The sequence below is a fragment of the Chelonoidis abingdonii genome, chromosome 26 (genome assembly GCF_003597395.2).
Source record: "Chelonoidis abingdonii isolate Lonesome George chromosome 26, CheloAbing_2.0, whole genome shotgun sequence".
Classification (NCBI taxonomy): domain Eukaryota; kingdom Metazoa; phylum Chordata; order Testudines; family Testudinidae; genus Chelonoidis; species Chelonoidis abingdonii.
This window is the reverse complement of record NC_133794.1, coordinates 6,031,906-6,099,211: the sequence shown is the minus strand read 5'-3', so window position 1 is coordinate 6,099,211 and position 67,306 is coordinate 6,031,906. Positions and strand designations below refer to the sequence as shown.

Genomic DNA, 67,306 nt, shown 5'->3' with positions numbered 1-67,306 from the left:
CTCTTCTCCCCCTGGGGCCGGGGCTGGGATGGTCCCATGTTGGATTCCTGCCCTCAGGCTGCCCATGGCTCCATGTCTGTCATTCCAGGGCCGCCAGAGCAGGTGGTGCTGGAGCCGCTCCCCGAGATGGAGCTGGGTCGGGCCTATAACCTGACGTGCCGGGTTCTGAACGTGGCTCCCGTCACACACCTCACCGTGACCATCCGCCAGGGGGGACGGACCCTGCACACGGAGACCTTCCAGAACCACACTGTGATCAAACTTGACAACCGCACGGTGACCCATGAGGTCACCCCTCGGCGCTGGGACCTCGGGCTGGAAATCACCTGCCACGCAGCCCTGGACCTGACGCCGCATGGGCCCCACTTCAAAAACAGCTCCTCTGCGGTGGAGCTCCAGGAGGCAGGTGAGTTCAGGCTCACTCCGCGCCAGGGGGACCAACCCGGTGCTGGCAGCTCAAGTCACACATTTAATGGGACGTGGGTCAAGTGCTCCTGTCCCCACAACCCCAGAACACTGAATGGATGGAGGGAGCCAGGCAGGGAATCCTGCTCTAAAGCCAGAGCCAGGGCCAGGCATTTATGGGTCTGCTGCAGCTGGTTGCACAAAGCCAGGTGCTTTTCACGGGAAATGTGTGGAAAAATTCAGGGTCAGTTTGGTTTTATTTTCATCAAAATGTACGTTTAAGAGCAACACAAATGGAAAAACATTCCATCTCCGAGAGTGGGTATTGCCTGACCGTGCCCGAGGCCCAGCCGCCTCTCTGGACTGGATCACACCTTGCTTGTGGAAACACCGAACAGCCCTGGCCGAGATCGGGGACCCATTGTGCCAGGTGAAACCCCCAGCATGAAAGGAGGAAGGGTCAGGTTTTCAAAGGGATTTGGGCACCTAAAGATCCAGACAGGTGCCTAGTGGGATTTTGAAAATTACTATAACAGGGAGGCTCCTAACTCCCATTGGTTCTCTGGGTGCCCAGGAATGTTGGGCACTTTGCACCTACTAGATGCCTATCTCCATCTGTAGGCACCAAAATATCTCTTCAATCCAGCCCTAAATCCACTGGGGTGAGGCAGGCTGGGCGCTTGGAGTTGGACTGGCCACCAGATGGGATAAACTCCACGTTCCCTTCGCATGGCCCAGGATCTGCCCCTGCAGCCCAGGGGAAGTGAGACTCCTCCTGAATTCCTGGGGTTTGATCCCAGATGGTCTCGGTCCTGGCCAGGGGCCACAGTGAAAACACCAGGGCCGTATTTTCATTTTGTTTCTTTACCAACATCATTTAGCGACACCACTGGAGAAATTCAGGGGGGAGTTATGGGGAGGGAATTTAACCCTTTTCTGTCTCCTTTTCCAGAGAGCCTGACGGCTAAAATAATCGCAATTTCTGCCATTGCCACCATATCGGCCACTCTGCTGGGCATTCTGGCCTGGGGGCTGGCTCAGTGGCACAGGCCCTGGAGAGAGGCCAGGCCAGAGCCCGGGGAAGCAACACCGAGCCAGGCCAATTTCGAGATGGCCCAGGCCAGCATAGAAGACGCCCCAGAAGAGGGAGGCAGCTTGAATCCTGCTGAAGACGTTTCCCCATAGAGCAGATGGCAGAGCTCAGGCAGGCAGCAGGCAGCTGTGTGGTGCCAAGCGGCAGCCGCTCAGACGGGAGATGCACAGAGACTATGGGACGGGGGCCATGTGCTGCAGGGCAGGTCGCGGTGCTTCTAGTGAATGTTGCCAAGCACTCCCCCGTTTCCCACGCATCTACCTCTGCCAGACTTTGACTTTTCAGGCTGAAATTCCTGGGCCGGGTCTGCTCCCGGCTGGGCTTTGAGGTGAAAGTCTCTGCAGAACTGTTTGAGAGGGAGACTAGGCAGAAATACATTGCTTGCGCTGTGCTAAAACCCTTCTTGCAGCTGTTCAATGGAGAAGCCCGTGTGCTGCGGCTGTGAAAAACCACCCAGCTCTGGCCTGGTTCAGAGCCGCTGCGCACACGCTCAGCAGGGCGCTGGGAGCTCACTCGGCTCCTAGTACAGCCTCAAAGGGCAGGTCCTGGGCGCTGGGAACCTAATGCCCGGCGAGGCGCTGCTGGCCAAGCACAGGCGGCTGCTCTGCCTAGCGGCTGCTTCCCCATCACTCCCCCCCGTCACCAGTGCACATGGTGAGGAATGTCCCAGGGCATCGAGTCAGCATGTCACCCACTCACCCTTTGTGGGGGAGAAGGGCTGGCAGACGCCTGGAAGGGGCACTGGGGACAGCAGCCATCACAAGATCCTGCCAGCAGCCCCAGGAGAACCTGCCCTTCTGGGGGCAGAGGGTGGCACCCACCAGGGGACACTGGAGGGAATTCAGCTTGTTCCATGCCGTGCCAGAGCCGGGCTCACATGGGAGGCAGCGTGGCCTAGTGGGTGCATCTGTGATGAACTAGGAATGTTCTTAATGTTCTCTCTGAATACTGTGTTGGTGCCTCAGTGTCCCCATGGCAGCTCTGAAGTATCTGGCAGAGCAAAGGGCCAGTGCACCTAAATGCCTGACCCTCTGTCTCCTAGCAACTGATGACCTGGGCCCCTCCTCTGCAAAGGTGCCAGCTGAAGGTGTTGGAGACAAAGAGATCAGGTGACCTCCTGGCCCGGGAAAGGAGCTGAGCAGAGAGGAGGGGCTGGAGGGGGTTGTTAGTCTGGAGCTGGCTGAGGGCAGACGTGGGGGTCTGGCTCACTGCCCCCCAGAATGGACCCGGCCGAGGGGTCCGGTTCGCTGTATCTACAAGCTCTGTTTTAGACCCTGTTCCTGTCATTGAATAAACCTCTGTTTTACTGGCTGGCTGAGAGTCACATCTGACTAGAAAGTGGGGGTGCAGGACCCTGTGGCTTCCCCAGGACCCCGCCTGGGTGGGCTCGCTGTGGGAAGCACACGGAGGGGCAGAGGATGCTGAATGCTCCAAGGAGAGACGCAGGAGGTGAAGACGTGTGAGCTTCTTGCCCTGAACAAGTCTGCTCCAAGGGAGAGGAGGCTCCCCAAAGTCCTGCCTGGCTTTGTGGGGAGCAGTTCCAGAGCATTGCCCGGGGACTCCGTGACAGCATCCTAGTCCTGGGGGACCTCAGACAAGGTACATCCCCGCCCACCCATGGGCTGTTTAGCCTGGGAGCTCTTTGGGGCAGGGGCTGTCTCGTCTCATTGTGTCCGTAGAAGGCCCTGGCACTGAGCAGGGCTGGCAGCATATACCCCTTGGCTGCCTTCCCAGCTGATCCGGTCAGTGAACTTCCTCCCTTGCCCCTTCTGGAAAGGCACAGCCCAGCCCTTCCTCTTGCAGCATAGAGGCCCATGGTTCAGGCCAGCTGTGCAGGGAAGGGTGTGTGTCCTTGCTGAGCCTCTGGGGGGACGAGCGATGCAGCCACGTTGTCTGCAAACATCAGGAAGCCGGTGTGAGGGGCTGAATCACAGAAACCCCTGGGAGCTGCCACCCGATGTGCTCCTGTCCCTGCTTTCCTGCCCCGTCAGCTTAGGACTTCAGTGCCCTGCCTGGTTCGAGGCAGACCCGCTGGCCTGCTGCAAACCCCGACCCAGGTCTGAACCACACCCCTGACAGCTGTAGGCTTAACTGAAAGAAGCTCACAGAAGTGTTCCCGTCTTTAACACTCAGACACCCAACTCCCAATGGCGTCTAAACCCACCTCAATCCGTTTTACCCTGTAAAACGCTTATGCAGGGTAAACTCATCAATGGTTCGCCCTCTATAACACTGACAGAGAGAGATGCACCCCCCACTATTAACACACACTCTGGGTTAATTAATAAGTAAAAGTGCTGTTATTAAATACTGAAAGGAGGATTTAAGTGCTTCTGAGTAGTAACAGGCAGAACAAAGTGAATTACCAAGTAAAATAAAACAAAAGATGCAAATCTGTGTCTAAGAAACCGAATACAAATAAAACCTCACCAGTTCCAGTCAGCTTCCTTTTACAGACCAGTCTCCTGCTAGTCTGGGCCCAGCAATCGCTCCCACCCCGTCATTACTGTCCTTTCTTCCAGTCTCTTTCAGGTATCTTTGGGGGTGGAGCGACTCTCTTGAGCCAGCTGAAGACAAAATGGAGGGGTCTCCCACAGGCTTAAATAGACTTTCTCTTGTGGGTGGTGACCTCCCTCCTCTCCTATGCAAAGTCCAGCTCCAAGATGGAGTCTGGAGTCACCTGGGCAAGTCACATGTCCATGCAGGACTCACAGACTTTACAGGTAGAAGCCATTGTTTACATGGTATCTTGTATGTCTCCAGGAAGACTTCTTACGTGGATTGGAGCCTTCCCAGATGCAGTGTTCCCCAAGTGCTTCCTGATCGGGTACTTCACTTTGAGAATTCCTTTCTCCAGGAACTGACCAAATGCTCTACCAAGGTTATTTAGCAATCAAGCCAGTACACAGCCACTATTCATAACGCTGAATACAGGAATGATATATGCATACAAACAGGAGGGACACTTCCCGGCTTAGGTCACTCAGGGCCCAGCGCTGGGCCTGGCCAGAAACAAGAATTCCGGTTCACGAAAACTGTCACAGTTTCCAAATTGTGCTTCCGTCTGCACTGGCACGGCACCAAGCTGCACGAACAAACACAAACGAGACAAACCAACAGCCCGTGGGCAGGGACGCCCCGGGGCCAGGGGAGAGCAGGGTCCAGCCCCTGCACATCTGAATCAGATAGAGAAGTGTGCAGGGGGGTGGATGGACGCACAGAGGGCGGTATAGGGGGATAGGCAGACAGCCAGGTGTGTAGGGGGAAGGATGGACAGAGGGAGCGTAAGGGGATGGACGGACAGAGGGGGGAGTAGAGGGATGGACAAACAGAGGGGGGTGTAGGAGGATGGAGGGACAGAGGGGAGTGTCGGGGGACGGACAGCCAGAGGGGGATGTGAAAGGACAGAAGGGGGGCATCAGGGGATGGCCGGAAGAGGGCGGTGTGGGGCTCTGGGGAGCGCCCGGCGCGACGGGGCCCTGATCTCGGCTGGGGTCTGGGCAGCGCCCGGCCCGATGGGGCCCTGATCTCGGCTGGGGTCTGGGCAGCGCCCTGCACGATGTGGCCCCCGTCTCGGTCAGGGTCTGTGCAGCGCCTGGCCCGACGGGGCCCGGATCTCGGTCAGGGTCTGGGCAGGGCCAGGCACGATGTGGCCCCCGTCTCGGTCAGGGTCTGGGCAGCGCCCGGCCCGACGGGGCCCGGATCTCGGCCGGGGTCGGGCCGGGGTCTGGGCAGCCTGGCCCGGCGGGGCTCTGTGTCACTCGGAGCCCTGACCTCGGGGGTGGCAGCTCTTGGCAGGGGCGTTCCGTGGGCTGAGCTGCTGCAGGAAGCGGAGGAAACCCGGGCTCCGGCGCCGGCCAGTCCCCGGGAACTCAGGGGCGGGCGCCCGGGCTCCTGCGCTGCGCTGCGCTGCGCCGCGCTCCCTCCTCCGCCTAGATACCGAGTCCCGGCGCCGCCAATCCCGAGCCCTGCGCTCCGCGCTCCCCCGCAGCCATGCGGCTCCGGCAGCTCGGCTCCCTGCTGCTGCTCCTGGCGCTCCCAGGTACGTACCCCGCGGATCGGGGCCGGCGTGAGGCCAGCGGGGAAGGGCCGCGAGCGCCGGGCAGCCGGGCAGGGTCGGGACCGGCCCACGTGCGGGACTCCCCGCCTCCCGCCCCCGCCCTCCCCCCCAGCCGTGCCCGGCTTGCGGCGGGCGAGGGAGGTTGCCCGAGAGGGAGCCAGTCCGCGCCGCCGGGGGGGGGCTGGTTGGCGTGTGGCTTCTTAAGAAAAGGCTCCTCCCGATAGGCTGCGTGGGAGTGGTGGCACCAGTGGTTGGGGGGGGCGTGGTCTGGGAGCCAGGACGCCTGGGTTCTCTACCCGCGCTGGAGGGGTGTAGGGGGGGCTGGCACAGCCAGGACGCCTGGTTCTCTCCCCAGCGCTGGGAGGGATGTGGGAGGGCTGGCAGCCAGGGCTCCTGGTTTCTCCCAATACTGGGGGAGAGTGGGGGCTATGAGAGCCAAGGACTGCCTGGGTTCTCTCCCGAGCCACTGGAAGGGGGCTGGCAGCCAGGACTCCTGGGTTTCTCTCCCGAGCGCTGGAAGGGGGCGCTGGGAGCCAGGACTCCTGGGTTCTCTCCCCAGCGCTGGAAGGGAGCTGGGAGCCAGGACTCCTGGGTTCTCTCCCCAGCGCTGGGAGGGGAGTGGGGGGCTGGGAGCCAGGACTCCTGGGCATGCCATGCATCTGATGAAGTGGGGATTCACCTGTGAAAGCTCATGCTCCAATATGTCTGTTAGTCTACAAGGTGCCACAGGACTTTGTTGCTTTTTACAAATCCAGACCAACACGGCTACCCCTCTGATACAGGACTCCTGAGTTCTCTCCCCAGCCCTGGAAGGGGAGTGGGGTCTATTGGTTGGGGGTAGGGGCTCCTGGGTTCTCTCCCCAGCTCTGGGAGGCAGGTGGGGGCTAGTGATGGGGTCACTGGGAGTCAGGACTCTGAGCTGCCCTAGAACTTCAGGCAAGTCCCTTCGCTGCTCCCTGCCTCAGTTTCCCTTCTGGTGAAGTGGGAACGAAAATGTTTGCAAAGTGCTTTGGGATCATCGAGTGGAGGGCATTGGACCCCCACAGCGTCGTTACTGTAATGAGGCTGGACCGCCGCCCTGGGCATGGATTCGAAACGCCGGGGGAGGCTGCCCTGACCCCAGTGTCCTCCGGCACCTGGGAGCTCCCCTGAGGCTCAGCACAACAGGCGCATTTGCCATTTCAGGGGCTGCAGAACAATCCTTTAACGTGAGCGTTTGGCCGGAAAACTCCGTGGTGGAGCACAGAGGCTCCATCTGGTTAAACTGCAGCCACACGTGCCGGGATCCTAGTGCCAGTGGTGGCCTTGAGACCTCACTCACCAAAGCCCAAAATAAAAGTGGGCCCGGATGGATGGCCCAAGAGCTGGTCGATATCCAGGAGTGGGTGTCGGCCCCTCGGTGCTATTTCAACTGCTACGGAAACGTAACATGTGCAGATGCCCACATCACCACTTACCGTAAGTGACTCACGGAAGGAGGCTGCTGGGGGATGGGCTGGGGGATGGTTACGGGGGTTCCAGGGGGTTGACCGAGTCCTGTGTGGGGAATCCAGATTCTTTCCTGGGGAGGCAGGAGATGAGCCATCAGAGTAGAGACCCTCCTGGAGCAGATGAGGATCCTCGTGTGGTTCTGGGGAAAGAAGCTGGATCGGCTTCTCCAGAGACTCTGGACTCAGTTTAGCCTCGTAGCTGCATAATCTTTCCCCGGGTCCACAAACCCCATCGGATGGGACCCACCCCCAGCGTGAAAGGGGGGTTAGTCACAGAGGTGCATGCCGCCCTCAGCCTCACTGTAGAGGTTGTTGATGGGACATCTGCATTGTGCCCAGCATCATGGGGATCCGTTCCGTTGGGAACCCACGTGGTCCCACCTTTCCCCTGCTGCTGAGTGACCTAGGGGCCAGCCAGCCAGCATGAGGGTGTGATCAGGGCAGGGAGCTGGAGCCAGCTGCAGGTGCTGTCTCTTGAACAGTGCAGACGATGCGGTGGGACAGGCTGTAGGATTTGGCCATGCCCTGGTGGATCCCACCACAGCCACCATATTGGATTCCTGAAAGGCTACCTATGTCTTTATGTCACTCCAGAGCCGCCGGAGCGGGTGGTGCTGGAGCCGCTCCCCGACATGGAGCTGGGACGGGCCTATAACCTGACGTGCCAGGTTCTGAACGTGGCTCCCGTCACACACCTCACTGTGACCCTCCGCCAGGGGGGACGGACCCTGCACACAGAGACCTTCCAGAACCACACTGTGATCAAACTCGACAACCGCACGGTGACCCACGAGATCATCCCTCAGCGACGGGACCACGGGCAGGAGGTCACCTGCCACACAGCCCTGGACCTGAGGCTGCAAGGGCAGTTTTTCCAAAACTCCTCCCCTGCGGTGGAGCTCAGGATTTTTGGTGAGTGCCAATTCATTAGCCCTAACCTCTCGGACAGGCCCTTTTGCGAGAGCCCGGTGCCGACACTCTGATCAAGAATCTGGCCCAAACCGCAGGGAAACAAGAATCAGACCCTTGGCTCGCCTGCTTCCCCTCTGAGCCACCCGCTCATGCTCTGACAGCTGCCGGGTCTGCGAGAATTATAATCCTGTTAGCGGGAGTCTATTAATAACTCTGTGACGAATCCCCCAGCCAGCTCCTTGCCTTTGTCTCTGAGCTCTGGGCTCTGATGGAGCTGCGGTGGCTGCTTGACTCACCGCGTTTCTCCCGCTGCCAGGGCGAGCGATCTCGGAGCTCACCTGGGCGTTTTCAATCTGCTGCAAACCCTCCTCTCAGTGGGAGAGAGGAAGCGCCAGCACTTGCCCGTGGGCAGGACAGGGCGGTCTCAGGAGGTGTCATTAACCACCGTCTGCCCTGCTCAGCGGTGCAGTGAGCCACGCTGGGTCCCAGCAATGGTCCGTCCAGCCCGGGGTCCCAACCAGAACAGCCGCACTGGGTCAGCGCAATGGTCCATCCAGCTGGGGATCCCGACCAGAACGGCCGCGCTGGGTCCCAGCAATGGTCCGTCCAGCCCAGAGTCCCAACCAGAAAAGCCGCGCTGGGTCCCAGCAATGGTCCATCCTGCCGGGGGTCCTGTCTCTGACAATGGCTGGTGCCAGGGGGCTTCAGAGGAAATGAACTGACCAGAGCAGTTCTCGAGTCTCCCTACCCTGTCATCATGTCCCAGCTTCTGGCAGCTGGAGGTTTAGGGATCCCCAGAGCATGGGGTTGTGTCCCTGCCCATCCTGGCTAACAGCCACTGCTGGACCCATCCCCCAGGAACTTACCTGATTTTGTTTTGATCCCAGTTATTCTTTTGGCCTTTCCGACATCCCCTGGCGGGGAGTTCCATGGGTTGTCTGTGTGTTGGGTGAAGTGGAACATCCCTGTGTCTGTTTTTAAACCTTCCGCATAGGAATGTCCTTGGGTGGCCCCCTGCTCGTGTTAGCTCTTGAGGCAGCCAGCTCTAGAGGAGGGGTCAGGTTTTCTCAGTGGGACGATGTTGAAATTGGAAGTTCTCAGGCCCAGATCCCGATCCCACTGCAGCTCTAAGGGCAGATCCTCAGCCGTTCTATGTCAGGCCCCTGGGTGGTCTCCCAAGTTGGGCACCCACAATCACTAGTGGTGTTTGAAAAGCTTGGCCTTAATGTGTGAAAGGGAGACGGGGGCAGGGGGAGGAGGGTGGGAGCCAGGACTCCTGGGTTCTCCCTGGCTCTGGGAGAGGAGTGGGGGCCGGTGGGTTAGAGCAGGGGGGGCTGGAGCCAGGACTCCTGGGTTCTCTCCTGGCTCTGGGAGGGGAGTGGGGCCTGGGAGCCAGGACTCCTGGGTTCTATCTCAGCTTTGGGAGGGGAGTGGGGGCTGGGAGGCGGGGCTCCTGGGTCCTATCCCAGCTTTGGGAGGGGAGTGGGGGCTGGTGGGTTAGAGCAGGGGGGCTGGGACACAGGACTCCTGGGTTCCCTCCCCAGCTCAGGGAGGGGAGTGGGGGCTGGTGGGTTAGAGTGGGCGCGTGGGCTGGGAGCCAGGACTCCTGGGTTCTATCCCGGCTTTGGGAGAGGAGTGAGGGCTGGTGGGTTACAGCAGGGGGGGCTGGGAGCCAGGACTCCTGGGTTCTTTCCCCAGCTCTGGGAGGGGAGTGGGGCCTGGTGGTTAGAGCGGGGGGCTAGGAGCCAGGACTCCTGGGTTCTCTCCCTGGGTCTGGGAGGGGAGTGGGGTCGAGTGGTTAGAGAAGGGGGGCTGGGAGCCAGGACTCCTGGGTTCTCTCTAGGAGGGGAGTGGAGGCTACTGGTTAAAGCAGGGCAGGAGCTGGGTGTCAGGACTCCTAGGTTCAGTTCTCTGCTCTGCAACTCGCTGACTGTGTGAGCTGGGGTAGGCCATTTCCCCTCTCTGCACCTCCTGGGCCAGGGGTGAGGTGAGAATGGTGGAAGGTTTGTAGAACACAGTGAGGCCCCGTGTCATTGTGTCCGGATTCAGAACTGGAGCCTGGGAGGGTGTGAGACGCTCTCACAACAGCCACTGGCTGAATTACAACTGGGCGTATCACAGTAGTGCCTGGAGACCCCAACCGAGATGGGGGGCCCACAGGGCAGGCGCTGCCTAGCCCTGGAGAGTCCTCACCCCAAGGATTTCACAGTCCAACTAGACAGAGGGTGGGAGGGGAAACGGAGTCAGAGAAAAGGGAAAGATTTGCCCAAGGCTGGCGGCCAAGCTGGGAATAGAACCCAGGAGTTCTGTGTACTTGGCCGGATGCCTCTGAATGCTTCCCTCATGCCCCACAATGGTTTTTCTCGCCCGCTGCAGATCTCCCAGAGGAGCCCCAGCTCCTAACCTCCCACTATATCGAGGTGGGCACCAGGGCGACCGCCCGCTGTGGGGTGGCCGGGGTCTTCCCCACTGTGGGAGAGGCCCGGTTCACCCTGTCCTTTGGGGGAGAGAGCCTGAACTTCACCGTCACGACGTCGGGCGACACGGCCACCGCCGAGGGTGAGGTTTGGTCCCCGTTCCCGGGACAGCGTGAGCTGAACTGCACCGTGACCATGGGGCCCATGTCCAGATCCGCAAGGCAGAGCGTTCTCATTTACAGTGAGTGTCTGCAGCAGTGACGTCAGTCACGTGTTAAAAATCACCCTGATTATTTCACAGCAGCTCTGCCTCTGTCCCCTGCAGGTTTCCCTCAGCCCGTCCTGGAGATCGACCAGCCACAGGCCCTCGTGAACAGGAACGTGAGTGTCACGTGCAGTGCCCTTGCCTCTCAGCCCCCCGGCACTACCCTACAGCTCAGAGACTCCGAGCGAACCCTGGCGTCCGGGCCCCAGCCCCGCCTGCAGCTCACGCTGACCACCCACAAGGGAGACAATGGGAGACAATTCACGTGTGAAGGGAACCTCACTCTGGGCAGCCGTTCCCTCATAAAGAACATGTCCGCTCAGCTCATCGTCCTCTGTGAGTCGGGAGCGGGGCACAGACCCCATCTCTTCCTGCCCTTGAACGTCCCATGGTTACTGACCCCAGAGTGTCTTATGCCCTCCTGCCGGGGTCCCTGGGATGGCAGCACTGGAACATTTCAAAACCTTCAGTGCCTTTATCCTCATGCATCCCTCTGAGTCAGGGCTGTGCCATTATCACCATGGGGTAGGTGGGGAAACTGAGGCACGGGAAGCCTGGCAGAGGAGAGAGTTGGGTCCCTAACCATTGTGCCATCCAGCCGCCTGGTTTTCCGCCCATCTCTGCTCTGCCTGACTCGCAGCCTCCGCAGGGGAACCCAGCAAATCGCTGTGAAACGCAGCCAAGTCCGTTGCTATTGCACCCCCCCGGGCTTCGTTACAAACCCTCGTTAACAGAAATTAATAGGAACAGAGAGAGAGATGCTGCCAGACAAACCCATTTGCATTTTCCCATCAGCCAGTGAGGAGGGAGAGGACGCACGAGCTCTATCCCAGCTCTAGGAGAGGACTGGGCTCTGGTGGGTTAGAGGAAGGGGGCTGGGAGCCAGGATTCCTAGCCTGTTCCCAGCTCTGCTACAGACACTGGGTGGCCTCGGGCACATCTCTTCCCCTTTCTGTGCCTCGGTTTCCCTGTGTCGACTGCAATCATTGAGGTGGCGTGTGCTTGGCCCCAGACCAGGCCTCCTGCAGAAAGCCCCAGCTGGAAGATGGGAGCTGTGGCACGAGGACTCGCACCTGGGGTTGTTGTTGGCCACAGCCCAGCATACGAGGCCTCTGTCTCTGCGAAGCACTTAAGGACGTGCCAAAGCTTTCGCGTGTGAGCAGGTCCCATGGCCCAGGGCAGGTGCCGAGGCAGGCAGGCGCTGAGGTCCATCCCCGTGTGGCACAGTGCTAGAGCCCGTGCGTCACTTCTCAGCACGTGCTCCAAGGCTGTGCTCTGTGGGGGCTGCAGTCCCAGACCTGGAGCTCTCGCCCTTCCACCCACCCCTGCCCTGCCACTGGGGCCCTCCAGGCACAGCCAGGCCAGTGACACTGGGCTTTGATCCTCCTGCCACCCCAGGAGAGAGCAGAGCGTCATGGGCAGCAACTTGAGTTCTGGCCCTGCACTTTCGCAGGAGCCTGAAACGGATGCGGCTCGAGGGGAGGCTGTGAACCTGGTCTGCAGGGCCGGCAGGAGCCCAGCACCAGCTGTGGTGTGCGACTGAGACGCGGGGCCTTTCCCCTCCAGGGGATGCGGCCCCGCGGCGAGCAGGGACTGGACAGATCAGGGCGTTCAGAAGGAGCAAAGGCGTCCCGGGCATCTCGCTCAGCCCTTCCGATGGGTGTTTTAACCCTTCCCACACCAGCCTGATTCTTCTCTCTGTTCCAGACCAGCCTACGCTGGATGAGTCTGGCTGCCCAAGTCACCAGACGTGGCTCGAGGGGACCCTGCAGCAGCTGGCCTGTGAAGCTGACGGAAACCCGATGCCGGAGGTCTCCTGCAGCAAGGACAGCCAGGTGTACGGCACCAGCGGCGTGCAGAACATCACGAGAGGCCACGCGGGCATCTATCTCTGCAGCGCCGCCAATGCGCACGGGATGGCCGGCAGGAACGTGACAATCCACGTCGAATGTGAGGGCAGGGATCGCAGCCGATGGGGAGCTGAGGGCCCCAAGAGCTGGGCTGCCCAATGTCGGGTGCTGGTGGCTTTCAGTGCTTAACTAGAAGTGATGCAGCCCCTGCAAACGCAAGATGGGTCAGACGAAGGGGGAGTGTGTGATTGCCAAGATTCCCCTTTGCTTGGGGGACTGGCTGGCTTGGGGTGTGGGAAATGGGACACGGGGCCTTTCCCCTCCAGGGGTGCCAGCCCTGACCAACCCCAGGACTGGGAATGGGACACGAGGCCTTTCCCCTTGTAACGGAGTCCCCGGGCGATGCTCTGGAACTGCTCCCCACAAAGCCAGCCAGGACTTTGGGGAGCCTCCTCTTCCTTGGAGCAGACTTGTTCAGGGCAAGAAGCTCCCACGGCTTCACCTCCTGGGTCTCTCCTCGGAGCATTCAGCATCCTCTGCCCCTCCGTGCACTTCCCACAGCGAGCCCGCCCCAGCGGGGTCCTGGGGAAGCCAGAGGGTCCTGCACCCCCACTTTGCAGTCAGACGTGACTCTCAGCCAGCCAGTAACACAGAGGTTTATTCGATGACAGGAACAGAGTCTAAAACAGAGCTTGTAGGTACAGAGAACCGGACCCCTCGGCTGGGTCCATTCTGGGGGGCAGTGAGCCAGACCCCCATGTCTGCCCTCAGCCAGCTCCAGACTAACCACCCTCTCCAGCCCCTCCTCTCTGCTCAGCTCCTTTCCCGGGCCAGGAGATCACCTGACCTCTTTGTTCTCCCCCACCTTTAGCATCCCATGGGAGGGGGGCAGGGCCTGGCCATTAGTTGCCAGGAGACAGAGGGTCGGCCAGAGCTGAGGCCCCCCCACAGTATTCAGAGGGAACATTAAAACCAGTCCCACTTCATCACATCTCTCCCCCCTTCGAGACCGAACTGAGCGAGGTCACTCCAGCCAGTGACCTGGGGAAGTTCGAACCCACCAACGTTCCCATGGATGCCCCAGCATCTCTCAGATTCCTTGGGGTGAGTTACACCAGGATAGTCCAGTCTCACACTCTCCCTTAGGTCGGGTGTACTTGATGGCACTCGCAGGCCGCATGTGGGAAGGTTTATGCGGCCTGTGCCCCTTTTGCCACCCCAATACTCCTGGGGTTTAAACTGGGATTGGGTCTTTTCCCAGCGGTCCAGTTTGGAGGGCTGCAATTCAGGCTCTCTGGGTTAAGAGCCCCCAACTTGACCTTGGCCACCCTCAGAACAGGTGTCTCTGTCCCCCTCAGCTTGTCTAGAATCTCCCCAGGCCTAGGCATGGGGTCGGCATTGGACACCGTGATGGCTTTAAGCTTCCAATGGTCCCCACTAAACCAGATCATCCTGTCTTCCTTGGGGACCAGCCCCACGGGTGAGGCCCATGGGCTGTTGAACGGCTGGATCCCATCTAAAGCCAGCAGGTCCCTGACCTCTCTCTCCAGGATCTGGGCTGCTTTCCCAGTGACTCTGAATGGGGAACACCTGATGGGGAGATTAGCTCCCACTTCAGGGAAGAGATTCCCAGGGGGTCTTTCCCCTTCTCCCAATCCTCCCCTTTCGGGTCCAGGGGTCCCCTCACTCTTCCCCCATCCAGCAGCTCAAAAGGGAAGAACCCTGTGAATTCCTGGGGCACCACCAGCTGCCTCCCAATTCCTCCCAGTTCTACTTTCCCTTGGGGAGACCATTCCCGGTACAGGAATCCCTTCTCCCTGTAGTCGGTCCCAAGTCACCAGTCGCCGGGGTCTCCATCCTCCCGGCCAGTCACCAGGTCACCAGTCACTGGTGTCTCCATTCTCCAGGCTGGTCGCTGGCCCTCTGTAACAACTAACCCCCTCTCCACCACCTCGTAAAACCAGTAACACCCAGGGACGCTGAGTCCCACCCCCTCGGCATGCAAACCATTGAAAACAACCACCACACACCCCCGCTTCGTCACAGCTCGTCTGTGGCACTGAGAGAGGGAGAAGCCAGGGGCCCCTCGGTTACAAAAGCTGTTGTGTTGGGGAGCTTGGCTCTGAGGGCAAGGCGCTGCACAGCCTCTCCCCGGCTACCCTGCTTCTGCCTGGACTAGGAGCTGGCGGTAAGAAAGCTGGCCCAGCATGAGCGCTCGGCCAGGGTTCCTCTAACAGAAGACAGAGCCGTGAGCCGGGGGAGCCGCGGGGCTGTTTCGTGGTTGTGACCAGTGGGCCCTTGTTCTCTGCCTTCCAGACAAGCCCACCATGGACGAGTCCAGCTGCCCCAGTACCCAGGTGTGGCTGGAGGGGACCCTGCACACCCTGGCCTGTGAGGCAGACGGGATCCCCGTTCCCCGCGTCCCGTGCACCAAGGAGGGAGCAGCTGACGAGTTTGGCGGCGAGCGGAATGTGAGCAGGAATGTCTCCGGCACCTACCACTGCACGGCCACGAACCGCCTCGGCTCAATGATGAGGAGGGTCACCGTGCAGGTGGAATGTGAGTCTCAATCGTGCGCCAGCCTTGCACTCTGCTGCCCGGGCGTGGCTCGCCCTACGTGCAACTCTCAGGCTGTGCTGGCAGCATAGGGGGTGAGGCCCATGGGCTGTTGAATGGCTGGATCCCATCTAAAGCCAGCATGTCCTTGACCTCTCTCTCCAGGATCTGGGTTGCTTTCCCAGTGACTCTGAACGGGGAACACCTGATGGGGAGATTAGCTCCCACCTCAGGGAAGCTCCTGGAGAATCCCCTACTCGGACGGGTGCCAAACTGGCATAAAGACCCTGCTCCCAGCAGGTCCCTGGCCTGTGCTCCGCAGGAGGTCAGACTAGGTGATCCCGTCTGGCCTTGGAATCTGTGAATCTGGCGTGTGGCTGGAGCCCACAGCCGTATAGTCTCTGCTGCTCCCTAGGGGCCACAGGGTGCAGAGTGTGAGTTAGAGCAGCCCCAAGGCTGCTCTGATTCACCCTGTGGCTGGGCGAGAGCCCTGCATGACCCCAGAAGACAGACAGCACAAATGGTTCCTGTTGCTAGTGCCACACTATTATGGCAGAGCCTACGGCCCCCAGCCATGGAGCAGGACCCCACCCCCGGGTGCTGGGAGCTGTACGTTATTTGTTAGATGAATTACGGTAATGCCCAGGTGCTCCAGTCTTGGCTCAGGGCTCCACGGCGCTAGGCGCTGTACATTATTCATTAGGTGAATTACAGCAGGGCCCCACAGCACTAGGGGCTGCATAGACACAGAACGGAGTAACAGCCACTGCCCCAGCGAGCTCACAGTCTGTCAGTCCCTGCTAGAAGCGCAGGAACGGAGCCCAGCATGTGTAAAGTTCAGCTGATCTGATTTTGCACTGGTCCAAGCACAGCTGGGGGAAGCTGACCCTGGACATTCCTAAACAAGCCCAGCCCCCGTGCCCTGCCCCGTGTTACTAATTGCACCGGAAATGACTGACCATGAAAGAGCATTCAGAGTCTCACGTACTCACCGCTGTTGGCTCCATTTACTGGCCCCCTCGTCTGCTCTCCATCCGATTCCCCTGCACCGGGCCTGGCTCGCGAACGTTAGCCAGGGGGTCCCCGTGGTGTCGTGCCGCTGGGTACCTGGCTGCAAAGTGCTGCCTAGAGCGAGGCGGGAGGGCGAGCGCTGCCGGGATGCTCCCGAAATGGCGCGATCGTGGCCGATTCCCCTCCCGCTCACCCGGCGTCCGTCACACGAGCTCCACCTGGAAACACTCGAACCCATCGCAGCCAGAGAGAGAACCGAACTGGCCGGGGAGACGCGAGCTGGGATCTGGGACTGGGGAGCTGGGGGCCGCTGGCACTGTGCAAATAGTCGCGGAGCCACGAAGCTGCAGCTCGGGCTGGAGCCTGCTCCCCACCACAACTGTCAGAGCCCCAGCCGGAGCCGCAGCGTCTACACAGCCGTTTCTGGGGCCGTAGCACGAGCCTGTCCCTGGCACTGGGTGCTTCACACACCTGCAGTGAGAGACGATTTCAGCTGCCAGCCGCTGGTGCTTGTTCTGCCTCCCTCAGTGACGTTCCGGGGCCCATTTGCCAGGATTTCTGCCCGGGATGACGCCTCGCACACCAGGACCAGCTCCCCTCGCAGGTTTCTGTCTGAGCAGCGAAGCACATTACGTTGCTTGCTGCCGGCCAGGTGTTTTCTCCCACCCTCGAACCTGCACTGGCTCCGCTCTTCCCACTCCCCTTACGAAGCCAGACCCGGCCGCAGCGTTCCCGTCTCGGTCTCACTGGGGTAATCGCCTCCCTGCACCTGTTTGCCCAGCCAAGGAGCCGTTAGCCCCGACTGTCGCAGCATCACTCTGGGCGCCAGCATCACTCCATGGCCAGCTGCTCAGCCAGCATTAGCCTCATTTTAGGGCTGGGGAAATTGAGGCCCATTGCAATGAATGCAGGGAGGCTTTACCAGAGCTCAGAGGAGAAAGCTCCTGCTCACAGATGGAGAAATCGCAGGGCAGTGTGGGGTCCGGGGCTAGCTGAGCAAAGGGAGCAGTGAGAGAGGTAGGATGGTGCTGTGGTTAGAGCACTAACCTGGGACTCAGGAGGCCTCAGTGCCATCCTTGCACAGCCCAGGGCCTCTCGGTGCCCCCCTGTAGAATAGGGGTGCTGCTCCCCCTTAGCGGTGGCCAGTAAATGGGGGGGGCTGCAGAGGGACCTGGGGCCGCACGGCTGCTAAGTGTGTGACCTTTTCTCTCCAGACAGGCCCATCATCTTGCTCCTGGCCGTCAGCCCTTCTGACACAGTCCCACGTGGCACCAACTTCAACATCAGCTGCCGTGCTGAGGGCTCCCCGGCGCCCACCTACCACTGGACCGTGCCCCCCGCCCCCAACGTCCACTGCTCGGCCGATAACAGCACCGTGAGTGTGGCCAGCGCTGACTGGCACAACCACGGCATTTACATCTGCAGAGTCTCCAATGCCCACGGGCAGCACCTGGGCCAGGTCCGAATCCAGGTGACAGGTACGGAGCAGGGGGCGAGGATGCCAAGGAAGGGCAAAGGGGGGGTCATAGCCCCTGTGGGTTTACTGGGCATTCTGCAGCAGCCCTGGGGGGCCAAGTTCCCTGCCACGCGGCAGGTGAGGAGGCAGGACACGAGCCCAGCCTGATTCAGCGGCACCATACACCTGGGGCGAGTCTCTACTCGCTTCGTAACAGAGAAACTGCCTGCCAGCGGGAGGGGCTGCAGCTCTGTGCTGGGAGCCAGCCAACCTGCCGTCTAGTCCCAGCTCCGCTACTGGGCTGCTGAGTGACCCTGGCAAGCCACAGCCCTGCTCTGTGACTCGGTTTCCCTTCCCCCACCTCTGCCCTGCCGTGTGACCTCGGGCATGTCCCTTCCCCTCTCGCTGCCTCTGTCTAGCCTGGAAGCTCTTTGGGGCAGGGTCTGTCTCTCCTCCTGGAGCCTTACCTGCATGTCCCTCCCCTCCACCAGATCACAGACTCATCATTGCCGCCCTGATCGCGGGGGCGGCCGTGCTGCTGGGTGGGACGGCCGGGCTCGTCTATTACCTCAAATCCACCGCCTGCAAGAAAGGCGAGTACAATGTGCAGGACGCCGAGAGCTCCTCCAAAGCTACCTGCCTTGGCCGCGATGGTGCCGTCTATGGGATACAGCTCACCCAGACCTGAGCCAGCCGGCGGCCGGAACCACCCACACAAGGGCTGCTGGAGGGGAACCCGGCAGTGCGTCCCTGCGGCCGGGGGGCTGGCTGGTTTGGTTGGTTGTTCGTAGTTGCATCCGTCCTCCGGCCACTTTGGAAGCTCCTGCCGAGCTGTGTTCTCTGTGCAAACCCGGCCTGTCTCCGTCCAACCACCTCCGCGTGCAGCTTCTGTCCCTGGATCTTTCTGGCCTCGGATCTGCTCCTCCTTTTTTCCCTTCCGCAGCCCTGCCCCGTGGCCCTGGTGGAACTTCTGGTACCTTGCCTTAAATATGGGAAATGGGTCATGAGCTGGCCCCGACCAGGCCATGATTGTACTGGAGCGCGCAGGGTGCTGGGTGGGGGGGTGCCTAACCCAGCGCCTGGGTGGACTGGCACGGGCAGGGGACAATGAGTACGTGACCCGCTGGGATCTGAACATCTAGGTCCCAGATTCCAACCCGGGGGGAGGCAGGAGCCAGCAAGCAGTCAGGGGCCTGCGGGGAAATGAGTGTCCTGGGTCTCTGTCCCCTTGCTGGCAGGAATGGGCCAGTCTGTCCTCAGATATAAGTACATACGAACAGCCAGACTGGGTCAGACCAAATGTCCATCTAGCCCAAGATCCTGTCTGCCGACATGGCCAATGCCAGGCGCCCCAGAGGGAATGAACAGAACGGAATCAGCAAGTGACCCATCCCCTGTTGCCCATTCCCAGCTTCTGGCAAACAGGGGCTCGGGACACCATCCCTGCCCAGCCTCGCTAATAGCTATTGATGGACCTCCCTCCAGGATCTTATCGAGTTCTTTTTTGAACAGACGGAACAGCTGGGGGCCGGCATGGGTCATGTGGCCTGCTAGAAACTGCGCTGAGACAGCAAACTCTTTTCATCACAGGCCACTAAGTTTATGGTCTGAGTGCCCCGTGCCCCGTCAGTCAGCGTTTGGGTGCAGATCACCCAGGCTGCTCCTGCTCCGGGGTAACGAAGCCATGGCCTGTTAAACTTCCCCTCCTGCCTCAGAGACAGCCAGGGACACACCCCACACACCACACCCCACACACGTCTGCCCCCAGCTCGCAGGGGACAGTGAATTCTAGTGTTTCTGGGCCCTCGGATAGTGCAAATCAGCATCGCTTCACTGGCCTGAGCTCTGACTCTAGCATGAGTCGCATTTGCCGTATGGTGCTGTCGCTCGCTCCAACGTCCGAGGCCCGGCAAGCTGTTCTTTAGCGACAATGTAACACCACAGCGTGTTTGTGTGAGTGTTGTGGGGCAGAATTAAACAGCAGCCCCCCACTTCCCAGGGCAGAATGCCATAGGAAACCTGCAAACACCAGGAAAAAAGCCTCCATCTGCTGGCTTTGCGCAATTTGTACCAGACCAGCCGCTGTGGCTCTCTCTCTCCAGGCAGACTTAATTACCAGAACAGGCTTTGTTCTCTAGCAACTGACAAATTTAGCACATCGGTGACAGCCTCACGGCTGAGCTGCAGAGAAAACCAGCTCCTTCTTGGCACGCGCCTGGCAAGCCGTACGCGAAGCAGGTGGGAAAAGCAGCTTGCAGGGTAGTGTGCTGCAGGCTGCCGGCCTCGGGGCTCTGCATGCTGAGCGAAGATGTGGGATAGCCAGTCGGCTCGGTGCTGGGACCTGCCGAGCGAGGGCCAGACCCGCTGCTGGCACCCGCGAATGCATTTGGTGGGATCCCCAAGGCCCGATTGTGCAAGGCGCTGTACGTTATGTATTAAGATTCCCACCACTTCTGGGCCAGGACGCCCTGCACTAAGCTCTGTACAGACACGGACCTGCCACGTTACTTCATGGAGCCAGGCTGCATTACACCAGCGGGCGATCTGGCCTGTAGACATAACCAGCCTCTCAAACGCCAGTGATTGTCTTTAATGGTCGAGGCAGGTTTTATAGACACACCTGGGGCTCGATTTTCATCCTGTTACGTGAGCAGAATGTTTGAGTTTCTTTCGTTTAGTTTTTGAACTGGGCAGAGCAGCTCAGACGGGTCGGTGGGGGTCCATCCAGCCTGTCCCGGCTCATCCCACCCAGGGCGTGGGAGTCCCAGGAGGGGCCAGTGATGGACTATTCTGCTACCAGGGGATTCTCTCCCTGCCTGCCCTGGGGTTGATGCTGGCTCCTACTTTGGAAGTGGAAGATTTGGGGACAGGTTCAACCCAAGCAGCTCTGCTGAGGACGCTCCCGCTGGAGCAGTGGGGCTCCTGGGCTAAGGATCCTACCAGGGTGGTGCTGACCTGAGCTGGCGCTAACCCACCACCTTCGCCAGGAGCTGTGTCCAGGCAGAATTCCAGCAGCAGGTGGTCGGAGGCGCAGCAGCAGAGCTGGCTCTGGCTCAAACCCACTTTGCGCTGGAAGCAGTGGGGGGAAGGAGCATGCTGCTAGCTTGAAGCCCCCTTTGCACTCCGCATTTTCCACCCCCCCAGCTGCAAGTGATGCTCTGCGTCCCACGCCCACCTGGCACGCTGAGAATCCCTGTGGAGCCCTTGTGGCTACAGCCAGATGCTCCATCTGTCCCCGGGGTTGAGCCCTTAGCCATCTCTGCACCGGCCAGCCCCCTGCCCCATGGGGGATTTCTAAAGGGCTGCTTCCACCCACCATGAGGCCCCTTTCTGCAATGACCTGAGCATCCTAGAGAATCAGGCTGTGAGTCATCTGAGCCCCCCCGCGCCCCAGTGGCACGTTGTAGAGGGTTTACACAGGCTTAAAAATCCCAGTTCAACCACAAGCTACACCTGGGATGTAACTAATGAAGAGGTTCCTTTGGGGCGGGTTTCACTAATGAATATGAGTCCTGCTCTGCCAGCTTTTCAAGGGGCTCGTTGCACAGGTGAAGAGCTGGTGCTTTGCACAGCCGGCTCCGCTGGGTTCAAGGGCTGTTTGCCAGCTGAGTTTCTAACTGCTCGTGTATGTTCTGGCTTGCTCCCCCGCAGCACGGGCCTGCGTCATTGCAAGCTGCACTATAAGGGTGGGCGGGGGCCCGCAGTGCACAATGTAATGAACGGGTCCCTTCCCACACATAGTGCCGGAGCTCTGGGCAGTGCTGGCCTCGCAGCTTAGGAATGGCTTTAAAACATGCTTCCCAGAGGAATAAGGACAAGTCGGTAAAGTTGGGTTAAAGAAAAGGGCAAAAAAAGCTGTGAGAATAGTTCCCCAGTGCCATCCCCACACCACCTGCAGGGCCCGAGCGCTCCCAGGGCTGCAGCAATGATTCATTCTGCACACGTACAATGTGCAGCAAATGCCACAATGAAAGCACCTTCTCCCCCTCCCCGGGGGCTGGTATACGTGGGGGGTAGCTGGGCTTTGCTACAATGTAACTAGCACTAGCCACGTGAGCAGGGATTTAGTCTGTTATATAGGGGGTGCAGCGTGTGTCATTGTATTTACTAAAATGTCACATAAACTCCAGGCAAACGTGCTCAGTGGGCGTCACACCAGTCGTGTGAGAGTGACCGTGAGCGCTGGTGTTGCTGGTTGTGCGGCTGGACGCGGCCTAGCCCTGGTCTTCGCTAGGCTCCTATGCATGTGAGGGTGAGTTTGGCGCCAGCGTTAAGAAGTCGCAGTGGGGTGAGTTTCTGTGCCAGTTCTCTAACAGATTGAACCTTCACCTCTTCCCCCTGGCCCGGCCAGCAGTGTTTTACTGCCGAGAGCACAGGCAGCAGGTCGGCCTGCCTCTCCAGAACCGCCAGCTGGGGAACGGGTGAAAGTGTGGAGCATGAGCCTTTCCCGAGTGCCTGAGACTGTCCCTCACGGCGAGGGCTGGAGCTGCACAGCAGCTGCCGGAAACCCAGCATGTAGCTGCAGCCTATGCCAGCGAGAGGGGTTCGGCCCCTGGCACAGGAACATCACGTCCCCAAGCACAGGGAGCTCAGCCGCCAGAAGCCTTCGTCCGTCCCCCCCTCCCCCAGAGTTCTGTCTACACCAGGGGGAGGCAACCTATGGTACGTGTGCCGAAGGCGGCACGCGAGCTGATTTTCAGTGGCACTCACACTGTCTGGGTCCTGGCCACCGCTCCGGGGGGCTGTGCATTGAATTTAATTTTAAATTAAGCTTCTTAAACATTTTAAAAACCTTATTTACTTTCCATACAACAAGAGTTTAGTTCTATATTATAGACATAGAGAGAGAGAGAGAGACCTTCTAAAAACGTTAAGATGCATGACTGGCCCGGGAAACCTTAAATCAGAGTGAATGAATGAAGACTCGGCACAGCACGTCTGGAAGGTGGCCAAGCCCGATCTACACCGAGGGGCAGGTTGGCAGAACTACATGGCTCTGGGGGCACAGCTCCTGCTGCAGCATTGTGCCATAGCAGGGACATTTCCTGCCTCCCTGGAGAGGGGGTTTCCAGTTCTGTGGTTACTCCACTTCGCTGAGGGGCTGGGGCTGGGCCAAGGGAATGGTTTTTCCATCACCCCAGCTGCAGTTACAGCCAAGGAGGGGGAGGTTGGTCACACAACACAATATTTTTCACAGCCCTGGGCTGTGCAGTGAGGGTGAGGTCAGCGCCTGAGGGCTGTGGTGATTTAACCGGACCCGTCTCGTTACAGCAGCACACGCCGCCCCTCCTGTGGATGCGGTTACACCGGCATAAAGGGGTTTATCTCAGGGCAGCTCTACCAAGCACAGGCCCTAAGCCCAACTGGTAGAACAGGGCCATACTTGCTGAGCCAACTAATGATGGCAAAAAAAGTCACCCCCGCCACCTGACTCAGTTCTGTTGCTACAGAAACTGCGCAGAGCAGACCATAGGCGCACACGTTTCGTCGCCTTGCACTTTGGCCGGTGCCCCTACAGCCCAGGAGAGAGTCCAGCTCCACCCGAGGGGCGGGCTGGGCCCGGGCAATGACCCACAAAAGGGACCTGCATACACAAGGGATGGAGCGTGGGCCTGGGAGTCGGGGTTCTTGGGCTCTGCCACTGGTCTGCAGGGGGCCCTTCCTGTGCCTCAGTTTCCCCACCTGTAAAGTGAGGCTACTGCCATTACCCTCCTGTGCAAAGCACTCTGGGGAGGAGAGGTGCTAATAATGCTTTGCCGTATCAGAGGCAGGCATGGCAACTGTTGGCCTCCTTGTGTGCTGACGGTTAAGCACGGGGGTGGGGAGTGGAAGCTCCCTGCCAATAGGAGGGGGGAGCTACTGAGACTGGCCAGGGACAGGCAGCCCCAGGCTAGGAAGGAGCTTTCCAGTTCTTTCTACAGCCGCTCCCATGTCAGCTCCTCGAGCCCTACACTCCCCCCACCTGCAGTACCAGGTGCCTGGGGCGCTGCTGACCCCTCCATCCCATCCCGGTGGTGGACACAGGCTCCTGCCCCTTCTTCAGTGGACAGTGGGCCAGAGAGTCACACCTGCTACCCCACGGCAGGACCCATCCCGGGGGCTGCTCAAGTGCATCCGGCTACATCCCCTCTCCCAGCCCCAGCATCCCCCTCCCACTCCTCGGAGCTCGCAGTGTCCTGCTTCCGGGGCCATGGAGATGCTTCTGACGGTTTGCCCGGGAAACATTCCTGTGTTTTGCTCAGGGGGGAGCCAAACAAAGACATTGTTGCCTTTTAACAAGTGCCAGCGCCTGCCCCGGCGTGGCCTGCACCCAAGCCAGCACATGGGCCAAAGTGGTTCCCCACCACCTGGGCTAGAAACCTGGAATGCCCTGACTCCAATACCCCTCCCAGCCCCGCCGCAGCCTGCACTGTGCTTAACCTCCCAACGCCCTGAGAAATGCCAATCCCGCTGTCGAGATGGGAAACAGGCATAGGCAGACCCGACAAAGGCGCAGAGCTCTGGGTCAGCCCCATGTGAGATAGTCCCTCCTCTGCCTTGGTCCAGGTGCTGGCACGGCAGCGAATTACACCCAGGTCAGCAACCCAACCGCTGCACTGGGAGTTCGGCTCCACTGCTAACCAGGCCATTCGCGTTCCTCCTCTGGCACGTGGAGTCTTTTTTAAAGGCCTGAGCTGCCGTAATCTCCTCTTTCAGAACCAGCTCCCTTGACTGTCGGGGCCAGATTCTCAGCTGGGGTACGGCGATGTCCCTCCAGCAAAGTCAGCAGCACAAGACCATTTGCCACTAATGGATCCTAAATGTTAACAGCCTCCCAGCCTCAAACCCCTGCCCTGCACAGAGACAGTGCGAGGCCAAGGCACCGCTCCCACCCCCTCACCCCCTGGACCCCAGCCACTGACCAGTCCCCCACGCAGGGCTGTGCTTCGCCTCATATGCACAGACCTGGGGCTCAGGTCTAAGTAGCTAAAATCGCCGCTGCAGAAAGAATAGGCCGAGGGCGGAGTCAGGGGGTCATTGTGAACTGATCTCTCATGGCTCCCAACCATGGGACGGGAAAACAGCAAGGACCCAACCTTGGGTTCAACGCCCCCTCCCCCCCGGGGAACAAACAGCCACTCCCCTCAGCAGCTGTTCAGGAAACAGCACAGGCTGTGGGAAGGGACGGTGAAAAAATTTCCCAAAAAAAGTTGCGGTGGGGGAGGGTTGATGCATGGGGGGCAAACGGCTTTTTGAAAAACGCAAATCTTCACAGGAAAAGGTTTTCTGTCAAAATTTCCAGGTTTTCGGTGAAAAATGGAAAACCAGAGAAGTTCCAATTTTCTGTTTTAACCTGATTTTTAAACAAAAAAAATCAATTGTTTCAATTTTGCTTCGGGGGGGGGGGGAGGAATGACCTCCCAGCCACTCTCGGCTCAGGACAGCTGCCAGTGGCAAGTGTCAGCGTCGCTAACGTGGCCTCAGCAAAGGGGACAGCTGGATTCTGGCCCAGGGTAAATAAATGTCGCTCCATCGACGTCAACAGCGCAAGCCCAGTTCACACAGCTGAGAATCTGACCCTTACATGTGAATAGGGCCACAATCTTTTCTACCTTGTCTCCTATAACAGCTTGTGGGGCCATGGCCCCAAGACCTCTGTGCTAGGCTTTCACTGTAGAGTTTCTTTCATCTTACTATCCTCAAATGAGCCAATCTTTGCCATCCTCTCATTTCCTTCCACTTTGCAACACTTCTCGTGAGAAGGCCCAGGACTGCACCCCTCTGGGAAGCTCTCCCCTAACCCCAGCGTAGTTCTGGGCTTGCCAGATTGGGTTTGATCGAGCTGGGTCTCGTGCACTCCCTTATCCTTCCCTCCCCTAGAGCACGCGGGTGGGTGGAGGACTCGCTGGGAAATGTAGAACGCAAACAGATTGGACCAAATTCTCTGAAGAGCCTGGAGCCTCATTTCCAAGTCCATCTGTGGTCAGATTTTTAGCAGATCCCATCCCATGTGCTGAGCACTTTTGGACACCTGACCCCTTGTTATGGTTCCTCAACAGGAGTTGAATTGTCTTGAAAATTCAGCCCCAATCCCAGAATCATAGGACTGGAAGGGACCTCGGGGGGCATCTAGTCCAGTGCCCTGCACTCCTAGCAGGGCTAAGGATTATCTAGCTCATCTCTGACAGGTGTGTTTGTCCTACCTGCTCTTAAAAATCCCCAATGGCAGAGATTCCACAACCTACCTGAGCAATTTATTCCAGATCTTAACCAATGATGGTAGGGACTGGGCCCTTGTCAACCTGGTCCTGAGCTCTGCAAACTTTGGTCCTCAAGCCCAGGCTAGCGGAGCTCCCAGGAAGCACCAGCGATGTCGGTGCACTGGAGAAACATGGGGGAAACCCCCTTGCTAACAGAATCGTGCGGATTAGAACAAGGGAAAGATTTGTGAGGCTCACGGTTGTTCCGATCCTCCACAATCCAAGCAGGAGTGTTACTATTTACTAGCTAGCTGCTAACAGGGTGTGCTCCCATACCCTGGCGATCGTGCCCTACGATATGTTAACGGAAAGGCCAACACACCGGGCATTGGACCTGGGGCTGGCAGGATTAAAAGCATGAGCTACTAGTGCCTGACCTAAAGAATCAGGGATCCCCTAGCCCCTGCGGCTTACAGAGAGGGGGGCATGTGACATCCATTCACCAGGGAATTACATCCAGTTCATTATACAACATCATAAATCATCCCATAATAAATCACCAAACCCCTGGACTCTGTATCCCGCATTGGCCTCAGTGCACTGCATGTCAGAAGCTTTTCAGCCAATTCAGCCCAGCACCTGAGCATTCATTTCGCTTTATTTTGACTTCAATGGAGTTAAACCCATTATTAAAGCCACAAGTCCAACTGCTTTGCTGAATAGGAGCCTTAAGAGTTAGCAGGAGCAACAGCACCACCAAGCAGCTGAAATAAAAACAGCATAAACAGGAATCCCAAGACTGGATCAGACTCAAGGTCCGTTCGACCAGCATCTCATCTCCTACAGTGCCCAGTCCAGGTGCTGGACGGGAAGGTATAAGAACCACACCCACCCCAGTAGTAGATGTGGGATAATCTGCTCCTGGTGTCTCCTAGTTAGATTGGCTTAAACCCTGAAGTACAAGGTTCAAAATCTCTCCCAAAATCTGTATAACTCATTAGGAGAACTCTGGATACTGTTGCTATCCATATAAATTTCCAGCTCCCCTTTGAATCTTGCTAATTTTTTTGCCTTCCATGACTTTCAGTGGCAGTGAGTTCCACGGACTAATCACACGGTATGAAAACGCATTTGCTTCCATCAGTTTTGAAGCGGCCATCTTTTAACTGCAGATCCCCTGGCCCTTGCGTGATGAGACATGAGAGATCAGAAACTCCCACTCTCCTTTCTCTGCCCAGTCTTCATTTTATGTACTAACCTCACTTCATCGCCTTTCCGAGCTCAACACTTCTAAGCTTTCCACTCTCTTTTCACAGGGGGGCTTTTCTGTGCAAAAGCAGGGACCAGTCTGTTCTCAGGGGTTTCACTGTTTTGAGAAGTTCATCAGCAGAATAAACCAAGCTCATAGTCACTGGCCAGAGACAGGAAACTAATGCCCCTGAGATGGGTTTCTCTAGCATAACTACTGCATCCAGCCATGGAACATCTGAATTCACTGCCTCTAGGCTTCCTATTAAGTCCCCGATAGGGCAAAGACCTTGACTTTAAGCACATGCTGAAGTGCTGTGTTGAACAGAGATGGGATTGCTCATGGGTAAAACTCCTGGAAGCAGCTAAGCCCCCCAAGTCACTTAGGTCTGGCTCCGCTATGGTGTTTAGGCATCTAACACCCATTGATTTCAAGACTCCTTTTGCTGCTTGCAAACCACTGAGACAGGACTGACCCAGCTGTGAATGGGGCATGCCTGGCTTTATATCTCCAGGGAGAAACCAACACGTCACATCGAAACTCAAAACAGACGCACGAGTAGAGTCTTGCCATACACAGTGACAAGAAGCCAGTTTTATTCTAAAGTGCAACCATCACATTCACTTCTGAATGAAGGCCAAAAAACCCAACAGCACCCGATCATCTTAAACCACATCTCTTCCCTGCATTGTCACCACGTTGGAGTGTTTGAACATTGGTACCAGAAAGGGGAAAACGTGGCAATTTTCATCCACGTTCACAACTTGGCACATAAAGTGTGTGTGTGTGTGTGTGTGTGTGTGTGTGTGTGTGTGTGTGTGTGTGTGTGTGTGTGTGTGTGTGTGTGTGTGTGTGTGTGTGTGTGTGTGTGTGTGTGTGTGTGTGTGTGCGTGTGTGTGTGTGCGTGTGTGTGTGTGTGAGAACAGTGCCATACTGCAAAAAGAAATACATTATTTACACATGTAAATAGATGGAGATAATCATTTTGTACAAGAATGCCCCATAAGTACTATTTTAAGTAGCAAACTAATTGAGAATTGAAGAAGTTTCTGAAATGCATCACAAGCCAGCGAAGGAGAGAGTCTCTATTCAATAAGTGCCACCCTGACTAAGTTTAGTGCAACAAAACAAATGAGGTTCCATATTAATTATCCCCAACTCACTTGTTGTTATTTAGTTTTTTGAATTAGCAAATATAAAAGCCTTGAAGCCTGAGCCCTGCAAGTTTACAGTCTTAGTGTCTGTCCTTGGAAAGACCTCAGCACGTTAACAGGAAAGCTCTTCATTGGGGCCAGGAACGAATATTGATCTTAAACCCGTAACAATGCTTCATTTAATTTTGAGCAGGTTTTTTAAGCATTGCCAGAATCTACATGTTCAGCTCATGTCCATAGCAGCGATTGTTGCTGCCACAGGTGTGAGTTACTATCTGAATGGAGCTAATATTTTATTTTCTTTAACATCCAGAATTATCTCAATTTCTCCTGGAGTCTGCATTTGCCCCATGACAAGGCCTGCTAGAGAGAGCCTCCCTGCAGCGATCTGTTCTGCAGTCAAGACAGGTTAGACCCAGGGCGTAGCACTGCAGGCCAAAGTATCCTGGGGTCTGAACAAGCAGCCACCCACACTCACACCCACCAGGCGAGCCAGGAGCAAGCTTAAGATTCCAACTCTTATTTTCCCACCCCTCATTCAAGCTCTGTAACAACTTCACCTGTGCAAAAACCTGGGTTCATTTTCCCGTCCACTTTGCGCAAACCAAAGGCAGGAGTGAATGTTAATTTTACAGAACACAACAGCACGAGAGGAAGGGGGAAACGCAACAACTGGTCCTAAAGGCAACTGGACTGAGCCAACGCTTCTCGCATCCCTCCGCTCAGCCCGCAGGGCAGTGCTGATCCCCTGCTCACTCCAGCAGGTACCAGAGCCTGCTGTCCGGCTAATAGCAAAGAGCACTTGCTTGAGATTTAAGGAAGTCGTCGCATTTTCTAGAAAATAAAACAAAAGGAGCCTAATTCAATGATGCCCTTTAAAGCTACAGTTACTCTGATCGTTCCCCCGCTGGAGCTGCAGGGGGGGGAAGGCCTGGATCAGAGGCAGGCCTCCATCATCACGCAGAAGTGTGGGTATTATAGTGGCATGAGAAGACCCCGAGTCAGACTGGGGCCCTGTTGGGCCAGGTGCTGGACAAACACAGGGCAAGAGACACTCCCAGCCCAAAGAGCAGGAAACAGAGGCCTTGAGCAGCAACTCACCAGAGGTCGGTGCAGAGCCAGGGCCATGGCTGGAACCCAGAGCTCCTGACTCGCCGACCAGGGCGGGATCCACTGGACCACCCAGCTGACTCTTGGTAAAGATGCACTGAGAGTGCAGAGAGACAGAACTGCTGGATGGATACAATTCAGAGCATCCAACCCCCAAAATATTTGAGACCAGGCCAGAGTGGGGAGCTTGGGGAAGCGGGGGTGACAAATCACTCTGGAACCAGTGCTACTTGGAAAGCTGGTTGCACTTAATTACAATCAGGCACTTGCCTCTTGCTAATTTGAGCCCCCAGCATGTCCCATCTCCAGGAGCAGTGCGAGGGTTTTTGGCGCCTTAGGTGCAGGGCCGGCTCGCCGGTCCCACGGCTCCGGTGGACCTGCCGCAGGCCTCCCTGCGGGAGGTCCACCGGATTAGTCTGCCGCCCTCCCAAATCCTGGTGCCTTCGGCAACTGCCTAGGTCGCCTAAATGGAAGCACCGACCCTGCCCATCTCTTTTCAACTCTGTCACTTTGCTAAACTAGTGCAGGTGAACGCTGCAGCAGGAAGCACATGCACCAGAGAGAAGAGCCAGTGACAATGAAAGGAGACTGGTAATATGTTTAAAAAGCTGCTGCATAAGCCAGCTTCTGGCTGCAGACAGTCCAGCTGTGTCAGGTCAGGTGTGTGCTGTTTTACTTGAAGGCAGTTCCTTCCTGCCTCACAACATGCATCCAGGGCAGGACTCCTCTCTTCCAGCAGGGCCAGGGTGGGAGACACACGCGCACACCCCCAGAGTACAGAGAGGAGGAGACTGATTCTACTGCAAAATTACTTCTTGTGCCAAAATAATACCTATTTTCCAGGGGAAAGTATCTCCAGTAGCTGAAACTGAATATGTGAGATGAGCAGGGGCGGCTCCAGGCCCCAGCACGCCAAGCGCGTGCTTGGGGCGGCAAGCCACTGGGGGCACTCTGCAGGTCGCCGAGAGGGCGGCAGGCAGGCAGCCTTTGGTGCATGCCTGCGGAGGGTCTGCTGGTCCCGCAGCTTCGGTGGAGCCACAGGACCAGCAGACAGTCCGCAGGCACACCTGCAGGAGGTCCACCAAAGCCATGGGACCAGCGACCGGCAGAGCGCCCCCGCGACATGCCGCCGTGCTTGGGGCGGTGAAATGTCTAGAGCCGCCCCTGGGGAAGAGGCAGCACAAGGCTCCTGGCTTAAATGGGACAAGAGGCCCCAGATTTTGTTCTGACTCCTTGCAGAAGGGTAAATTTCAGCCTCTAAGCACCAACTAACTTCACTGTAACAAGAACTGATACATTTAAACAATTTGCTCTTTCCATTCCTCTTCGCTAGTGTGAACAATTTCACGGGATCAAGTCTGTGGCTTCCACTCCCCAGCCTGCCTGAGCAAAGGCTCTAGAAGAGGTGTGGAGTGTGTATGTGTGTGTGTGTTAATTTTAAAAGAAGGATGTTGTGATTCAGCCAAAGCTGCTCCTTTTTTAAACAAATAAATCAATGGGAATGACCTTTTCACGGTTCTCTGCTGGGCCGCGGCCATGCGCAGTCTGTCTCCACAGTTCGAGCAGCGGGAGTAAGGTTTGCCACTTTTCTTCGGGATATTCCAGCAGCGGAAACATCGTATCCTGTACTTTTTGTACCTGCGGAGGGGCGGGGGGGAGTCAGTTGGTTCAGATAAATACAAATACATTTTTTTGAAATGTTCTCCTTGCTTAGAAGGGGGATATTTAGGGTGGAATTTATTTAGGGAAATGTCTTGGGCCAAGAATTTTGGAAACGGGGCCCAGATTCTCAAAGGTGTTTAGGTGCCTTGAAATTGAGAGGAGTTAGTCACCTTTGAGAATCTGGGCCTGGGTTCAACTCCTAAATCCATATTTAGTGACCTTGCCAGCCCCAAGGGTTCTAAAACCATGAGGCAGTGACCCTCAAAAAAATCAAGGGGTTAGCTTAGAAACCAAACCAAAAAAATAATGAAATGTTGATTTCTTTGTCATTGCTGTCTGGCTTCAGAGCCTTCATGTGGTCAACTAGGGTGACGGGTCATGTTTTCAGCTCTGTGACCATTGTTCAAAGTTTCAAGCTTTTTTCTGAACCATTTTTCAAAAATTAAAGCTCAGTATTTTGGGAAATCACATGACTCTGGGAGCTGGAGCTTCCAAAAAAACACCAATTATTGCAGGATTCCCAGTAAGACCACGAGAGCCGGCAATATTGATTTGGGCACCTAAACAAGGGCATGACGTCACTGCCATCTTACGCCAGGCACCTACCTGGTTTTAACCCAAGTGTGGCTTAATTTTTCAAAACTGCTGCATCCGTGGGAACTGCTGGGTGCTCAGAATGTGGAAACAAGCTGCTCGTTTGGGTGCCTGAATACAGGCATCCAAAAGCCTCCATCCTGCAAACACTCACCCACATATTTAATTTTGCACAGAGCTTGGCCTGGCCCTTTTGTGCACAGTTTCAGAAAGCAACGCTGGCAGCACTGTATCACCGGTACCTGATGCCACAAGCATTGCAGAGCAGGGTGCCATCCTCAGCAATCCTCCACAGGGGAGTTTTCCTTGTCTGGCAGGAAGCACAATACTTAGCACCTAAGGAAAAGACAAGCGTCAGACGTGGGCTGCGTGGTGGCTTTGTGGCACAGTTTCATGGAGTTTAAGCACAATGCACTGAGTGCAGGGGACCTATTGACATCCCTTCCAGCCCTACCCTGCTATGATTAAATCATCTACCCTGCCACAGGCCATTACATTTCACCTGGTTATTTACCCCTGTATTGCTAAAACACCTCCCCAGTCTAGATATAAAGACCTCATGAGATGAACCTACCACTTCCCTTGGTAGCTTTTTTCCCATGGTGAGTCACCCTCACCCTTAAAAATTGGTGCCCAATTTCTGATGTGCCTTATGTCACAGCAAGACAAAGCAACAGCTGTGGGTGTATTACAACCACAATCCCCAGGTATTGGAAAATGAGGAAAGGGCTTTGAGATCTATTTCCTTGCTGGTAGATAAATAGGATTTTAGTTTGTGGTGTGGGAGAAAAAAAGAAAGAGGAAGTCGCAATAGGCACAGGACTGTTTCAGTTTTATTTTGTCATAGCTTTTCTTATCAACTGTGTCTCCAAAACTAATCCTAGAACTAAATAACACAATGACCAAAGCAGTGCCCAGCCATATAAGTACCTGTTATGCTTACAACCATGAGCATTGCCTGTTGAAGTTAAGGGGACTGCTCACAGAAGTGGCACACCTGGTAGTAAGTACGTGTGAGAGGAAGCCCTTCAGTTATAAAAGCCCAGATCCTCAGCTGGTGTAAATCAGACGGGGATGCCTCAGGAGGTCATGGAAGCTCCTTCACCTGAGGTTTCAAAAGGAAACTGGAGCCACCTGTCTTGGATGATTTAGACTCAACAAATCCTGTATCTTGGCAGGGGTGAAACCAGGGGCAGCCCCAGGCACCAGCACGCCAAGCGAGTTCCTGGGGCGGCAAGCCACAGGGTGCACTCTGCCAGTCGCCACGAGGGTGCCAGGCAGGTTGCCTTTGGCGGCATGTCTGCGGAGGATCTGCTGGTCCTGCGGCTTCGGCGGACCTCCCCGCAGGCATACCGCTGAATCCGTGGGACCAGGGACCTCCCACAAGCAAGCCACCGAAGACAGCCTGCCTGCCCTGCTTGGGGCAGCAAAATACCTAGAGCCGCCCCTGAGTGAGACTAGATGACCCCTGTGGTCCCTTCTAACCCTGTGGTTCTGTGAGTCTATGGCTGCTCCTTGGAGCACTGTCTCATTCCCACCAGCTAGGCTCTGGCTAGAGAGGAATTGAAGTGGAGTCCAGATCTTAAGCTGGTCTCCACACAGGACTGAATTTCTCCCAGCAATAGGAGAATCGGGCCCCATACAGGTATTTATAGCTGCCCCAATTGTTTCCGAGTGTTACCATTTGATAGTAACAGTTTGTTTCTGAAAAGCAACATACTCTGGACAGAGAGGGAGCCTTGATCCTCCTCAGAACTGCTGGCTCTGCAGAATTCTCTTGTTAAAGGGACCTGACTTGGATTTGGGTTACGGCTTCTTTTCCCACACGTTGCACTGCAGACAGATTAGATGAGACAAATCTTATCAGGTTGTGACATTACAAAAACAAAGAGCAAAAACCAGTGGATCAGCATTAAAAAAATCTTCCTCCCAAGCCAACAACAATCAGGGTCAGATTTTTCATCCCTCTGCTTGTTGGGCAATCACGGATACCCAGCAAAGTGGGCACAAAACGCTCCCAGATCAGTCTGTCGTGTTTCACAGCCTCTTTCCACTGGTGTCAATGAGAGTTCAAGGTGCAGGACAGAGCAGCTGCCATAGTGGATCTGACCTATGGGCCGCCTATCAGGGGACAGCACAATGGATTCAGAGATTATCAAACCAGAAGGGATTGTTGTGACCACTGACCTCCCATACAACACAGGCCCTAGGACTTCCCAACTCACCAGCTCCTTCAGAGAAAGGGCCAAGAAACTCCACAGCAGGCAGATGTGGGGTGATCTTCCCCCCGCGTAGGCCTCATCCCAACCCCTAGTAGTTAGCGATTGACCTAAGGCAGGAGGTTTAATGCCTCTTCCGACATGGTTATCACCACTAGCGGTTAGAACTCTGCAGATCCTTGTTATCCACATCATGTCCGATCCCTCTAGGCCTCTGGGACCTCCCTCTGCAATACGTTCCACGGCCTAGTTACACACTGCATTTAAAAAGGATTTCCTGTGCTCTGCTTGAATGTGCCAATTTCTGTTTTCCTTGAATGTGGCAACGGCAAATCAGGCCCCACTGTCTAAGGACTGAGGGAGAGTTTTTTCAAAAATACCTTAAGGGATTTAGGCACAAAAGTCAATGGAATGTGTGCTCCTAAAACACTTAGGTGGCTAAAAAACACCTCCCCCCACCCCAATTCCTGTCCAAATGTGAATTTTCAACATTTCCATGTATCTCTCCAGGCTAAAGGCTGAAAACAGAACCAAAGTGAAGTCGCTTTTCTTCTGCTCTGTAACTTTAAAAGGCGTTTGGGGGTTGCCATGTTTTTTGACGGACAAGTTAGCGAGTGGGAGAAGACCAGGCTGTAGTAGGAGATATTACAGGAAGAGACAGTAAACCTCATGCTCCAGGGCTTAAACCAGAGACTTCAAGTGGGGAGCAGATTATCCCACAGCTGCTACTGCAGGGCTCTTACACCTGCCTTTGAAAGAGCTGGGGCTGGCCACTGACAGAGGCTGGATCCTGGACTAGATGGGTGTGGGGGCTGAGCCGGTCTGCCAATGCCCCTGCTCCTAAGTCTGTTTGAACTGGCTGCAGTTTAAAGTGCCAGAGAACAAACGATCCCCTCCTGCCCCCGCATCCCCCAAAATCCGATCATTATATGAGCGGAAAGCACTAGTGGAGAGACAATGGAGCTGGGGATGGGGAAATGACATAACTTGTGTTATGATTACACACTGTCACATTGTATCTTCAAGGACAAATCCCAGCTCAGTATCTCTGACCCCCGTGCAGAAAGGGGATCCCTACACAGAGCTCTGTCCAGGCCCCCAGTATCCCAAGGCTTGCAGGGGGGGAAGCTTGGAGGAGAGACCACAGGAGTTGGGGCTGGTGGTTCCTTTAGCACCTGGAGAAGGCACAGATACATACATGATAAACAATCATAAAGCAGGGACCCTGCCCTCTTTGGTGTGATTCACACTTCCCTGTTGCTTTCAGCAGGCAGATAGCACAGTGACAGGCACACCACAACACGTCACTGGAGAGAGCTCCATAGGTGGGGGGGTGCATGGGGCTGGATGGCTAAATAATGGGTGTGTATGGGGATAGATAGATAGATAGATGGGGGTGTATGGGGATCAATCGATCGATCAATCCGGGGCGTGTTTGGTAAGTGGATGGATGAATAAATACTGGGTGTGCATAGGGGTAGCTAGCAAGCCAGTTCTGGGTGCCTATGGGGGTAGTTTAGACAGACAGAAAAGTCCGGTCTCCCTTAGCAGAGAGTGACCAGTGCTCACGCTGTGACAGGAGCCCTGTACCTGCTGTACTGGGGGCGGATGAGGAGCTGGTACCCATCGGAGCTGCCTTGGCAAAGACACAGGCTCATGCAGAGGGTCACCCCCTGGAAAGAGGGGTCTCGGGCCTCAGCGCTCCGGCTGGGTGCGGGCTGCTTACGGGGCTTTCTCCTCCTGCAGCTCGGCTCAGGCTGGCTGGGGCCGCCGGCCCCTGGCTCCCAGCTCCGCCCCTCCTGCCCTGCTGCCCCGGCCTCTCTGGAAGGGTTGCCGTTGCAGTCTATGGGGAGGAGGCAGGGGGACGTCGTTTGGGCCGCTGCCCTAGTCTCGAGGGGGCTGGCTGGGGCCGCCGCGCCCGACACCAGATGAGAACAGTGCAGGCTGATGAGACTCAGGGTGTCCATGGGGCTGCAGGTGCCCAGGGAAACGAAGGGGCTGGCCCCGGGCAGCGGCTGCGGCTGCGGGGCGCTGCGCCCTGGGCGCACGGCTGGCTCCGCCGGCGGCTGCTGGCGCTGCGCCCTGGGCGCACGGCTCGGCGTCTCCTAGCATCTCGCAGCTCGCACAGTGCCCGTGTGCACGGCTCGGCTCCTATCGCCCCGGCGCCGGGGCAGGCGCTGGCGGCTCTGCGGAAGCTCAGGGCTGCTGCGTCCGGAAACCTGCAAGGCAGCAGGTCAGCGTGGGGTGGGTTCCGGGCGGGGGCGCCCCGCGGCCTTGGGGAAGGAAGCAAACGGCGTTGGGGGCGGAGCACTAAGGCCCGGCAGTCCGCTCAGCCCCTCGGCGCACCTCCCCTAACCTAACCCTGACCACCTTCCTGTCCTCCCCGCGGGGCACTCCGCATCATCATTTTCCGGGGGCCTTCTGCCACCCGGGGCCTGATCCCTCCCTCTCCCGGGGGGGGACAGCTCCCGCACCCCACTCGTGCACCTCCCCAACCCTAACGCTGACCACCTTCTCCCCGGGCACCTCCCGCACCCCGGCTGATCCCCCCTCTCCCCGGGGCATCTCCCACCCACCTCCGCTCGTGCGCACTCACCTCCCTAACCTAACCCTGACGCAACTCCCGTCCCGGGGCACATCCCCCACCCCGGGGCTGATTCCCCTCCCTTCCGGGCACCCTCCCACCTCACCGCCCCCTCGTTGCGCACCTCTCGCCCAACGCTAACCCTGACCACCTCCTCCTCCCGGGGCAGGCTCCCGCACCACTCCCCGGGAAGCTTCTCCTCCCCGGGCCTGACCCCCACCCTCCTCCTCCCCCGGGGCAGCTCACTCCACTAACCCGCTCGGGGGCACTTCTCCCTCCCCCTTGGGCCTGATCCCCTCCCCTCCCCGGGGCATTCCCCCACCCGGGGGGCCTGATCCCCTCCCCCTCCAGGGCAGCTCCCCCAAGGGACCTGATCACCCTCCCCCTTCCCCTTTCCCCATACACATGGCAGCTCCCTCACTCACCACGGGGGCACCTCTCCCTCCCCGGGTCTGATCCCCTCCCTCGGAGTCCCACTTCATCCCGGGGGCACCTCCCACCCCAGGACCTGATCATACCTCCCCCTCCCCGGGCACCTCCCCCATCACCCCCGGAGCAGCACCCCCTCCCCTTCTTTTTTCATTCATCGTTATCCAATCCCCCACTCATCCCAGGCAGCCCCCCCATAGCAGCTCCCCACCTCCCCTCAGCCCAGGCTCAGCTCCCCAACCGCCCTGCCCCCTCCCCCGGGGAGAATTCCCGCCCGCAGCCCCCGGCCAATGACAGCTGGCGGCTGCGGCTCGCGAGCTGCCCGCCCAAACCCGCCCCGGAGGCTCGCGCCCCGACTCTGAGGGGCAAGTGGTGGGCTGATCCGGATCTGCCCTCCCCCCCAGGGCAAGGCTGGGGCTCATCAGGATCTGCCCCTCCCCCCCCCCCCCCGGGCCAGACGTGACCGGGCTGTCCGGATCTCCGGCCCCGGGCCCAGGCGTGGGCTGATCGGATCCTCCGGCCCCGGTGGCCAGGGCGTGGGGCCTTGGATCCGGATCCTGCCCTCCCCCCCCCAGGCCAAAGGCGTGGGGCCTCATCAGGATCCTGCCCTACCCCCGGGCAGGGCGTGGCTTGTCCGTCCTGCCCTCCCCACCCCGCGGCAAATGGGCGTGGGCTGATCCAAGGATCCATCGCCGCCCCCAGGGGCCGGGGCGTGGGCTGATGCGGGATCCTCCCGCCCCCGGGGGCCAGCGTGTGGCTGGCTGATGCGGATCCTGCCCTCCCCCCGGGCCAGAGGCGTGGGCTGATCGCATCCGTGCCCTCCCCCCCGGGGAGGGCGCTGGGCTGATCCGGATCCTGCCGCGCCCCGGGGCCAGGGCTCGGGGTCATCAGGATCCTGCCCCTCCCCCCCGGGCGGCAGGCGTGGGCTCTAGGACCTGCCCTCCCCCCCCGGGCCAGGCGTGGGTTGGTGCGGATCTGCCCTCCCCCCCCAGGCCAAGGCCGTGGGCTGATCCGGATCCCTCCCGCCCCCGGGGCCAGGGCGTGGGGCTGATCCGGATCCTGCCCTCTCCCCTGCGGGCAAGGCGTGGGGCTTTGATCCGGATTCCTGCCCTCTCCCTGGGGCAAGGGCGTGGGCTGATCGCGATCCTCCCGCCCCCGGGGCCAGGGGTGGGGTGATCCCGGATCTTGCCCTCCCCCCCAGCGGCAGGGCGTGGGTGGTTTGGGATCTTCCCCCCAGGGCAGGGCGAGGGCTGATCGGATCCGGATCCTGCCCTCTCTCCTGGGACAAGGGCGTGGGGCTGATCCGGATCCTTCCCTCTCCCCTGGAACACGGGCGTGGGGCTGATCCGGATCCTGCCCTCTCCCCTGGGGCAAGGGCGTGGGGCTGATCCGGATCCTCCCTTCCCGCGGGACAAGTGCATGGGGCTGATCCGGATTCCCTCCCTAGGGGCAGGTGCCTGGGGAGAAATCTGATCTCCCCTCGGGGGTGGGGGGGCGAGGACATATGCATGGAGCTGATCCCGATTCCTCGTTTCTTCCCCCACTCCCCCAGGGCAGGTCCATGGGGCCGAACCGGATCCCCCCCCAGCGCTGACCTGGCTGCCCCTCCCGGGCTGGCCGGACCCCGGGCTGGGCTCCCGGGCTCTGGCTCCAGGCAGGGCGGGAAGAGCAGCTGCTGCAGGAGGGAGAAGTCGGGGGGGTGCCCGTCCAGGAACAGCTCCCCCTCCATGCGCGGGGCCGGCAGCCTCGCTGCGGGGAGCGGCCGGAGCAAGGGCCAGGCCCCAGCTGGGGGGCGGGGGGGACTTAACCGGACACACCTGGGCAGCCGGGGCCTCGCCCTATAAGAGCCTGGAGGGCCGGGGCGGGCGGCTGCAGCAGGGGGAGGGAGTCTGGCCAGGTCGATGTCCTGTGTCTCGCTGTGCTGGTACCGCGGGGGGGGGGGGTTGATGTCCACCTGCCCCAGCAGTGGGGTGTCTGCCCCCCCGGTATGGCTCTGCCAAGCCTGGAGCATCTGAGGACCCCAGAGCAGCTCGGGCAGGAGCTCTCAGCCCAGTCGGGCTCGGAGAGACACGGACACCCCCCCCCCACCCCTTTGTCCTGGCTGTGGATGGTGAGCATCACCTAGGGATGATTCTCCCCCCCGGTCAGTGGGGCAGAGTGAATGTATCGTGGGACCCACAGCTGTGAGCACTGGGTGGGGTGGAGACCCCCCACCCCAGTACTGCTGTGGTTATGCCAAGGGTGCATTTGCTCAGACTTCCCGCCCCTGCCCCTCTGGCCTGTGCAGGGGGGCAGACTAGGTGCTCTCAGGGCCCCCTTCTGGCCTGGGATCTGTGTGTCCAGCCATGGCCCAACTGGCCTGGGAGCCCCCCAGCACACGGTGCTGCACGTGGCAGGCAGAGTGGCTGGATGGTCCAGAGGCTACAGCAATGGAGCTGGGGCTTGGTTTAATCCCTGGCTGGACCAGTGCTGCCTGTACCTGGGTGCTGGCTCGGCGGAGATCTTTGGGAGTGGGTCTGTGCTGTACTCAGCACGATGGGCTCAGCGCACCTACCGGAATACCCCCAATGAACAAGCCTGGGGGAAGAGCTGCCCTGGGGCTGGGTTTCAGGTCAGCCTGGATGTGGCAGAGCTGGGCAGGTGAATCCCCCAGGCCTGGCTCTGGCATCCCAGCCCATGCCAGGGCGCCCTAGCAGGCTGAGCACCTAGCAGCAGTCCTGGGAGTCAGCTCGGTTCCTGCTGGCTGAGTGACCTTGGGCTCAGCAATCCAGACCCATGGAGTGAGTCTTGTCGGGTCTCAGGCCACCTGTCCTCCCACTGCCAAACATCCAGGGTGCTCCCTGCCCAGACAGATTAGCCATGGAGCTCTGGGGGGCTGGAAAGTTCCCACTTCCCCAGGCAGGAGAAAGTGACACTGCACATGCCACCAAAGTTAGAAGACTTCAGGTCAGACCCCACCCCCACCGCGCAATGACTCACTAAGCTGCTGTGGCTGTTCCCAGCCCTCCCCCCACCCCCCCAGTGGGGGCTGGGGGGTAAAATGGTGCAGAGAAACACACTTGACCAGTTGCGCACATCTCATGGGAGGGTGGAGGCTGTTCCCAAGGGCAGGGGCACGGCCCCACCACCACAATGCAGCCACCTCTAGGGTGGGACACAACAGCTGTTTGTCAACCAGACAGCAACAGTTTAGCCGAGGGGTGTGTGCGTGTCTGGGGGCAGATGCAGTGTCTCTGATTGCAGAAAGGTAGAACAGTCAGCATCTGGACGGGTGTTTGGCTGGCAAAACCGGTTCCTGGCTTTCAACGAGATCCGGCCCCCAGGATGCTGGGGCTCCCCCTAAACACCCCGCTCAGTCTAGTACCAATTCCAGGGGAGGAGCACAGCAGCCAGCTGTCCTGGGGCTCTCCCCAGCACCAGCCCAGCTGGCTCCTGTCTGTCATGCTAAAACACCTCCTAGGAGCATGTGTAATCCAGTAACCCCCTCGCCTTCCCTGGCTGATGTTCAGCCCCCTCCTGTGCTCCATGGGGGGCTCCAGAAGGGTTTGGGTTCTGCAGCTGCCTGGGAGGGGTAAATCTTGTACCACTGACCCTCAGGCCAGCTGCCTGGCTCCGGCTGGAGCGCGAGCGGCTCTCTGCTCCTTACGGCGCCTGTGCAGACAGTCCCAGGTGTGGGGGCCGGGGAGGAGAGCAGGCAGCGTGTTGTACAAACGTGAGCTTTAATAACCGAATGTGGCTGCGGGAGGGGCGGCGCCCCTGATCCTGAGGTTACAGCGTGACGCAGGGTGAGTGACTGACCAGCCCAGTGAATATGCTGTTTCGGTCCCTGTCAAGTGGCACGGGGAATGCTCATTAAACACGCCAGGAGGCACCGATGGCCAGGCAGGGAGAATGCAGAGCCCCCACCCTCCTTCCTCTCCTCCGGATGGGCTGCAGGGTTTGTCAGCCAACACCAATAAATACCCGTTCCCTGGACAGAAAATGTAGGGCTGTTGGACGGCCCCCTTTCCTCCTCCATCCTACGTCGCCTCTGGGGCTGTGAGCACAGGTGCTGGGGAAGAGGGGCAGAACTGGGATGGATTTTTGGTGTGAGGGGTTATTCTAGCATCCTTGCTGCTGCCATCTTCCCCCCCCCCCGCCAAGGCTTGTAGGAAGCTCAGCGCTTCACCGTGGGCCTATAAAACTAACAACCCCTCCCCCCACCTCTCCATGACACCAGCAGGCCCCCGGGGGAGCCTTCTCTGACCAGCCCCCCTTGCTTTGGGCTCTATAAGGCCCAGTCCCAGAGCCGCGGGCAGCCCAGAGACTCCTCCAGCCTTCAGTGAGGCTTGGGAACATGGCCATCCACGTAGAAGTTCCTGGTGATTTTGGGCAGGGTGAACTCTGCCCCCTCCAGCTCTTTTGTGAGGATGATCTGACAGCCGAGTCGGGAGTTCTCCTGCAGCTGTGGGGCCAGGTCCAGCATGTCTTCCTCCCTAGGGAGCCGAAGAGTCAAGGGTGAGTCCACGAGGCAGGGGGGCATTAGCTGGTGGGCAGCATTTTCCAGGCTGAATGCAGGCAACTGTTTCACTGAAATGCAGCCGCTGTGGAGGGGGGGGGGGGAGCAGCAGCTGAATAGCCCCCCACAGTATTGCAAAGGGAAAGAACAGGCTTGGGGCTAAAACACTGGGCCCCAGGAGCCCTGGGTTCGAGTCACAGCTTTGGCAATGCTCGTGGTGACTGGCTCTGGGCCTCAGTTTCCCTCACCTGTAAATGGAGAAAATTCTTCATTGGTCTGTTTAGATGGTGAGGGGCAGGGACCTCGCTGCTGCACCCAGCATGGGGGGGGCCGCTCTCGCTCACCCAGCACAACAGAGGGAGGAATACAGCACTAGGCTCTCACAGATCCCTGCCCTCCTGGTGATGGGGGGGCAGCAGGGCCCAGACACCCAGAGGCTGTTACCTTTCGTCAGGGACAGGCAGCTTGTCCAGCAGCTCCTGGCTCACGTAGACGTGGCAGGTGGAGCAAGCTAGGGAGGCTTCGCAGGCGCCTGGGAACACAAGAGCAGAGAGTCAGGGGGCAGACAAGGCCCCTGCAGTGGAAAGGAGCAGGGGGGCTGAGCTGCCCCCAGGAAGAAGGGGGAGCCCAGCCACGTGTCTGTACACGGAGGGCAGACTACATGAGTCCCTCACCTCTGACCCCTCCCACCAGCAGCTCCCCCCTCCTGCCCCCGGGTCCAGCTCTGGGACACCCTCCAGCAGCCTGCCTGCCTCGGTGCCCTCACCCCAAACGGACCAACTCTGGATTCTTGGGACTCCCTCTCAGCCTCATCCTCGGCTCCTGGGGGGGGAAGCGGAGTCTGGCTACAGGGAGGGACGTGCGGGGACCATGAGCTTGACCCTGGCAGCCCCTTCCCATCTCCCTGCAGCATGGCCCCCTCTGGGGACTTGGAAAATCCCCTGAAATGTGGGGGGGGGAGAGGGAGTACTGAAGAGATTCCAAGGGCTCCCATAGTCACACCAGACGCTGGCAGCTGCCGGGGCCCAGGGAGAGCCTGGCTCCTGCCGGCCGACGGAGCTGTCTGCGTCCCCGATCATCTACCACCCAGCACGGGGCAGGGGAGGGCAGAGTGGCACAGACCTTCCAGCTCGATGTCGTGCCTCTGGGCCAGGTGCAGCACGTCCTCCCCCACGCGCCCCTGCACGGGGATCCGGTGCCCGGAACGGTCAATGAAAACCACGTTCACTCTAGAGGCAGGAAGGGGGGTGGTTGGGGAAACACAGTCAGACCCAGTGACTTCCTGCCACCACTGGAAGACGGGGGCTCGCAGGATTACAGAGAGTGAATGGAGCCAGGGCTGCTGACGGGGGTGGGGAGATCAGTTCTCGAGGCACACGCAGCAGACCTCCAAGTCAGGGCAGCCTGCGAGCCAGCAGGAATGGGACCACACGGCAATCCTGGTGCTTCTCTCTTCTGCCAGGGCGACTGACAGGCATTACTACGCGCCAGACAGAGCACCTCCCAGCCACAGATTGCACAGTGCGTTACAGAGCAAGGTCAGGATCATCCTAGTCACGTCACAGGTGGGGAAACTGAGGCACAGAGCAAGCCAGAGACTTGCCCAAGTGGCAGAGCTGGGAACAGAACCCTGGTCTGAATTCCAGTCCAGCACTGCACCCATGGGGCCATGCTGCCACTCTTGCAGGGCTGTACAGCCCCCCAGGACCCCATTCTCTGAGCCCCCTACAGAGGAGCAGGGCCAGGATCTGGAACTATCATCCGCCTGGTGAGGGAGGCAGGTATGATCCTTGTTTTACTGACCAGGGACAAAGAGGGGCAGTGACTTGCCAGAGGTCACACATGGCGTTGGTGTCAGCCCTGAGATCAGAACCCAGGCATCCTGCACCCCAGTGCTGTGCTCAGCCCACTACTGCCCCACATCCTTCGGGACCATGTCTGGCAGCCTCTGAGAGCAGACACGTCCTGGCTGAGGAGGCAGCATAAATCCTGCAATGCGACGGCTGCGAAAAGGGCCTGAGGTTAGTCCCATCCGCGGATCCCGGTACTCACACGTCGCCCGCGGGCTCCGCTGTGCAGCTCTCGTCTTCCGCCTGGAACAGCCCTGGGGAAAAGACATGGCAGCTGAGCCGGCAGCAGAGCCCCCCGGGCGCGGCAGGTGTCCTGGGCTGCGCCGGGCGGCCCGCCCCCCCCCACCCGGCCAGGCCCGGCTGCGGCGGATCCCTGGCGGCGGGCGGAGGAGGTGGGAACCGCAGCTTGCCGAACGGCAGCGGAAATGGGGGGGGGACCGCAGTGCCGAAGGCAGTCGGAATGGGGGGCAGCAGGGGGTGCGGCGGGGGGTGGAAACCGCAGTCCGAACGGCAGCGGAAACGGGGGGGGGAACCGCAGTCCAACGGCAGCACGGAATGGGGGGCGGCAGCGGGCGGGCGGCGGCGGGGTGGGAACCGCAGCTCGAACGGTCAGCGGACGGGGCAGGGCAGGGCATTGGCCGCCTGGCGAGACCCGGTGAAGTTGCCCAGTCCGCACCGCGGCAGCGCGGAGGTGGACACGAGGCTCTGCCAGCCCGGGGCGCAGGTGACAATCGCGGGGGTCCCAGCCCGGTTCGCGGGGCCCCCACGGGGCCCGTGGCTAGAGACTGAGTCGTGGGGTCCCACTACGCGCGGCTCTGCCGAAGCTCCGGGCGGGCCCGGCCCCACCCCACCTGCCGGTTGCGGAAAGCCCCGCGCCGGGCGAGCCGCAGCCCCCGGCCGCCCCCAGCAGCAGCCGCCGAGCCACCGTCCCGCCCGCCCGGCCGCCACGGGTGGCCGCCATGCAGCGTACTTCATTGATCGGGCGGGTCAGGGGTCACCCTGAGTTCCGGGAGGCGGGCGGGGCGCATGCTGATGGGAGGGCTTGGCACCAGGAGAGGGGGTGGGGCTGGGCCATGCGCGGGGGAGGGGTGGGCAGGGACCAGCGACCAGGAGAGGGGGTGGGGCGGTGGCATGCTCCCAGGGGGGGAGGGGCATGGGACCAGGAGAGGGGGTGGGGCCTGGGGCCATGCTGCGGGGAGGGGGCGGACCAGGACCAGAGAGGGGTGTGGGGGCGGCGGCCATGCTGAGGGGAGGCGGCTGGGACCAGGAGATGGGTGGGGGCCTGGGCCATGCTGGTGGGGGCAGGACCAGGAGAGGGGTGGGGCCTGGGCATGCTGCGGGGGGAGGTGGGCAGGACCAGAACCAGGAGAGGGGAGTGGGGCGGGGCCATGCTGAGAGGGAGGGGCTGGACCAGGAGAGGGGGTTGGGGCGGGCCATGCTTGGCGGGGCAGACCAGAGAGGGTGGGGGGCCTGGGGCCATGCTTCAGGGGGGCTGGGGCAGGACCAGGAAGGAGGTTGGGGCAAGAGACCCCAGCTCAAGCCCAGGGAAGCAGATGCAGGATCTCTGCCTGGTGCCAGCCACGCTCTGTAGGCAGCAGCCGCAGCACAGAGCGTCTCGTTCTGCTGCACCCAGCCTGGGGGGTAACACCTATGGGACCAAAGGGACCTGGCTCATCCCCATTTCAGTGGAGTCAGACCAAGCCTCCCTGGGTCCCTCTGCCCCAGCCCCACAGTAGCTGAGTGCCTGGCAGGCTTTGATCCATCTGTCCCCTGGGCCAGGAGCCCCAGCAGACCACACAGGAGCCTGGGCTGCAGGAGAGCTGGGGTCTAGCTGCAGGGCTCAGTGCCTGACCTTAGGCACAACCCGTCCCTGCTCTACCCCCATTTCCAGAGGCAGAAGCTGAACGGTACCAACCTGCTGCAGAAAGCGCTTTGAGCTCTGCCCCAACACACACCTCCCCCTTTGACAGGGCTGCAGCAGAGCAGGGACAGCAGCTGGGAAGGGAGATGGGCTCAGGGACCCCCTGCTTTACTGCTGCAGTTTGCACAGGTTCTAGTCTGTTGTGCATTCAGCGCACTGTGCTGCGTGAGGGTGTCACCCTGGCCTAGGCCAAAGCTGCACCTGCCCTGTGCCTGCAGAGTAGCACAGGGTGATGAGCTCAGTGAAAATGCGCAGATGGCAGCCATGTGACCAGCTGTCGGATGCTGCTCAGCCACTTGTCTCCATGAGCTGGGCACAGGCACAAGCCACCTCAGCTTGTAGCAGCAAGACCCATCTCACTGTAACTGCTACTTCCCCCCACAGCCATCCCAGGGGCTCAGTATGTGCAAGCTGCAAGGGACAGAGCTCCCTGCAGTCCTAGTGCTGGGATCCCCAAAGAACTTAAAGGGCACAGCCAGCCCATTGAATTCACTGAAGTTCCCCCCATTCCCTCCCTCTTGTCTGCTACTCTCACCTTGTCTTCTTGGCACACTGCTCCCCTTCTAATTACCCCCCTCCCCACCATCATGGAATGACTGTGCTGGGTGCCCCCTGCCCTTGGTCGCTCTACTTGGAGGTAATACCCTTTCTCCCACCCTCCCCCTGGGTCCTGTTGATGTAGAGTCCAAGCTCTCTCATTCTAGGCAGGGACTACCGCCCAGAAGCCAGTGCCAGGCAGGGCCTGCCCCACCCTACTAAACACTAATAAGGAGAAAGTCAGGCACAGGGAGCTCATTATAAATTTTTTTCTTCACTTAAAAAATTTCAATTCAGCAAACAAAACACTTGCATGGAGCCGTGTTCCCAGCTGAACCCTGGTGCAGGCCAGGGCACAAAAGCTGCTCCCCACGGTCTGCAGCAGCAAGCGAGGACCAGAAAAGGGGAAACCAAATCAAGACAGCATGAAGTAAAAACGAGAACAAAATCCCCAGCAAACAAGACAGCAGAGCTGTGAGAGCCAGGCTCAGCGGCTGCCTGGGGAGCAGAGTAGCAGGAAGGGAACTGGGGCTGAAGCCCAACACAGCTGCAGTTACCAATATAGACCAGGCTGGAGATGATCTGTGACTCACCCCAGCTCTTCAGGTAAAAGCAAGAGGAGATGCAGATCAGTGTAGCAAAGGGGGGGAGGCAGGGAGGTCTGGATGCTGAAAGCTGCTGTGAGGTTGTAGGGTGCAGGATTGGAGTGATGGGGCTTGTGAACCACCAGAACTGTTAGCTCCTGGAAGTCTCCCTGGGGACAGAAAGTTGGAGGGTCTAACGTGGAGCTGGATGGATGCACAGACCAGTGTCTGTAGGACTAGATGCTGGTGTTCATGGACTTAGCCACAGCCAAGAGAAACATGGTTAAATCCAGTCAGTCTGGCTCCCAGACCCCTCTCTGGCCAATGGCTCCCGGCTCCACGGGGCGGTGCAGCTCCAAGGAATTGTAAGTGTTCAGAAAAGGACACATTTACAGCAAGTATACAAAGGGGACACAGGTTGATAGAAATCTCTCTTTACTTTGGAAAGGCAATGTCCAGCTCTCGAGGGTTTGGAAGCCCCACACATACAGCAAGCCAGACAGCATCTACAGTAGAAACATGGTAGCAACTTTATAAACCCCAAATCAAGAGAGTGGGGAGTCTCTATACAAATCCTTCCCCAAGAAAGCAGCTCATCACCCTCCCCTCACTGGGGGCCAGCAGGGCACCGTTCTCAATCACCGGACACCAGCTCGCTGTGCAACTCTGCAGCCTGCTCGACTAAATCGGCTGGCTAGCGGCTCGGTCCCTAGGCATTAACCCATCCAGTTCTCAGCAGCACACCCCGTTGTGGGCTTGATACCCAAAGCTGCCAACATTGGCTCAGCTGCATTTAATGCTATATTCAAAATGCAGCTGGAGAGAGGGTGCAACTGGCTGAATGTCTAGTTCCACACCGAACACAAGGGCGGTCTCGTGTCAGACATCACGAAGCCACAATCGCCCTCCAAGCTTGGTCAACAGGAGGGGGAGGCAGAGCGGCTTCCTGGGAAGCAGTGTCCAGAGGGTGCCTGGCTGCAGGGAAAGCAGCTGTTTGCCAGCCAGCTTGCTACTGCAAGACTCAGCAAAACAGAAATCAAGGAAAATGTTTGACTCCCCCCACCCCAAAAGAAACTTCTAGAACCAAATTCATTCCCAGGAGAGAGAAAAACAAAAAGGAATGACCAGGCTCAGCGACTTTCAACGGACCAAGATTCCTGCTCCTAGCTAGTTAAAAAAGGAAATAAAAACCAAAGCATGAATTAAAAAGGCAACTTACGAATCTCATTTCCAAACAGAAGTGTAAAACATCAGCATCTGAAGTGTTTAAAAAAACAAAATGGAACAGGAATTTGGAGAGCCAGGCGGGGCCCGAGACCTCAAGCTCAGCATGAGCCTCTAGGGAGCGCTGCATCCCAGATGCAGCTCTGAAGGCTTTGAGCAGGGCAGGGCCAGGAACCCGGCAGATCCGGAGTCCTATGGTGTAACTAGACCTCTGTACGCGTACCGCCCTAGATCGCCACCTCTGCGCTACCAGAGCTTCCATGCTCACATTCCGGTGAGCAATGGGCACCTGCTGGAGTCATTCCTCTCTCTGAAGCAGCAGTTTAAGGCAAGGAACGTGCATCTCCCTAGGACTCACTGTCCTCTCAGGATTGTTTGTAGGTTCCCAGTTACTGCAATCAGAATACAGCACGACCCCAGCAGGTTCCGCCCCACAGGGAGGCACCGAGAACAGCAGAGAGAGGGGCCAGCTTTGTCCTCCCCCCCGCACGGTACATTTGCGGAGCGCTCGCCTCTGCTCTGGCTGCCTGTGACGCAGACAGGTGGTGGTTCTGGAATGGTGGGGAGGGAGGGGGAATTGGAAGGGCCCATCCTCCAGCAGGAAGCCTGTGGGGCTTCCCACCCCGCTCAGAGAAACCAAGTCTTTCTCACAAATGTAAAAACCTCAAAATCAAGACTAACATTAAAAAAAAAGTTTGTACAAGATTTACACGCGGAGGGGATGATAGTGCTTCAGCAGGGAGGGGGTTAAAATATCCTCTTCCGCTTCAGGTAGGAGTCTGCATAGTGCCCTCCCAGGCCCTGAGAATGCTGTCCGACATAGCCGCCCTCCGGGCTGGGCTCCGGGGATGGCAGCAGGTGGGAGAAGGCGCGTTTCTGGCCCCCAATCGGAGTCTGGAAAAGACAGCGGGGAGTTGAGCATCAGGGGATTGGCAAAGTGTGAGAGAGCGAGCGAGCTCTGCCCTCATCCCCACACATACTCACCTTGGAGTGGGAGCCGTGGGAATGGCTGTTTGGTCCCAAGCCCAGGATAGTGTCCCCGGTGCTCACAGGTGGCATCCCTACTGCCTGGAAGAGAAGTCGCTGCCACTGATGTCCCTGTTTCCCACCACTGCATGGGCCCACAAGCACCCTGCAGTTCCACTGTCTCAACACAGCCACTCTCCATTCAAGGGACCCCTCAAAGGCCTATTCCCACCTCAAGGGGGCTAGCGGGGCCTAGCATTCTGCACACACCCCTTACCCTCTCCCCCCTCCCTCTAGGGAACAGGGCTGCAGCTGCATCTCCTGCCGTGCAACCCTAGTGGCAGATTTTATGGCACTGAATGCAACATCGAGACAGCAGGGAACGTGCCCATTCTCCTCCAGGGAGAGCAGTTCCCTTTGGGAGCTGGCCCAGTGAGTCTTACAGGAAGGGCTGGGCTTCAAATATCAGGCCATTTCTAATCACTACTGGCTGGACCTTCACCTCAGAGGGAAGGTACCGGCCTCCCGGTCCCACTCTTAGCGCTCTACCTCTGTGGTCGCTGAGTAAGCGCATCCCTCAGAACCGCCCCTCTGCCTTGAGACCGTACAACTGGCTGGCTTGCTCATCCGCCAGGCGGCTCCATTTCATGGCAGCGCCAGAGCAAGGCGAAGGCCTGGCCTTTTCCATTAAAAGCTAATACCCTACAGCACACAGCCACTGTAAAACCCAGGCCGTGGAGGGCCACGGCAGGTTGGGATCCCCGCCAGGAATCACCAAGCCCGCCTGCCTGGATCCTGAGTCACTCTGAACTCGTGGAAGCCTGAGTGCGAGCGAGCTGATGCACAGCCGTCTGCACCTTTCGCAGCATGAAGCCCAGACACTCCCCCCCTGCACACACAGAAGTGACATCTCACTTTGTTCAGGTGGCTTTGCTTAAGCCCAGCTTGAAGGCCACTGGTGAAGTAGGAGGTTGGGGATCCTGAGTAGAAGGGCGGCAGGGGTGGCCCCAAGCTGCTCCGCTCAAATCCAGGAGAAGACGACATCTGGAAGAGAAGCGGCTCCGCATCACAAGCTGGATTGAGGCTCAGTTCAGCCCCCTGGAGGCAGAACTGCAGGCTGTGCCTACGTGCTCTGCAGCGTGGAAATAGATCAACGGGTGTGTCTACAGTGGGATCCAAGACCCACTGCAGGCCCTGGTTAACCGACTTGGCTGTGGGCTGCAGGACTGAAAATTACAGCGTAGACGTTTGGGCTGGGATTGGGGATCTGAAACCCCGCTGCGGGGAGATCTCAGAGCTGAAGGCCCAGACCAAATGTCTACACCACAATTTTCACCCCGCAGTCTGAGTCAATTGACCCAGACATGGTGCCACAGGTTTTACTGCAGTGTAAACGTACCCAATGAAACCAAATTCTCTTTGGCGCAAAGGACACAATACCCCCTCTTGCTCAGGAATGGGGGGCTGCTGGGCGGGATCCCCCTGGAAGCAGGCCCACAGGACTCGTGGAAAAGCAAGAACATGTCACCATGGAGCCCAAAGGCCTGGGCTAGCTGAGCGTAGAAAGGTGTGAGGTTAGGGATTGGCTAGTGTGGTCTAACTCACTGGAAATCAAATGTAGACAAGGCAACAGGTACCTCCCCCAGCTCCAATTAGACCCTGCTAGAGACGGTATGTCCTGTCCGCACTGGGCTTTCCAGCGTGATAGCTGGAAGACACTGGCCAACATGACCTAACAGCCCCCTCACAACATCCTGCTCTGGGCAAGGCTGATAGCTGTTCTCTGAGCAGCGAGCAGACACATCACCGACTTTCTGGCCAGCCTGGGAATGGTTTCTCCACTTGGCAGCTTGCCCCGATGAGATCCACAAATCAGGCCCTTGTTATCGATACCCTCACGAGCAGCCATGGACACACGGGACAGCGAACTGCCTGGTGCCTCTGTGGCAGAGGTGGGAACAATCAGTTGTGCAATGGTGCTGGGAGAAGCAGGCAGAAAGCTGTGCAGGGCACGCACAGGGCAGAACTCCACATAACCTGATCCATACCACTTCTAGTGACCTAGGCAGGCTCCTCCCATACCCCAAAACCAGCCAACCAGGGAGCCCCGAGAGCGGCAGGCCACACCCCCAGAGGCACTCAAAGCTGTAGGGCACCAGGGGCTGTGCAGAGCCCAGTCTCACAGAGCTGCCAGTCCAGTGCATCGTCGCCTAGAAAGAGGGAGGTTCAGAATCCAGGCGGCTGCACTCAGAACAGCCCCACGGCTCAGCTCCTAGCTGAATACCAGCAGAACTTACCTTGTGCCTACTGTGTCCAAATCCGCCCAGGATGGGTCCAGCGTGGTCCCTCGACTGGGCAAACATTCGGGATCCCAAGTCCTTCCAGGAGAAAGAAGAGAATAAACAAGGCTCTTACATAGGCATTTCCAGAGGCCATAACACAAGATCAGGTGGGTCAAGGGTGTGCCTGACCAGGGAGGGAGAAAACGAGAGAAGAGCAGGCAGGATGCCTGGGTTCTGTTCCCTGCTCTGCTGCTTTAATACCCAGAGGACTTGACTCGTCCCAGCTGAAGTCTGGGCTAAGGCTCTGTCCTGCCCCAAGATACTTACCGGCTGATAGTCGAAAGCATAGTTGTCTCCTGCCAGCCCGGGAGAGGGCAGTGGTGGGTCAGCCATGGGAGGCTGTGGGATTCTGGGATTGGAAACGTTACCAAGCACTCCAGCCTTCAGATTAAATGCTTTATTGGCACCACCTGCAGAAAAGCGTTACTCGTTAGCACCACGGCAGCCAGGCAGATAGCCAAGGGCCCAGCTGCCCCAGCTCCCTTTTGAGAGAATTACTGCAGGCTGCCCTATTACCCAACTGCACTGCTCAGCCCAGCCCTTTGCCCCCAGGGAGAGGCAGCTCTCCCTGGTAACTCGCAGTCCTCGGGATTCTCTTCCCCCGGACACCCCATGCCTGCTAGAGGGACAGTCGCAGACAGTACCATCGCCCTGTGGACCATTAGCAGTGCATTGGAGACGGAGCCTGACCTCGCTTCAGTAATGCCCACAAGGCAAAACTGAAATCATTTGTCCCTCTGGCCTGCCATCCACTGAGTTTAACCCCTAAGCTTGAACACAGCAGGATCTCTGCCCTACCCGAGTCAGAGCAGCACGGTGGACTAATGGCTGCTCCTGCTCTTGGCTCTGACACCAAGTGCCCCTGGGCAAGTGGGGATCTGTGATCCCATGGCAAGAGGTCAACAGGCGAAGTCTGCCCCCACCTCCATTCAAAGAGTCTCCCGACTAGCATCTGCCTGACCGAGCCAAGGGCTAGGTCCCAGGCTAGACTGGTGGTAGCACAGGGGATGCACTGCTGGGCGCTTGTTGGCAGACTCCTAACATGAATCCCTCTCTGCTGTGCAGACAGGCACTGATCTGAAGCCGGAGTCTAGCCCTACTCTCCCAGGTAGGCAGGCAGAGCCATAGTCTAGTCTGCAGCCCTGCTCTGGTCCCAGCATGGACAGCTTCCCGCCCAGCTCAGGTTCAATTCCAGCCTTATCTGCCCCTTTCAGGGCACACTTAGTTGAAGAGTCATGCCGATCCCCATGCTTCTCCTACTGTCAGTTTAAAGGGGCAGCAGCCCCCTGCCAGCTCACCTCCCAGGCTATTTGCAGGAAGAAGGCTGTGCAGGTTTAAATAAGGGTTGAGAGGAATCTTGAAGTCTTTGGGCGGCTCTCCCAGCAGCGAGGCCTAGGAGAGAAGGAGTGCCAGGGATTAGTGCGCTGGACTGTATGCCCCGAGGCAGGCCACTCAGAGGAGCGTCACGAGGAGAGGAAAATGCACAGGCCGTTCAGACTCCTGCCGACCACTACGTTGCTTTGCCAGGGACAAGAAGCTGGAAGGGTTACAGACTCTTAAGGATGCACCGAACAGACTGGGGAGCAAGCGGCATATGGGCAGTGGGAAGCGCTTGTTCTAGGCGGACTTTGAACACAGCTGCTCTTCTTACCCCGTTCTCCACCTGCTTTGGTTTCTGAAGTCCACTGATCACCGATCCCAGGATGGAAGTGGTGAGGCCCGGCAGAGGTGATGGGGTCCCAGGAGATGAGGTCAGCTGGGACACCTGCGTCCCCATTGCCGAGTTCTCTCTCTCTGTCCCCACTGGTCCCAGGAAGGCTGCCAGAGGCATGCCCCCCGAAGGCAGGATCGGTGACTTCACATGCCCCTGCGTCATGTCAGCAGGCAGAGGCCCCCCTGGGGAGAGGAGATGCCACCGCTTTACAGACAGTCACTCAGCAACCTCTTCCACCCTCCCCTTCACCCACACATGCCTGCATCTGAGTCTGAGAACAGCTAGGTCGGTGCCCAGACACCTGCTGCTAGGGTTGGGTCAGCTGCAGGCCCACGCCAATGGCGCCTACTCCAGAGAGGGCAGAGAGCTCTGACACAGACACCTGATAAATCTTAACACACCCCAGCGTTTTCTAAAGGGCTCTGCCCTCCTCCAGGGTTATCTGCAGACCAGCATGCCTGTGCTTTAGACCCTGAAGTCAATGCTAGCACAGCAGTCTCCAGTGATGCGCAATGCAGCTATTTCTCCATGTGCGAGGCGGCACGGGGAACGGGCAGCGCCCAGGGTGGCAGAACTGCAAACCCCAGCGTCTGGGATGGGGCACTGCACAGCACTCATGTGAGTGGCTGCAGCTCTGCCCAGCATCCAGCACATGCTGCAGGAATCACGACTCCTGAGCAATTGGCTTGTGCCACAAACCCACAGCATTACCTGAGGCAAGTTCTCCCAGCAGCGAGCTTCCGGGCTGAGCTGGGGTGGTCGCCAACCCCAAGGTGCTGTGCTGTAGAGAACTGAGAGGAGAGTCCCCCAAGATCCCGGGTTTCTGCAAACAAGAGGCAGGTTAAAGGCCAAGCAGAAGGCACAGCGGGAAATGCGGTTAGTATGAAATGCCAGCGGTGCAGCCAAGCGGTGAGAGCATTGCAAGAAGCCAACCCAAGCAAATTGGTGCCTAAGGTGCACTCAGCTCAGCAGTTCATGCACAGCACACGGGGACAGAACCTGCAGAGTACTAGCCTGCCATGTGCTCACTAGCCATGGGCACATGAAGAATTCCCTAGAGCAGAGGTTCTCATCCAGGAGCGCATGTACCCCAGGGCACGCAGGGGTCTTCCAGGGGATACAGCAACACATCTAGCTACATAAAAAGCACTGGCCAAGCCAGTACACACTAAAATTTCGTACAATGACTTGTTTATAGTGCTCTGTGCTGAGCAGCAGGTGGGGAGGCCCGGCCAAATACCCGCTGTCCGGTTGCAGCTGGGTGACCTTGTGCCAAGGAAGTGCTGCGATTACAGTCCAAGCACACCCCTCCCAGATAAGTAACTGTCGGACACAGGAGGCTTTGCACATTTACAGATGGGAGGGGAAGTTGGAGCTTCCCAGGAAAGGAAGAAAAGACAGATCTGGCAAACTTTGCATGCTCAGTGACCCAATGGGCGGCTGCAGAGAGCAGTTCTAGCTACCGTTTCCCAAGGGAGCGGGCTGGAAGCTCAGCTGGCACTGGAGTGATCTAAACACAGCACAGCTTGTTAGCGCAAGCTCAGTGCAAGCACTCGCTGGATCTCTTCCCCGGAGAGGGGCACACCACAGCCCTTGCTTGTCTTTCCAGAGCACTATTTGCATTTCAAAGCTCTCCCTGGAGGGGCCGCCAGGGAGACACTGCAGCAATTTCATGGCTCTTTAAACAGACAAACCACCGAAAATAGAAACCAGACTACTCCCACGCAGCGCCCTCCCTTCTGTCCAGACTGCTTGCTTCCCTAGAACCAAGAGGCCAGCTCAGCTCACCCCAAATCCTGTGCCACTAACAAATGGAGATGTTAACACAGTCCAATAGTACCATCACTGAGAGGCCCGGCCCCGCTTGCGCCGCGGCACAGAACTCACAATGCCGCAGCTGAATGCAGCCATAGGCCTGGTCGGCACACGCTCTTATTCATAGATTCTAGGACTGGAAGGGACCTCGAGAGGTTGAGTCCAGTCCCCTGCCCTCGTGGCAGGACCAAATACTGTCTAGACTATCCCTGATAGTAGGTTAGATAAATGTCTCTTAAATATCTCCAGAGATGGAGATTCCACAACCTCCCTAGGCAATTTATTCCAGTGTTTAACTACCCTGACAGTTAGGAACTTTTTCCTGATGTCCAACCTAAATCTCCCTTGCTGCAGTTTAAGCCCATTGCTTCTTGCTCTGTCATTAGAGGCTAAGGTGAACAAGTTTTCTCCCTCCTCCTGATGACACCCTTTTAGATACCTGAAAACTGCTATCCACTGGCAGAAGCCCTGCTTAGGCAGCAGCACATTAACTGAGCCTTACCCATGAGGCAGAGAGGGCTCCGCTCAGACGGGCGCTACCAAGCCCAAAGAGATGCTCAGATCATTAGAGGGTAGGTTGTGACCTGTGACATGCCCAGCCCAGAACCCCCTTACAGCCCTACACAGGCCCCTGGATCCAGAGGCCACACCCCTGCAAATGGGAGGGAGGGGATGGCTGGAGACCTTACTGCTCCCTAAAGCCACAGGCAGGGCTGAAGCAACTTACTGCTGGTACAGCTGGGATCCTGCTCCTGGGGAAGTGCAGTGGCAAGGCACCCACTGATTTCCATGGCAGCAAGGTCAAGCCCCTAGATCAGCAGGAAGTGCTGACCTCTCAGAAGCAAGGTGGTAACAGGAGACATTTTGACAGGTGTGGGTGTCTGCCCCCCAGGACAGTGCAGTTTACACCCTGCTCCTTGCTCCATGTGTCACAGCCCAGCCCGAAAGGTCAGCGCATGAGTGGAATTCAGACCAGGCCTGAGGGTGCATCTGGCGCTGCGTCTCCACACCACACACACACAGGAAGCCCTCTACCACTCACATGGAGCACGGCCTGGTTCTCCTTGTTCTGCAGCAGCTGCGTCCAGACCTGGTTCTGCAGTAACAGGGAGCTCCCAAGCAATGCCTTCTGGGGCAGAAACCAAAGCAAGACAGACAGACCAGAAAGACAGATCACTTCATGAACCAGGGCAGCTAAAAGAGCAGATGTTAGCGAAGAACAGCTAGAGTCAGCATTAAGCCAGCCTCCAGATGCCCAGATTGACACCAGGTACTCTGGGGAGGTGGGGAACGCTGCTAGGAGCAACACCAGTCAATGAGGGTGAAAGAGAGCGAGGCTAACAGACAGGAAAGTATAACGGGGCAGCACAGGGCGCCACTGACAGAGATGGCAGAGTTTGGATTCAGTTCTCCAGCTGTAGGTTTGGTGGGCAAGGGCTCAAGGCCAACGTTTTTGGAGGTCATGCAGTGTGTCTGTACACACGTGTGTGATATTTGTGTACCTGACCAGAGCTATGGGAAGAGTCGGGCCCGGGGCATCTCAAACTAGGCACACAACATAAGAACGGCCGTACTGGGTCAGAGCAAGGTCCATCCAGCCCAGTGTCCTGTCTACTGACAGTGGCCAATGCCAGGTGCCCCAGAGGGAGTGAACCTAACAGGCAATGATCAAGTGATCTCTCTCCCGCCATCCGTCTCCACCCTCTGACGAACAGAGGCGAGGACACCATTCCTTACCCATCCTGGCTAATAGCCATTAATTGACTTAACCTCCATGAATTTATCCAGTTCTCTTTTAAACCCTGTTATAGTCCCAGCCTTCACAACCTCCTCAGGCGAGGAGTTCCACAGGTTGACTGTGTGCTATGTGAAGAACTTCCTTTTGTTTTAAACCTGCTGCCCATTAGTTTCATTTGGTGACCCCTTGTTCTTATATTATGGGAACAAGTAAATAACTTTTCCTTATCCACATCACTCATGATTTTATACACCTCTATCATATCCCCCCTAGTCTCCTCTTTTCCAAGCTGAAGAGGCCTAGCCTCTTTAATCTCTCCTCATATGGGACCTGTTCCAAACCCCTAATCATTTCAGTTGCCCTTTTCTGAACCTTTTCTAGTGCTAGAATATCTTTTCTGAGGTGAGCCCACATCTGTACACAGTATTCGAGATGTGGGCGTACCATGGATTTATATAAGGGCAATAAGATACTCTGTCTTATTCTCTATCCCTTTAATGATTCCTAACATCCTGTTTGCTTTTTTGACCGCCGCTGCACACTGCGTGGACGTCTTCAGAGAACTGTCCACGATGACGCCAAGATCTGTTTCCTGACTTGTTGTAGCTAAATTAGCCCCCATCATATTGTATGAATAGGTGGGGTTATTTTTCCCAATGTGCATTACTTTACATTTATCCACATTAAATTTCATTTGCCATTTTGTTGCCCAATCACGTAGTTTTGTGAGATTTTTTTTTTTTTTTTTGAAGTTCTTCACAGTCTGTTTTGGTCTTAACTATCTTGAGCAGTTTAGTATCATCTGAAAACTTTGCCACCTCACTTTTTACCCCTTTCTCCAGATCATTTATGAATAAGTTGAATAGGACTGGTCCTAAGACCGACCCTTGGGGAACACCACTAGTTACTCCTCTCCATTCTGAAAATTTACCATTTATTCCTACCCTTTGTTCCCTGTCTTTTAACCAGTTGGATTCAGTGGCCACTTCTGAAAGTCTGGCTGTTATTCAGCTTCTATCTTCACAGAAGGGCCTGTTTATAACTGGGTGGGGGCGATTTCCTCCCACTCTCCCGAAGCGGGATGTAGCTAGCAGAGGAGGGACAGCCCCATGGTTAAAGCACTGCTCAGCCACAGAAGAGCTTGGTTCTACTCCTGGCTGCAGAAGACCTCCTAGGGGTGCCATGAGAATAGATTTGTTAGTGTTCTTGAGGTGCTCAAGTGATGGGAGCAATATACATACAGAGACAAGCACAGGAAATCCTTAAGTCTGAAGCAGAGCAGCTTCTAGGACATTACAGGAGTGGCTTGTGCGAGTACCTGCTGTGCTTGCGTTTGGTTCTGCAGAGCTAGCTGAAGAAGAGCGGCAGAGAGGGCTGGGTTGGTCATGAGCGGCATGGACGGGGGGGCCCCCAGGATTCCTGCGAAGAAAAAGGATAAGACCATTTTGATTCTGGCTGCCAACATACTGACAGTGCTGACTTTTGCATGGAGAATGGCGGAACGGGCCCTCTAGCAACGAGGCATTGTCCAGAGTGGGACGGAATGCCTTGTTCCCAGCCTCTGCCCCACCACTCAGCACCTCTGCCTTGGTCTGCACGGCTCCCCTAAGTGACGCGAGACCCTGGGCTAGCACCATGCAAATACAAACAGGAAGGCATGTGTGCGCCATGTCAGCGCTGCCAGCAGAGCTGAGAATTTGAGCAGACCCCCGACAAGACGGGAACAAGCCTGAAGTGTCAGACACCTGGGTTCCTATGCAGCGTACACTTAGCTCAATAGGAGAACGCTGGGCTCTGTGGCTGGCTGCTGGCCAGCCTCTCTGGAGCCCCATAGAGGGTTACAAACCTGGGCTTGCTACGGACTAGCTAAACAGGCTCGGCCTCGAGCCTATTCTCTGCTCCCAGCCACGGTCGGCTGCTTTCCTTCTTATGAAGGAGCAGCGTAGTCATCTAGCTAAAGAGCGACTGTGACCCGTCGGTACAACCCTCCACCTGCTCCCGCTGCTAGAGAAGAGTCAGCACAGAGGGAATCTAGCTGTCTGGGGAGCACTGGGCAGCACTCACAGTACCCCATGGGCCCTGTTCCCTACAACAGCTACACCAGGGCTGTAGCCCCACGTAAGAAAGCCCATTACTCATTCTTACCTTGTTTTCCACCAACAGCTCCGTGAAGTAGGGGGTTGAGCAAGAGCTGAATCGAAGCGGGGTTCCCCAGACTGTTAAGAATCTGAAGGATACTGGGCTCTGGAAGGAGCCCTTTCCCACGATTAAGTGCCTTAACAAAAAAAGTTGCAGATGTCAGAGTCACTCTCTCTATTCCATTATGGCAGCATCCAGAGAGCCCAGGCAGGGTCGTGCCAAGGGCTGTACACACAGTGCCAGACTCACACAGGTATTGAGGCACCTAAAGATGCAGATGTAGTCCCATTCGGCACCACAATACACCTGAGTGAGTTACTCACCTGATCCCATTGAGGTTCCACTGGAAATCAGGTGCCCCACCTGGCAAAACCTCATCACCCCCACCCAGGCCCTCCCTGCAGCTCCAAAAGCCTAAAAACCTTTGTCAAGCTGGCTCAAGAGGTTTTGACATTTGTTCTGGAACGTGATTTGAAGAGCCGGAGGAGAGAGAACTGACTAACCAAGAACTTCAGCAGAAGCTAAGAGGAGTCTGAATTACACAGTTGCACTTGACAATGGGAGCTCAAGCAGTGCATTCAGCAGGAGTTAGGGCGAGCACCAGAAGAGCATGAAGCCAGGTCACTAACATTCCTAGCGCAGACAGAAACTCTGCGGTACAGGAGCTCCCAGGTGATCAGAGTGGCCAAGGATGTCAGGCTGGCGTTTGTGATGGAATAGTTCAGTGCTGGAGTTGTGAAGCAAAGATACGCTGTTCTTTTTGAGAGCTGGATCCGGGCTTCAGATTGAGGAAGAAATTGGGCTAGTAATGATTGATTGTGACCTAACAGCTTTCACTGCCCACCCTCCCCTCTCTGCAAAACCTCACGGGTCTTTTTGAATCTTAACTTGCACAGGAAGTGAGTACTTGGAACATGGAAGTTGCAGGACACTGGCCCGCAGGGAAGGTGGGACATTCTGCTTGCTAGAAAGGAACTGGAATTCCAGAGCTCAGTACATTTTACATTCCACTTCTCAGGTGCAGAGAGACAGGGCAGATGCCTCGTCCCCTCTGAGCCTGGAACATGAGCAACAAGGCTCTTCATACAGAACAGCTTGTCAGTTTCTGAAGTGACAACACTGCCATGTTAGATTCTCCTGCTGTGAATTAGCAGTAAGTTGATTTGTGTCCTGTTTCCTTCAGTCCAGCTGAGCGCTAGCAGTATCTGCACTGGCTTTGCACACAAACTGCCCCCTGTAACTAACACTGGATGCCCAACAAGCAGTAGCTACAGCCTACAGAAGGAAGTGCTGTGGGCAGAGAGTTGTTGGACCAGGCACCATGCCAGTGGCATGAACTAAGCCTGTTCTAGGCTGCAGATCTGGCCTTGAAAAGGTGCAAGGAGCAGCCCCTGGGGTCTCTGGACAGAGCTGTGAACGGACTGCAGTGCAAATGTGGGGGAAGGGGGAGGCAACGGCACAGTTTGCCTGAGCAGGGTTGGATAAGTAGCCTTACCGTTGCCTGTGCAGCTATCAGGGCAGCCAGCATGCTGCGCCCAGGAGGGCCTGGGGCACAGAAGGAGACGCGGATGTGGTTCCCAGCGAGTGGCAGGCCATCTGTGGCCTGCTGGACCATTTCTGCTATCTCTTCTGACTCATACTCCAGGACTCCAAAGCCTTTCAGCTGGCCATCCTGACCGTACGCCAGCTACACAAAAACAAGGCAGTGAAAAGGAGGCTTAGCACAATAGGGAGAGGACACTGGCTGCTAGCGCACAAAGGCCAGAGGCGCTGCGTGCTGGCCGGGGCTGACAGGGCCAGGGGCTTGAGACCCTTCAGGCTGTGAGTTTTTACAATCCACATCCACACAATTGGAAACTTAACGCACCTGGATCTCAGGCCTGGGCACTGAGACCTTACAATGGGCCCTAATGGAGCTCAAAGCCCTGGGCTGAGCAGGGAGCGTGCCAACGGAGCCAGGCAGGAGACACCATGTCATCCAGAAACTCACTGGTTTCGGGTTGGATTTTCAAAGGGATTTGGGCACCCAACTGTTTTAGGACTCTCTGTTCTAAACGCCATGCCTGCCTCACAGAGCCGTGTTTCACCAGACTGGTTTAACTGCAAAGCATTTAGCTTCACAATCTTTTCGTTCCTTAACGCAGGGAGCCTCAGATCATTTCCCCTCCCTTTCTTCGAAGGAAAGCTGGAGGCTGTGAGCTGGATGGCAGCGTCCCAGCATGTGGGAGCAGGTACATTCTAGATCACTGAACAGACACTAGACCGATGGCACAAGGACAAGTCATTTCCACACTGGTGTCAGGGAGCCAGATGGCACTTTTCAGTGGGACACGCCACAGGTCACTTTCAGGATCTACCCAGACACGCAAATTTACACTTGTTGTTTTCCTAGTGAAAGGCAAGGGCCTGAACCTTTTCACCCCTGAAAGATCCCAGCTAGGTAGGGAACCCCCTAACCTCACTGCCTTCACTAATCTTGGCTAGCTTACCCAGCCAGGAACTGCCCCAGGGCAAGATCCAACCGGCCCCGCCAGCCTGGGGGGAGCCTTTCAAAGGCAGCACTAAGGCATTCGGGGTACAGACCGCGTCTTCCATCTAGGCCAGGTCTGCACTGAAAAGCTCTGGCTGTCTCAGTGATCATAGAATATCAGGGTTGGAAGGACCTCAGGTGGTCATCCAGTCCCACCCCCTGCTCAGAGCAGGACCAACCCCCAACTAATGTTTACTGGGGTGGGATTGTTTTATGACTTTTTATTCCAGCAAAAGCCCTAGCACAAACACAGTCATACCAGAAAAAGGCTTTTGCCGGCATAGCTGGCTTCACTTGGGGAACCAGCATAAGCTATACCAGCAAACGCTCTCTTGCCGGCCTAAGCTGTGTCTCTACTAAGAGGCTTTGCTAGAATAACCACTCTGGTGAGGCTTTTCTAGTGCAGACTAGGCCTCAGCACACCCTACAGATTGTACGGGGCCAGGTCTCGACAACACCATACAGATCCAGCATCATGAACACAAAGGAAACCCACCCCTGGGGCTGAGCTCCTCACCTGGCAGAAGGTCGGGGCAGAAATTGCTGAGAAGACCTGCCTCAGCTCCTCCAGGTCACTGTAGTTATGGGGTAATTTGCCCACACACAAGCACTTGGAATGAACCAGGTCTACAGTCAGCTGGTTGACATCGGTCCAGTGAACATACAGAGTCTGCGTCCCCAGCTGCTTGCCCAGCAGCTCAGATTTTGCTCTGGCTGCCGAGTCCTTTTTCATGTATTCGACGAAACCATAGCCTTTGGAGTGGCCCGTCTTCTCACTGTACACTAAGAAGCAGCGCTCCAGGTTTCCAAAAGGCCGAACCAGCTCCTCAAATTGCTGTTGCGTATAGAGCCGGGGGAGGTTGGCAATGCACAGGAGGGCATCGGTGGGCTGCAGCTGCACAGAGATCTCCTTGTCCCGGAGCTTGCTCAAGTGGAATTTCTGGATGGCCGACTCTGCCTGTTCCCCATTCAGCAAGGTGACAAACGCTGCAAGCAGAGAAGTTATGACAAGAAACCCTGTAACCCAGCAGCAAGCACCTGGCTAGCGCATCACATCTTCAGTGCCACTCCCACACCAACTCCAGAGTCACACCACATTGTCCATACCCACACATCCAGCCATGCAGTGTTAGCGGCTCCAGACTACTAGAAAGGGCTCAGCTCGCCACGAGGCAGTCACTTAGACTGTCGGCTCATAGCGTGTGCTGGCACAGTAGCCATCTTGCTTAGAAGATGTATCATGTACTCATGCTCTCTATCAGCCTCAGGACAAGGCAGAAATCTTGGTCTAAGCACTGGAACGTTGTAAACAATATCAACAGAGGATCAGTCTGCAGGTGTCCTACAGGCCCAGACGCTAGCACACCATGTCCTAACTCCCTGGGCAAATGGGCCAACAGGGAGGAGACTGGGAACATCCAGTGATTGCTAGCAATGCCCAATACGTAATGGCAGCACGAGGCTCAAGCCATTCGCATCCCAACCTCCACCCTGACACTCAGACAGATGGTGAATGGCCTGGGGTGAACGGCCCAGCCTAACAGCAACCTCCACCTTGACAGGTGGTGAATGGCCCAGCAGCACAGTCACCTCATGCAACCCCACAAGCTTTTTTTGTCCACAGGAAACTTTAGCTGCACAGATTGTACGAGTGTCAGAGAGGCAGAGCAGCTGCAAAGTGCTGCCTTCAAGAGTCTGCAAGGAGAGTCAGGGGCTGGCTTGACTGAAAATCCCTCAGGCCAGCACTGCACAGGAGGAGCAGTCCTGGGGGTTCCATAAAGCCCCATGTTGCATGTGCAACATCTGCTGGGGCTGCAAGCCCCACAGCCCAAGTTTCCTGACAGATGACATTAGTCCCCTCACCAATAGGATCCAGTGTGCACAGCTGAGGGAAGACCTACCCAAAGAACAGTAAGAAAAACAGTCCCAGCGTGGCCAGAGAACATGGCAAACTGTGTTTACTGAGGCAGATTAGCATTTGGACAAAGCAAATCCACATTTTAAGAAAGTGCAGGCAACACACCCCCTCCAGAACACCAGGCAACAGAGAAGCTGTCCCGAGGTCTTGGAGTTGGGAAAAGGATCCATTCGCTCGCACAGCACCTGTGGGCGAGCTGCACAATAGCTGCATCCTGACATAGATTAGCCTCAGTCTGAGAAGATTCAGTATTTACATAGAATGACCCTTCGTGAGAGACCTGCTCTCTGCAACAGCAGCTTACTCACCAGTGCCTTTGTACTTGTCCACAAAACAGTACTTCAGTTCATAGTCGCTCAGCAGATCATGAACCTCCTGCATAAACAAAGTCAATGAGAAATCAGCTCCCAAGGAGAGAAGTGACATGACCTCTTGCATTTAACAGCCCCAGAGAAGAGCCTCACCTGCCCTTCATTCCCAAGCAGAGTATTTGGAGCCAGTCAGGACTGCTCCTCATGGCGGAATTCTCCAGGACCCTAATTAGCTAGTGGGAAAGGGCAGCAGGTCATACCCCCAGCACAACCAGGGAGAGCAGAGTCCAGCAGCAGCAGGGCTGACTACAAAAACAAACAGGGCTAGTTCTCACAGCCACATTCCAGCAGAGCTGAAGGTCTCAGGCATTTCCTGCCTCAGAAATACTTACCTGCATTTGGGCAGATCTGGATTACATGCCTGAGTAAACAAGGCCCAACAGTGCACACCTCAAACTGCTCCAGCTAGCCAGCTTTTCACAGAACTGGTTTTAACAACTCCCTCTGGTTTCATGGGACTCAGGTCAAGGCAAGACCTGTGGCTGGTAGTTTGAATGGGAAGTACCACAGAAAGTCAATCTGACCTTGCTGCTGTTACTTCAGTCCTTGGGTTTATAAGTCAGAGTTCAGTATGGACACAAGAAATTGCTCACCATGCACATTAGATGCATGTGTACCACCTGAGATGCCTCTTCTAGTCCCAACCAGCTTAGGGCCCCTAGAAAAGTGATTACACTCAGTCTGAGTTCAGATGCTCCTATGCACTGCCTGGTTCCCAAGGTTAACCCTCAAACACGATTAGTTTCCATTTTAGCAATGATTGGCCTTTCAAACCAAGAAGGCTTTTCTCCATCTTCATAGCATGGGAAGGCAGGTTGGACACTGCTGCATGTTCACGGGGGGTGCAATCTATGCCTTTGCTGTAGCATTTAGATTGAATGCTCACATTCCTGTGTCACACCAAGGGCAGTGTTCTGAAATGGGTACGCGTGCAGTGGAATTCTCCAGCTGGGAGAGCAGGAGCCAGCTGGGCAGTCAGGGGGCAGCCCTGGGAGCTGCGTTTTGTTGTGGAGGGGGTGGCTGAAAAGCAAGTTGCTACAGTGGACCTAAGTCACTTAGTGGGACAAAAAAAAAAAAAAAAAAAAATCTGACCCATCGAGTGAGAACAAGATGCAAACTGTGAGAATCCTGCTACTGAGGCCAATCCTTTAAACATACAGCCTCAAAAACCTGTGGCTGATGTGCAGCGAGCACTCAACGTTGCCGTTTTGTCTGCCTCAGAGAAACATCCCATCCCAACAATATAGCATGTGTATCATCCGAGTGGCACAATCTCATCAGCTCAAGCAACAAGCAGCCTGTCAACACAAACATTCGGCGTTTTACCAGAGCACTACCCTGAAGTTACACACACTTCTCCTTTCAGATAAGCATCTTCAAACCAGTGAGTTAATATCTCCATGTTACAGCTGCCTCAGGCAACAATTTCATGTAATGCTTTGCACAAGACTTTGCCCTTCTCTAACAGCTCCCAGTTAAGCAGCGCAAGTGACTTATAAACTTTGAGCCTTTCACTCCCCACCAGCAGGTGGTTCTCTGTGTTTTACAGACAGACAGAGAAATGGAAGCATGGAGAGAGACAACAGAACTTGCCCAAGATGAAATTGCAAGTCCATGGTAGAGCTAGAAACAAAGCCCTGAAATCTTGACTCTGGCTCCCTGCTCCAGCCATGAGTGTGACTACCTTCAAGAAAACCCACATGCAGCTGTGGATAAGCAAGATTCTGCGTGCAACCCCAACTTTCACAAAGGAGACCTAAGCTGCCTGAGACATTCCAGAAAAAGCACTGTACGCTGCCCTTCCAATGCAAGCCTACTGACCTACGGGAGGGACTGCTCCTTGCTCAGTTTCTTGTGAGACCAATTACACAGGCTTCTGGAAAGCCAGGCCACCACACTTTGGAGGCAATGGACAGCATCAGGAAGTCAAGTGACCAGCTGAACAATGAGAGCAGGTCATGGGATCAAACCATTACCTGCTGGCCTGATGAGCTGATTCTGTGGAACAACAAGAGAAGTGTGTTCACAAGGATTTCCTGCAAAGTCCCATTGTCCTTCCTAACAGCCAGGTCACCTCATCCAAGCACCCAAGCAGGGAGCTTAATAGAAACGTTAGCCAGGCTGAAGAGAGGACAAGAAAGCAAGGTGGTTTTATGGCACAGGGCCCTGTTTTGCCTCTTATGCAGGAGATGGTCTACAAAAGACTAAAGCTGCGTTAGATTTTGGAGCAAATGTAAAAGTTCACCGAGTTCTGGGTTTTGCAACAACTTGAAATTCAGACCAACTCCAGTAAAAGATTGATGATTGTGGAAATTTACTGTTTTGCACCTTGAGTAGTGCAACATTTCCAGTTTCACAATGAAATGAGGCGCTATTGACTATGTTTCTCTTGGTGTTTGAGGATTCACTTGAACCAGACACTCATGTGATGAGATCTCATGAACTCTAGTTGTTTGCACAAACCCTTGAGAAGCAAAAAACTCAGATTTCCTACTCCCTAATCAGGATTAATAAAAATCAGTCTGGTTAGATGAGACCTGCTCCTCCTTCAGAGTTTTTGAGAGTCAGTCAGTTTAACAAATCAAAACAAAGCAGCAACTAAATTTGAAACACACACTTGTCTAAAAAGAAACACTCTATACCACACAGGCATAGCCTGCAATATAAATTAAATTTCTTGTCCAATAAAATGAGGAAGAACACACAAGTATAATTTGGGGAGACAAGAGTGGGCTACAGAAAGGCAGCCTGCCACCAGATCAGAAGCAAACAGACTTGGACACGCAGTATAAAAATCCATTTCTATTGTGGTGCCTCCTCCCAAACTGAGTATCCCTGAACTATTTAAGTTTAGCAACAATTGTAACCCTTTAACTATCGGATACACTTAAAGACTCAAGAGTTTGAATGCTGGCTCGCTAACTTTCCCAAGAGCACTGGGCAAGTCACTTCCCCACTCTGCATCCAAGCTGCAAAACAGGAAAACAACCTGCGGCAGGTTTAGGGGTTGAAAGGGTTAGATGATGCTCGTAAAGTGCTTTGAGGCCACAAAGTCCATTTTTTTGTGGGTGTGGAGGGAGTAGGATGTCAATTCACGTCTCAGCCAAGGACCAAAGATTACAGAGACACAAGCCAACCAGCACACGATCAGCAAATAGCATAAATGGCCTGCTCAACTCTACTACTGCATCATCCAGGAGCTGTTTAGAGGAAAGATTCTTATCACTGCCTGAGACATCAACTGAAGTTTTATAGTTTAAGCCAACAAGGACGCAGCTGACAGCCACCTGAACATCCAGGTGTCCCTGGGGAGGAGTGAGGGATCAGACCTGGACACCGGGAGGAGCTGGGAAGGGGGACACTTGTCACACCCCTCAACTTCAGAAAGTAGCTGACCTCCGGTTATAGCTGAGGGGCTGTTCCCTGAGCTAGGGATAAGATAAAGCTTCACCTATTTTGTGCTGTTACTACCCCTGCTTCTTGAATCCAACTCCTCTCTCCCCAGCTGCATCCCTAATTTTCCCTGACTGGTCACACTTGCCACCTAGGCCCCCACATTCCCCCCCGCTCCCCCCAAGATCGACACTTCTGGGGCCCATCAACTCTCCCCCACCCCAGTAGTCACATCCTCACCCATCCGCTGCTTGATCACATTCCCCCCAGTCCAGCCAAACACCAGCCCCGCCTCCGCTCAACCGAGGCTGGTTCAGCCTCCCCGCCCCAGGGCTGGGTAGTGACGTTCCCACTCCCTGATCCCCACTTGCAACCCCGCCCCACGCCCCGTTACCTGTTGGGTCACGTGCTCGGCTTGCCCCCCCCCTTAGCTAGTCACGTCCCCGCCCCCTCCGGCTCGCCCCCCCCAGTACCAAGCTGGTCACGTCCCCGCCCCCCCGGTACCTGGTTGGTCACGTCCCCGGGCAGCCCCCGGATCAGGACCTTGCGGCGGTTGCGGAACTGGTGCGAGCTCCGCTCCAGGCGGCTCCGCACCTCGGCCGGGTCCAGCGAGCGCAGCTCCTCCTCGGGGACTCGATCCGGGCCCGGGCCCGGGCCCGGGCCCGGCTCCGGCTCCAGCCCGGGAGGCTCCGGGCTGGGGACCGACGCGGCGCCTGACACGGACGCTGCCGCCATCTTGGGAGCCCTCCGCCTCCTGAGACCATAGAGCGGGAGACGGCCAGAAAAGAGCGGCGCTAATATCCCGCCCCCCTATTGGGCCATCGTAGCCCCGCCCCTCCACCAGCAGCCCCCGCCCACTGGCCGGAGGAATAACATCCCGTCTGCTCATTGGCCAGCGACACAAAGCATCCGCGCTTCCCATTGGTCAGTACAGTCCACCTGCACGAGTATCGCGCCGATTGATTGGCCAGGGCAGGGCGAGCCTTGACTCGCAGCTTCTGTAATCCCCCACTGCCCCCCCAGTGACCCCTGTCCCCCATTGCGTCACCGAGTCCGCCCCGTGACTCGAG

The 67,306-nt window shown here is 57.1% G+C and overlaps 5 protein-coding genes across 9 annotated transcripts in view; 2 read left to right on the top strand and 3 right to left on the bottom strand.

The window, feature by feature from the left end:
* LOC142045968 (intercellular adhesion molecule 4-like) overlaps positions 1-1,895 on the top strand; it is a 31,456-nt gene extending 29,561 nt beyond the window's left edge. For both annotated transcript variants that reach the window (XM_075061020.1, XM_075061019.1), the window contains exons 4-5: positions 89-406; positions 1,358-1,895. In XM_075061020.1, coding sequence (XP_074917121.1) covers positions 89-406; positions 1,358-1,590 — 551 coding nt within the window. In that variant the 3' untranslated portion in view covers positions 1,591-1,895. The remainder of the gene's footprint in view (positions 1-88; positions 407-1,357) is intronic.
* Positions 1-18,226, top strand: part of LOC116831999 (uncharacterized) — a 70,547-nt gene extending 52,321 nt beyond the window's left edge. The window contains exons 14-22 of the mRNA XM_075061235.1: positions 5,435-5,540; positions 6,744-7,016; positions 7,643-7,960; positions 10,337-10,618; positions 10,703-10,978; positions 12,350-12,592; positions 14,809-15,051; positions 17,274-17,537; positions 18,007-18,226. Coding sequence (XP_074917336.1) covers positions 5,435-5,540; positions 6,744-7,016; positions 7,643-7,960; positions 10,337-10,618; positions 10,703-10,978; positions 12,350-12,592; positions 14,809-15,051; positions 17,274-17,537; positions 18,007-18,203 — 2,202 coding nt within the window. The 3' untranslated portion in view covers positions 18,204-18,226. The remainder of the gene's footprint in view (positions 1-5,434; positions 5,541-6,743; positions 7,017-7,642; positions 7,961-10,336; positions 10,619-10,702; positions 10,979-12,349; positions 12,593-14,808; positions 15,052-17,273; positions 17,538-18,006) is intronic.
* A 10,032-nt stretch (positions 18,227-28,258) lies between these two features.
* ZGLP1 (zinc finger GATA like protein 1) lies at positions 28,259-35,657 on the bottom strand. The gene is made up of 5 exons (XM_032792391.2): positions 35,274-35,657; positions 33,185-33,297; positions 31,707-31,800; positions 30,715-30,846; positions 28,259-28,932 (listed from the first exon to the last, which is right to left on the bottom strand). Exons 1-5 carry the CDS (start codon positions 35,648-35,650, stop codon positions 28,884-28,886), a joined length of 765 nt encoding a protein of 254 aa, XP_032648282.2. The 5' UTR covers positions 35,651-35,657; the 3' UTR covers positions 28,259-28,883.
* Positions 35,658-40,396: 4,739 nt separating this feature from the next.
* Positions 40,397-44,005, bottom strand: FDX2 (ferredoxin 2). The gene is made up of 5 exons (XM_075061234.1): positions 43,896-44,005; positions 43,247-43,417; positions 42,317-42,423; positions 41,639-41,726; positions 40,397-41,171 (listed from the first exon to the last, which is right to left on the bottom strand). Exons 1-5 carry the CDS (start codon positions 44,003-44,005, stop codon positions 41,015-41,017), a joined length of 633 nt encoding a protein of 210 aa, XP_074917335.1. The 3' UTR covers positions 40,397-41,014.
* A 2,499-nt stretch (positions 44,006-46,504) lies between these two features.
* On the bottom strand, positions 46,505-67,007 carry RAVER1 (ribonucleoprotein, PTB binding 1). 4 transcript variants are annotated; one of them, XM_032792387.2, is made up of 15 exons: positions 66,741-66,987; positions 62,781-62,847; positions 61,072-61,541; positions 59,520-59,711; positions 58,031-58,160; positions 57,204-57,304; positions 55,190-55,276; positions 53,044-53,155; positions 52,270-52,514; positions 51,917-52,010; positions 50,886-51,028; positions 50,574-50,654; positions 49,192-49,320; positions 48,295-48,378; positions 46,505-48,204 (listed from the first exon to the last, which is right to left on the bottom strand). In XM_032792387.2, exons 1-15 carry the CDS (start codon positions 66,969-66,971, stop codon positions 48,058-48,060), a joined length of 2,313 nt encoding a protein of 770 aa, XP_032648278.1. In that variant the 5' UTR covers positions 66,972-66,987; the 3' UTR covers positions 46,505-48,057. The 4 variants fall into 4 exon arrangements, with proteins under 4 accessions (XP_032648278.1, XP_032648279.1, XP_032648281.1 ...); XM_032792388.2 differs by having other exon boundaries at positions 55,190-55,273; XM_032792390.2 differs by lacking the exon at positions 55,190-55,276 and having other exon boundaries at positions 66,741-67,007.
* Positions 67,008-67,306: the final 299 nt, after the last annotated feature.

What these genes read in the sequence shown, in the direction of transcription:
- ZGLP1 (XM_032792391.2), bottom strand. Translation starts at nt 35,650, where the DNA reads ATGGACACCCTGAGTCTCATCAGCCTGCACTGTTCTCATCTGGTGTCG. An exon ending in AGGCTCCCTCTCTGTCCAGA is followed by an intron (nt 31,801 to 33,184) that starts GTATGTTGCTTT and finishes TCTTTTCCTTAG; the next exon opens with GTGCTAAGTATTGTGCTTCC. An exon ending in CAGCAGAGAACCGTGAAAAG is followed by an intron (nt 28,933 to 30,714) that starts GTCATTCCCATT and finishes TTTATTTTCTAG; the next exon opens with AAAATGCGACGACTTCCTTA.
- FDX2 (XM_075061234.1), bottom strand. Translation starts at nt 44,005, where the DNA reads ATGGCGGCCACCCGTGGCGGCCGGGCGGGCGGGACGGTGGCTCGGCGG. An exon ending in GGGCTTTCCGCAACCGGCAG is followed by an intron (nt 43,418 to 43,895) that starts GTGGGGTGGGGC and finishes GCCCGCCGCCAG; the next exon opens with GGATCCGCCGCAGCCGGGCC. An exon ending in GCGGAGCCCGCGGGCGACGT is followed by an intron (nt 42,424 to 43,246) that starts GTGAGTACCGGG and finishes TCCTGCCTCTAG; the next exon opens with AGTGAACGTGGTTTTCATTG.
- RAVER1 (XM_032792387.2), bottom strand. Translation starts at nt 66,971, where the DNA reads ATGGCGGCAGCGTCCGTGTCAGGCGCCGCGTCGGTCCCCAGCCCGGAG. An exon ending in CTGCCCCGACCTTCTGCCAG is followed by an intron (nt 59,712 to 61,071) that starts GTGAGGAGCTCA and finishes GTTTTTGTGTAG; the next exon opens with CTGGCGTACGGTCAGGATGG. An exon ending in AGAACCAGGCCGTGCTCCAT is followed by an intron (nt 53,156 to 55,189) that starts GTGAGTGGTAGA and finishes TCTTGTTTGCAG; the next exon opens with AAACCCGGGATCTTGGGGGA.